This window comes from Hypanus sabinus, unplaced genomic scaffold (genome assembly GCF_030144855.1).
Source record: "Hypanus sabinus isolate sHypSab1 unplaced genomic scaffold, sHypSab1.hap1 scaffold_429, whole genome shotgun sequence".
Lineage (NCBI taxonomy): Eukaryota > Metazoa > Chordata > Chondrichthyes > Myliobatiformes > Dasyatidae > Hypanus > Hypanus sabinus.
In genome coordinates this window covers 328,592-400,680 of record NW_026781306.1, presented here as the reverse complement: position 1 = coordinate 400,680, position 72,089 = coordinate 328,592, and positions in this window count along the sequence as shown.

Genomic DNA, 72,089 nt, shown 5'->3' with positions numbered 1-72,089 from the left:
TCGACTTTCCCGGCCCCCTCCCCCTCGTCTTTCTGTAACCCGTCGATCTCTCTCTACTTCAGCGGTCTCTCTCTCAGATTCTCCCCTCAGCCCCTCCGTCCCCAGTCTCTGCCTCATCTCTCTACCCTAGCTCTGTCATAGAATTATCCGTCTACCCCGCCCCCACTCTGTCTCACTCAGTTTCCCTCTCCCTCTGTTGTTTCTCCTCTCTTAGAATCTCGGCCGTCTCTCTCTTTCTTCCCTCTCCTCCTCCCGTCCTTCTATTCTCAGACTCTCGCCGTCGTCTCTCTACATTCCCCAGTCTCTTTCTCCCCCGACCCGTCTCTCCCATTCTCTCTATCCGGTCTCTCCATAACACCGACCTCTCCCTCTACCTACCTCAACCAATCGCCCTCCCTCCGGACTATCCCTCTTCCATCTGTTTCTCATCCAGACACTCTCTTGGCCCCCGGTCTCTGCAAAGTCCCACTCCACGTTTCTTTGTCCCGACTATCCCCCTCTCGTTTTCTACCGACACCAAACTCCCGACTCCGATCTCCCTCCCCATCTAACATCTTTCCCCAACCCCCACTCTCTTTCCACGCCAGATCTCTAGACTTCCCGGACTTCACCTTTCTCTCGCTACCTCACCAGTCTCTGTCCCCGTCCCTTTCTCCCCAGTCCCTCTCTCCCGTCTCTCTGGCCGGCGTCGACTCCGTTCCCGGGTATTATCTTTTCTCTTCATTGACTGTTCATGGAGAGTCACGGAGTGAAGATGGCGTGTGAACCTACGTGCGTTATAGTTGAAATTATAAAATTTACTTGCTGGCAAATACAGATTCTCTGTTCCTCACTGATCATTATTACTGGGGGTGACTCTTGTAACAGCTGCGTCCATCATTAAAGTTGCCCACCAACAGGTCCCGCCCTCTGCACAGTGTTACCACCGGGAGGGAGATTAATTGTATTGCTACCGTAAAGTTAACAAATTTGACGACGTATGCCTGTGATATTAAATCTGGTTCTAATTCTGATTCTGTTGCAGTGGTGAGGCGTCATTCTGAATTAGTTGAAAGCCTGTCAGAAACTGGTGAGACGAAGGGTTGTACTGTGCTGTAATATTCTATGTTCTGTGCTCTATCAAGTGTACCGCATCTCACTATTTAAGTCCAGTCGATTAATTATTCTTTAGTAGTTAATTGTTAATTAACTACCCTCAATAAGCCTGATAACATTGCAGGATAATTTAACAATACGACGTAAATGTCAATGCCGGCCATAGGATGATAATGATAGTTTTGCTCAGAATGGAGTCGTCAACTATTATGCAATCAGGAATTGTCCTCGGTGTTCAGACTACGCTGGTCCTGGGCTTTGAAGGGAAGTATCCGGACAACCAAGATCATTAGCGATAGTCAGGAGTCGCCGGCGCCTAGTGGGTCATGTCTAACCAAACTTACAAAGCTTTACAAAGATGTTACCAGGACTGGTGTTGACGGCAAGGCAGCGGATGCCGTCTACAGGGACTTCAGCAAGGAATTTGCATGGTTCCTTATGGGAGAATGCTCGGGATGGTTCAGTCACTTGGCTTTCACGATGAGGTAGTAAATTAGATTCGCCATTGGCTATGTTGGGGAAGCGAGAGTGTGGGAATGGCCGGTTGTCTCTGATTGGAGGCCAGTGCCGAGAGGAGTGCCGCAGGAATCGTCGCTGTGTCCGTTGTTATTTGTAATCTAAATCAACGATCTCGATAATAATGTCGTTAACTGGATCAGCAAATTTGCCGATGACACCAACTCTATGGGAGTAGTCCACAGCGAGGAATACTACCGGAGCAGGAGGCGGGATGTGGACCAGCTTGAGAGATGGGCTGAAAAATGGCCGATCGGTTTTAGCCCAGACAAGTGTTAGAATTGGCACTTTGGGAAGACCAGCCAGGGTTGGTCTGACACAATGAGAAATGGGGCACTGAGGAGTACGATAGAACAAACGAATCTGGGAATGCAGGTCCATAATTCAATGAAAGTTGTCCGCAGTTACAAAGGGTCGTAAAAAAGGAAGCTTTTCCCATATTGGCCTTCACAGACCAAAGTACTGAGTACAGGAGTGAGGATGTTGTGCTGATGTTGTTTATTGGTGCTTAATTTGGAATATTGTGCGCTGTTGTCTCAACTACCTGCAGGACAGCTGTAAATAAGTTTGAAAGAATACAGAAAAATATTACACGGCTATTGCCGGGACTAAATGTTTTGAATTAAAAGGAAAGATTACATTTGTCAGCACTTTATTCCTTAGCAGGTAGAAGACTGACGGGAGATTTGATAAAGGTAGACAACATTATGAGTATAGAGAGTGTAAATGCAAGCGGGATTTCTCCACATATATTGGGCTAGAATGCATCTGGAGATCATGGGTGAAGGGTGAAATGTGAAATGTTTAAGGGAAACATGAGGGGAAACTTCTTCACCCAGAGGGTCGTCGGAGTGTAGACGGTGCTGCCAATGTAAATGGTAACTGAGTTTCCGATGTCAACGTTTAAGAGATGATTGGATGATTACATGGTTGAATGGGTAATGGATGGCCATGGACCGGGTGCGGGTCGATGGGAGTAGGCTGTTTAAATAATTTCTCCCGGACCTGACGGGCTGAAGATCCTTGCTCTGTGCAGTGGTTTCCTACAACTGTCTCACTGTCTGTCTGGGTTAGAACTTCAGTGTCTCACAGCACCGACCGATCTAGAAAGACGTTGATACTGTTAGATTCCTCTGTCCTTGCACACACTGAAGCATGGAGACTGAGTAAAATGGGTGGTTATAGCAGGAGAAGAGTGAAGTGCAGATGTGAGATCATGAAGGGATTATCACACTACAGGTAAGGCGGTAGAGACAGTAGTTCCGGGTTGGAGGTGAGTGTGACAGTGGTCCCAGTACAGTAAACAAATCTGTTGCTTCAGAGGTGGTATTAGGGATCATTCGCCCCGATACTATACAACAAACGGTCATTTAATCCGAATCCAATCCTTGATCAGTAATTGGTGGTGAGCAGCCTTGGAAGTCGTTGGATGCCTGGAGTTGTGGAGATGTCATATTTTAATTGTGTTGAATATTAACTCGTGGACGATGTATTACTTTCTGTGTCTCTTTGACCTGGAATCGTAAGGCTTTATTTAATGTTGTCTGCTTGCCATTACAGATGTTTGTTAAATGTGGAACAAATAAGACCATGCTATTTTCTGTGATATTTTGAAAATATGAATGCATTGCCGATTTGAAATACAGCATGCGGTTTGGACAAAAGTGATGTCAATTGAAAGAGAGAGAGAAAGATTAGGGTCATAAATGGCTTTATGTGAGTCGTGTTTTCTTTAGGTTGTGTTTGGGGGGTGATTTAATTAATCTTCTTTTTCACCATACTCGTGACAAAAAAATGAATGTCTCCTTGCCAGAAGTGATTTCCAGGAACTGATGTGAAATTCGGAGGCTGCGTATATTTCCGAAATTCTATGATGTGCTGAGGAATGCTCGCCTCAGGTCTCCACATCTCACTCTCCCATCTCCTCCACAGAACACGTGCTCAGGCCTTCTGCTTTGGAAGTTGTTTATTCTATATTCTCCAATTTCCTGCGATGGTGTTGAAGGAAGACAACTGTGAGACCGGATGTTTGCTTTGCTCGCTGTTTTTAGTTTGTGTCGTTTTGTATGTTTCATTTATTATTAATTTCAGAGCGAGACACGGATTTCACACTGGCCATGTGGATTCAGGGTTAAATGGATTGAGGTTTGTGCGTATCTGCAGCCGATACGATGAAAGCATGATTCAGGGGTATTGGGATAAATTGGTGCGTACTTGAATTGTCATTCTGGACGGTCGGTTCTTTTAATGAGAAGCTGCTCTGAAACATTTTAAATACTGGTTTTAAGATGAAGGCCTGCATTGGAAAATATTGCTTTGAGGTCATTGTAGCATCTGCCCTGTAATATGTAAATGACAGGCCAGATTAGATAATGTGTCGGTGTAGTAAATAGCTCAGCGATTTGCTTACTTCGTCAGCCCTAATTCCATAAATTATCCAGCTGCGTTCTGTGGTCAGATTAAATCGATTATTTCCCTCAGCCCTATTTCTCGGAACACTGCAACTGCAGAGTGCAAACGTTGTAAAATATCCCGAAATTTCCACACTCCTAGCGGGACGCGGCTGCCCGCTGTCTTCCAGCCAGTATTCACTCTATCTACTACATCATCTGCCTTCTGTCAACGCAGGGTTACCTAGATCCCATACTGCCTGACTTTCTGAATTAATACAACTACATCGACTATTCAGATTTTTCTGTTTGCTTTATTTCATTTTAACAAATAATTCAATCTGGCTTATATAGGACAACACACCCCTCAAAGCCACGATGTCTCTCCGTAACCAGACTACGTTTCTCCAAATACTCATAAATTTCCTCTTCAATTATCCTCTACAATAGTTTACGCACTACTGATGAAAGACTCACTGGCCTATACTTCCAACGAGTATCCCTATTATCTTGCTTCAACGGATGAAAAACATTTGCCAACCTCTAATCTTCTAGTTCTACTTCCTTGGCCAGGAAAAACACAAATATCCTGTCTAGAAGCTCAGCAATGTCTTTGTTCCCTTTCAAAATCACCTGGACTATTTCCCTTCCGGCATCGGGGAATCATCTATCATAATGTTTTCCAAGTTTCTAGCGCATCCTCTTTCTCAGCGTCGTCATATCCGAGCATATCTGCCTTTTTACCCTAAGTTCACATTGATCAATGTATTCAGTGAGGAGCCTCACCGCCTCCTTGGACTCCAGACACAAGTTTTCCTCTTTTACATCTGATCTGCCCACACTCTTTCCAGTCTCCTCCTGTTCTTCACAGTGCAACTCGCCAAGGACTTCTCAAGTCCCCTTCTAACTTTTTTAAGTCTTTTCTAAGTCCCCTGTCTGCATTGTGAACTTCCATAACCCTACCTGATCCTTTCTCCCTAGATCTTAAGTGCCTTTCATTCTTCCTCTTGACGAGTTGTTCCAACTTTCCTGTCACCCAGGGTTTTCTTATGCTATTATCCTTGTCCTGCGACAATGAAACAAGTCCTTACTGAACCCCATAACAGGTCTTCCTAAACAATCTCCACATATCTGTTGCGTATTTCTATAGTTATATCATTTCACAATGTACGTTCCCAAGTTCCTGACAGGTAGCACCAGAATTCTCAGACTGACATTGAAACAGATTCCATGCTCGCTGGTCCTATCCATGTGCAAAGTAAATCGAGGGCAGATCTGTCCTATTGCTCTGAACTGCTGACCCACCCAGAGATCTGTCACCTGATACGTTTCTTTTTCTAATATTACATCCGGTATGGCTAGTCGCTAGTCCGCCTGTTCGCTAGTCCGCCTGTCTTCATATAGTGACATGAATCCTTCCTGGACACAACTGAGAAATTATGCTTTACCTGAAACTTTCACCCTGGGGAGATGCCAAAGAATATTGTGGAAGTTTCAGATACCGTGCCAATAACATGGCCGATGTGCAATATCCGCTACGATCGTTTCTTTACTGTTCCCGTTGCACTTATTTGGTTGATCTGGTGGGCGACTGTACAGAATGCTCCAAATGGGGAGATCACGTTTCTGTGTTCGTCTCCCAGTCTATTAACAAACGAACGCTCCACGTTGTCCTCCCTTTCTCGGTCTGCGATGCTATCCCTGGTTTCCCATCGCACTCCCTTTACACTCTGTTACCCGACCCTGTCAATTCTTCAACATCTAAAACCCGGAAAGCCCTGAAGTCCACCAGCCATTCCTGCACTTGTGAGAGTAGAGTATCTGTGATAGTTTGGAAGATACTTCAACCAATGCAACAATCACGCCAGCAGCATTGAGCGTTTGTATAGCTAGCTGCCCGAAATGTATGGTTAGCAATCTTCCGCCAATTCTGCAATTTCCGGATGACAAGGCATATGATTATTTGAATCTATGACATATTTGCCAAACTTGTTCATTGTAAAATGGCTTTATTTGAAAACTCCGCTGAATTGCCGTTAGACACGGGCGTTATCTACACAGATGGCCATTTAATGTAAACACATACTTCATTCCATTCCTCAGCTCTTCTCTGAATTTCCTCTGTGTCAGTGTATAGATGCAGGTATTGGTGCATATGCTGAGGATTTGCAAAATGTACCCAAATTGTTGGAGGATGTATGCGGGGGAACTCAAATATCTGTTCTCGTAAAAATAATTTTCCCTTTGCCATTTTAAGGAATGGGCTACATAGGGCATCCAAAATAATATGAAATTAGCTGAGATAGAAAACAGCAAAATCATCGATTTTCTGCGTTTCTCCACCTCGGCATCTTTCTGACTGTCGCTGCTGTTACGAAGCTTTCTGCGGACTCTATTTGCCACAACGATATGTCTTACGGTTAACCCGTTAAACACCAGAATTAATCCGATTGGTAGCAATGGTTTTAAAATACTGAGCAGTAATTGGTATCCTCTCCACACGGGTAAAGTGGCGTATTCATATGTGGCGGTGCACCGCCACGGCATGTTGTCAATGATGACGTAAGGTTCAACGGCAAAGTAAAGCGGGGCACATTTCCCGCAGCTCACTATAACCACGGTCACCATAACCACCGTTGCTGTTCTCTCGGTGCAGCATCGCTCCCGCAGCTTTCGACAACATATTGCGATGAAGCGATCGAAGGTAAAACTGACCGTGAACCAAACAGAACAGTCCGTCGTTACTACCCGAAATACAAGTGTCAGAGCGCATACCGGAGTGATGAGCAGGGATCTGGAATAAATGTAGATATTGTTGGTCTGCTCCACTAAAGCAACAACGATAACCACCATCAGATCCGCTGTCGCCATTCCAACCAGGTAACGGGTGATGCATTTCGACAGTCCGCATTTTCCCCGAGAAAGGATCACAATCGCCGTTAAGTTAACTGCAATAAATTTGAAAACAGAATAGAAATATGGTCAGTTCCCTGACTGTCCCCATTTTACCGAATCTATGCAGGGATGGTCTCTTTGGAAGTGGAAAGCGGGAATGCAGTGTGTGAGGTCTCCGTCGCTGCACTCCGGCTGGAGGACAATGACGGATGTGAGTGTCAGTGGATTGGCGACCTTCCCACAGTGCAGAGCGAGGCATCCGAGTTCCACGACTCACGGACCGGTGAGCAGTCGATCGCTCCTGTAAACAACACCACTTCCGTTATTAGAGGTGACATAGCTGAGGGGATTGTTTGTAGCGGTGACATAGTGGAGTCTAGGAGATATAAAGCACGAGTTCTCATTTACAGACTTACCGAAGAACGGTCCTACGTGTTGAAAATAGACTGGACAGTCATTTAAATAAGCTGCCACGTTGTTATAAGGTCGAAGTGTCTGCACTGATAGCGACTCGGGCCTAGAAAAGCCGAGACCAGCATCACTTCAGAAAGCCTTTCGAGGTGAAATTATGAAACAGTGACGATATCGGCACCAACTTAATTAACAAAAGTAGAAAACACCGCTATGGAAGTATGGAAAATGGAAATAAAACCATTAGATGCCTGAATCCTCCATTCAGGAAACACGTTGCAGCCGATGGTAGTATCTGTGCTCAGTAACAGTGCGGATAACGCAGCAGAGTTACGACGCCACCATACATAAAGTAACCAGCTCCGGCATCTTACCGGGGACACCAACCGCGACAAGTGCGGGATAGAAAATGGCCGCGATGTAGTAAATCGCCGCATATCCCATATTCCGTCAGAAACAGCATTCAGTTGTACGGAGTGTTTCAGCTGCTCAGATGGACTGGGGATTGGTTTAGTAGACTTTTATTGGGGTGAGAGAAATTCCACTGCGGCAATTAGCGTGACTATCACGTCAGGTACCTTAGTGGCAAACAAATGCACAAACACTTACGTTAAGCTATTTTTACTCACTTCTCCCGTATCCCGAATTTGACTCCTCAAGGGATATTACAATCCATTTAGATTGAAAGAACATATGATGTGGATTTTGCATTTTATTTTCAATGATACCTGGCTTCAGCTATTTAAGTAGCATAAATTTATATCATTGCTGCTTTAAAACAGGCATTCATCTTGAAGTCAGTTTACTTTGTAATATTTGATCACGCACATTCGCTTCTGAAATTGTGGGAAGGAGCTGGCGGCTGCAATGAAGAACATTTCTCTATTCACGGGGAATATTCATTCATCTTTTCGTTCGTTAAAGCAAAATATGATGTGAATTTTCCATGTTATTTTGTCAGCGTAGCTTTCAAAGTAGGCTTTCAGCTTGAAGTCCATTTATTTTGTAACATTTGACGGAGCACATTCGCTTCTGAAACTGAGGGAAGGAGTTTGTTCTGGCAGGTGAAATGAAGAACACTTCTTTATTAAAGGGGAATATTCGTTCATTCTTTTGTTTCTTTCGTTCCAGTCATTCCGGGCGGTTTGGGTGATGGAAATCACAGTGACAGCTGACATGTGTTACAATAAAATACACTGCCATATTCCTCCAAACACTTTCAAAGACCTGTGGCCAAAAATGGAACGTGTCCTCGGGAAATTAGCGAGGGCTGTGGACAGTTTGAAGGCAATGTTTTCCAGCGCACTCATGGGCCGTTTGGCAGGAGCCTGCCCTCTCTCAGTGAATGACTTGACCACCTCATACCCGTGACGTGCGATGTAGTCTGTTTAATTTTAAAAATATTCTCAAACCTGCCACAATACTATCACTATTTTCCATCCTTTCTCTCTGAACAAAAGTAGCAAGTGAAATCTGTAAACAATCTGCAGGTTTCCACACTGTGCGATTATTTTCCATTACATAGAACATAGAATACACAGCACATTACAGGCCCTTGGGCCCACAGTTATGCTGACCCTCAAACCCTGCCTCCCATATAACCACCCAACTTAAATTCCTCCATATACCTGTCTAGTAATCTCTTCAACTTCACTAGTGTATCTGCCTCCGCCACTGACTCAGGCAGTTCATTCGACATACCAACCACTCTCTGAGTGAAAAACCTTCCTCTAATATCCCCCTTGAACCTTCTTCTCCTTACCTTAAAGCTATGTCCTCTTGTACTGAGCCGTGGTTCCCTGGGGAAGAGGCGCTGGCTGTCCACTTTATCTATTCCTCTTAATATCTTGTGCACGTCTATCATGTCTCTTCTCATCCTCCTTCTCTCCAAAGCGTAAAGCCCTAGCTCCCTTAATCACTTATCATAATCCATACTCTCTAAACCATGCAGCATCCTGCTAAATCTCCTCTGTACCCTTTCCAATGCTTCCACATCGGTTCTATATTGAGGCGACCAGAACTGGACACAGTACTCCAAGTGTGGCCTAACTAGAGTTTTATAGAGATGCATCATTGCATCCCATCCATTAAACTCAATCCCTCGAGTTATGAAGCTAACACCCCATATGCTTTCTCAACTACCCTATCTACCAGTCTGGCAAATTTCAGAGATCTGTGGACATGTATTCCCAGATCCCTCTGCTCCTCCACACTGCCAAGCATTTTGCCATTTATTTTGTACTCTGCTTTGGAGGTCGTCCTTCCAAAGTGTACCACCTCACACTTCTCCGGTCTGAACTCCGTCTGCCACTTCTCAGCCCGCTTCAGCATCCTATCAATGTCTCTCTGCAATCTTCGACTATCGTCTGTACTATCTACAGCACCACCAACCTTTTTGTCGTCTGCAAACTTCCTAACCCAACTTTCTACCCCCACATCCAGCTCGTTAGTTAAAATCACGAAAAGTAGAGGTCCAAGAACGGATCCTTGTGGAACACCACTAGTCACACCATTCCGATCTGAATGTACTCCTTAAGTTGTCATTTTTTGTCCGCCTGATTTACTGTTAGGTATGTTGCCTTTAGAGCGTCACGATGTGATTGTGCAGAACACTGGATGCGTTTAAGCTCATCTGTCAATCACACTTCCTTCTGCTCTTGCAGTACACCGCTCTGTGCCTGTTGTGGTTCTCGTAGCGATGAGCGGGCCTCGGCTTATTGGAGTAAGTCTCACAACTCTGTTTCCATTGTGGAACTCGTACTAATGTGCGGCCCTCGGTTGACTCGAGAAAGTATCACCTCTGCCTTCAGGTTCATCCTTCCAAAGTGAATCACTTCGCACCTTTCCGGTTTGAACTCCATCCGTAACTTCTCAGCGCTGCTCTGCGTCCCGTCACTGTCCTGTTATAATCTGTGACGACTTTCTATACCATCCATAATTCCACCAACCTCCACATCATTGAAAACACAATAAACCACCCTACCACCTCGTCATCCAAATCGTTCATAAAACACAAAAAGCTGGCGGTCTCAAAACAGATCTCTGCAGGACACCGGTCACCAAAATCCAGGGATAAATCCATCTACTACTATCCTCTGTCTTCTGTGGGCGTCAGGTCAGGATTCATCAGCGAACTTTCCCTGGATACCTAAACTTCTAACGTTACGAATGGTCCTACCATTGATAAATTTAATGCCTTGCTAAAATTCATTCATATCAGATCAATTATCCCGCACTTTATTTCCAAACATCCACGCAACAAACACGTTCTCCCATCTGTTTCTCTCTTCCAGTGTCTCTGTTTTCTCTCGGGCTAGTGCAGAGATGTGAACTGCCTCGATCCTCCAGGTACAAAATGGAAGTTGTCACCCATCTCACTGAGGGGGCAAGTGCTCCATCATCCGTCGATTGCCTGAAACTTAAATCCAAGAGGATTATCTCATCTTGGACCAGAGCATCCCATTGACAATATGTTTTCTGGAACTCAGCTGCTAGAGGACATTGACTATTTCTAAGGGGTTTGAGTTGGTTAACATGATACCAACCCAACTTATTTGGAGCGGTCTGGATTCGATATGCTGATGGACTGGATCGGTGCCGACAAATCTGGAAGGTGTAAAGGGGCTCTGCTGATGCAATGTCATCAGAACCTTCTGTCCTATTTCCAACGCCCGCGGTTTTGCTTGCACCTTGAAACAAGCTTCGCTTTGCCGTTTTTTTCCGTCACGTATTATGGGCGGCATCATAATGGGCCTCCTTAATAGGTTCAATTAATTGCTGCTTGCATTTGTCCTTTCCAATGCCATCATACTCAGTCAGTGATAAGTCTAGACAAACAGGAATACTAACACTTTCATTGTTCTACGAATTGTCAACTTATAACGTGCAAATGCAGGAGGGGATGCTTCTATGACGAGGACTATCATAAGAACATAGTGTACGACACTTACCCAGGAGCCGTTTCGCCGTTTTAGACAACATTGTCTTTAAAGTCCAGTTCTTCCGTTCAACAATCGCGCCGTATTGTGCTCGATAGAGAATATGGAACTTTCGTTTTACCCCAAACAGTTTCATTATATTTCATGTCACCTCTGCAGTGCAGCGGGGACCATGAGCTGATTCTAGAGTCCATGGCAGTCCCCAACGGGATAAACTCTCTCGGACAAAATCCTGGCTGTAACATCAGCAGTTTTCATGATCTAGTTGTGGAAACCTGTATCCACTTGTTGACCGCTACCACTATCTCGTGGATTTATTTCAGTCCTCCAGGCGATGGAGGTGAAGAAGCAACAAAATAAACCTGCAGATTACCACACGGTACTTCTACGGGACGTGTCTCAAAACTGCTTCCCTAGCCGATTTATCTATGTTATCACTGGGCACAAATCAAACAATTCTTACAATAATATTGTACATCTCATCGCAATTTCGGCCACCAACACAGTTTCTTCAACAGTTCCATAGTTCTCTCTGATCCTTGATGCCCACAAATGTCATGGTGCCAGTACCTCACCTGATTTTTTTTCGCCATTTTGGCACCACAAATTTACCATTATTAAGTACAACCCGATTCCGTGCCTGTATCCCTCGATATTTCCCAAACTCTTCAGAATCTTCGCCTCTTTGTATCTTTGCTAATTCCTGACCCTGTTAATGAGTCATGACTTAGTCTATATCTGTACAGTTTGCTGGTTTCTCCGTCATCCCTAGCTCTACATCTGGATTCGCTTTCACCACCCAGATTGATTCTGGTTTGCCGAACCCACCAGTCTTCCTGCTCCCTTCCGGGGAAGTCTGTAAATGAGCCTTAACCTTCTTGTTTAATTCATAAGTGTTTCCACTTCCCTTCTCAAATATTTACTTCAACATGGGAGCTGATGGTACAGGTTTGCCATCTTTTGAGATATAACCTCTAGCTTCCCGTAACGGTAAATATTCAGTCAAAGCACATGAGTATGCAGTGAATGAAGGGAGACTGGTCATGTACAGTTATCAGAGTTTAATCTCATTAGGTACCTTGTTCAGCGCAGAAGTAGGGAGTCAAAGGGCTTGTTCCTGTTCTCTACTGTTCCCAGGATCCCAACATCTCCAGCTGACGTGTTCAGATTGTAATATCAATCTATTAATTATCAGCTATCTATTCTCCTCCATTCATCTCGTTCTTCAGCACTGTGTCATATAGGACACGGTGTCTTGCAACACAGGAGCCTTCTCTTCCGTCCACCCTGTCCCTGACGAGCGGAACATTCCCGGCTGAGCTGTGACGTAACCAGTGACGCCAGATTCTCAGGACGTCATCAAAGAACCGGGTGCTGCAAATGTGGAACTTGGATTATTCCAAATGTGAAGCTTGACCTTCCCTCGCATTCCTTTTCAGAAACTCTCTCAGTGCTGCACAGAACTACGGAAACATACATTTAGCAATGAAAAATTCATGGCATTTGCAGACAAGTATGAAGTTATCATAAGAAATCCGAAATGAAAATTATATTATTTATGAGGTGGACATAACTCGAATAGATTCATGGTCTGGTGCACATTGAGGAAAATGTGACAGAATCGGCACACATAAGAGAGCAGATACACGGTGAAGGTAACAATTTGGATTTGCTGAGAGGAAATGTATTCATACAAATGATCCTGGAACATGAAACGCTCTAACTCGGTTGGTCTTACTTCAATCAAATTATTAATTTAATTACTCACTTATTTATATAACTTAATGTATTTACTTAATTTGATTATTTTCATTAAACATTTAAGAGGTTGGTTTGCCAAACCACAGAAAGTTACAGATCACGTGCTGCTCAATTGGCTCTAAGTGGTTCAGTAACGAATAGTCTGTTTGCCATATGACTCTACGATGCTGAATGTCCTGCTGGATACAGCCGTCATCATTCATTGGTGCACTGTCCATCAATTATAACATAAACCGACTGCAAGCAACTCGTGTTCTAACAATAGCTCAGGAAATACAGAGTGTATTTTAAGAGTATTTACAGGGTTCGCGGAACAGCGGGAAAAAATGAGAAAAATTACTCTCGCTTGGACTGAATCAGAGTCTCACAGGTAAAGGACTGAGACGACAAACTTAACAGTGGAGCCGAGGCAGACAAATTGAAAATGAAACCCACACTGTAGCGGAGACTAACAGATACAGAATGAAACCCACACTCTCACACTGTAACAGAGACTGACAGATACAGAATGAACCCCACACTCTCACACTGTAGCACTGTAACCCTCTCTTCATTTTCACCTTGTAGCCGACTGCATGCTCAATCCTTTCCTCTCTCTGGCAGACTGGCCTATGACACTGTTCTCCCAATGTTTTGTTCTTTTTCTTTCATTCTTCTCTGAATAATCCTTGTTTCTACAACATGGCCTTGCAGCTGTTTCAATGTCGCTATTGTTTCTTCAATCCTTTAATCGATATTCTGACTCCACCGTGAATCGTGTTCAACGCGTTCCGACTGGGAGGAGAAAGTCATGAACTGGGAGATCGACAAAGAATATAATACATGTGCTGACGTTCATTTGCCTGTGTGTTTGCTATTAATGGCTTTTAATATGGCTTTGTGTGATGGTGTGGCCCTACCTGTCGGTCCTGTATTTATTTCTGCACGGCACCGCGAAGGTAACGTCAAGAACGGGCATTTTTACGTTCGACCATGAAAAGAATCCGTTTGGAATCTATAGAGGGCGGAAAGTATTCTGTTAAATTATGCCGGTATTCCCACCAGGGGGAAAGGTGTGGATGGTTGTGCTCGTAACCAACAGGACAGTGAATGGCAGCCTTATCCGCCCATTGTATACCAACAGCGAATTGCGCGCCACAGTTGTTCAGCATCTCACTGTTCCTCGTGTGGATTCATCATCGGCCTTGTCCCTTACTTCACCGTTTCAAAATCCACAGAACGAGTAGGACATTTTAAACAGATACGTTATAAGATATATTAGAGGTACACACTTACATTCGTAACTTTAGCAGCTAATACGCACTTTTCCCCCGAATCAATTTCTTTCTGAAATCCAACCTGCTGACTCAGTAATATCTTTACTGGCAGCTATTTGCATTTACACCGATGTTGATACAATGCTTTCTATTTTTCCCTCTCTCTGTTACAGCAGCGGATAATGTCTGTAATGCTGGGGTAATTGGTTTGCATTTCGCGCCGCATACTTGCCAACATCTGTGTTTGCAACTGACTCGGTGACAGTGCAAACAGTGAGGGATTGCGCCAAAATACAAAATATTGATGTCAATGTATCATATCCAGGAAAAAGTCACCGTAGCAAAGTAAGTGAATCAGAAGCTTCGTCCACATTATACCGGATAATTTTGAAAACGCCGGTTTCGTGTAATAACGATACGCGTCCACACCAGGCGTATTTGAAAGTACCTCCGTCCACATTAAAATGGTTAGTTGGGCGAATCTCCTCCTACTGGGCATGCGTCGGACGCATTCACATAATCAAGCGACATGTTTGGTGTCGAACCTCGCCGTGAAGGATTTGCTGCGCGTTGGTGCGACTAGAGAAACCTAAAAGGAAATTGCCAAACGACGGACAGTTGTTGGCTCCGCGCAGGAGGACTTAAAAAAAGCAAACACTGGAGCGTATGGAGGCAACCGACAGGGAGTTCACGGATAGTATGACCCGACTGATGACGAGCATTGAAAAACTGACTAACTCTGTTGCAGAGGGATCTGCAATGATGAGTAATATGATGGCTCACCCCGAGTACTTTTCACCGCCACAATACCAGCTTCACAGCCACTACAATAGCAACACATCCGGACACACAGACCACCTGGTGGCTCCAATGCACCACTGCACAACATCGTCCTCTCTCCCACAGAGAGGTGACGCTGGAAACAGTTCCTACATCCACTGTGTCTTCACCGATGAAAGGGACGACAGCTACAAAGAAATGCAATAAGGCTTGTTACTGGGCAAAAGTGAAATTTACTGTTACCTCATTTTGTTTGCCTTTACTTTTGCCATGTCTTTCTGTATTACTTTGCTGTATTTAACATATGCAATAAAACGAGTTACTGGGCAAAGGTGATGTGGTCCCAGCGTTAGCCGTCCCTTGAGACTACAAGACTGGTGTTGTTTTCAGTTCAATGAAATAAGGCGTGTTGTTTCCCCTTTGGCATTACGGTTCGCGAAAACAGAGAAGTAATGGCTAATTAGTAGCAATTATTAGTAGTAAATTGTAGTAATGTACAAGTTGTTTTCATCATTAGTAACCTATTATTCTATAAAAGAATGTCATTCTGTGCTTCAGCTACATTGAGGACGGAAACATCCAGACGCGGTGGACTCTCAACAACGTGTGATCGGTGAAGAGTTTTACTCTGCAGGCGTAAAAGAAATTTCCTCTCTGGGCGTTGTTATAGCTGTTTGAGTTTACTTAATGGCTATTTACAACTTTTATGATATTTAGAAATTGGAAATATTCCGAAAAGAATTGCAAATACTAACAGCCTTGGATTAACAATGCTTGAAGAGAGGGCTATTTATTACACAGTGATTGTAATTGTCGGTATCCCGGGTAAGTGCCATTCGTTACTTATACAGAAACAGAGACGTCCCGCCGCTCTCAGCGACTGCTGATTTGATTTTAATCGGTGTTTATTAAAAATTCCTAAAACGCTGTCTCGTTCCTCTCAATCTCCTGTCCTGTTAATATTTTAACCTGGTTCATGCAGTCTTGTCACTGGAACTGCCTGTAATCTTCTCATTTGTGACGTGAGACCTCGAACTGTACAGACACCACACAAACAACCCATGTCCAGCAAAGCCTCCCGTCATTAGCGGACCTCATTCCTTCCAACCCTGTCACGTGAGCAGTAGATTGGCGTTTAAACTCACAGTAAATAGCTTTGATTTCAACTTGTGAAATTCTGTTCCCTTTTCTAATTCAGGTTCACGGGAAGTGAGCATCGCAGACAATACTGATATTATTACGGTCTCTCTAATTTTCCCGATCAAATGATGATTAATGGAACAATCCACAGCATTCTTGGGTCTACAGTCACATAAAATCCAGATAAAGGCGAATATTCTCCATCCCTAAAGGACATTTATGAAACAAATGAGGCTTTACAGCAACTCAGTAGTGCCGTGTGCTTCGTTACCGAGGCCGGCTTGTTAGGGAAGGCTGAAAGAGACTCGTCTAAAGACAGGGATTCCAATGACGCGGCCGTGCGGTAGGATTCCATTTCACCATAATCGATGCGCCGCCACGGCTGTGATCCAGAGACTCTTGTCGCTCCACAAACACTCGCGCACGCATCTTCCAGCGGCTGAGCGCCCAAGTGCAAATTTACCAATTTCCACCAAAAATTTCTCTTCCATCTTTCTGAAAGGTAAACTCATTTCCCCCTTCTATTTTCCCCTCCCAGCGCTGTTCAATTGAAGGACGATCCATTTTCTACTCTTTGATAATTCCCAAGTTTTCCAGTCTCAAATTCTGATCTATGTTTTTTTGGTATCAGCACTGTTCCCTCGCAGATGCGCGGGTACGCAGCTGCGCCAGAACTGAAATAGGTCACTCTGTAAATATTTTTTTGAAATCATTGTTAATATAATTATGTAATACCGTGAAATTAACTGTATTACTGAATATAATCCATAAATGTGCTAAATACTAAACGTACCACATTTAAATTGGAACATTTTAGAGCTTCAACCTATTTGTGTTGTCATTATTTCAGGTTGCAACACTGTCAAAAATGGTCACAATAAAGACAGAAACCACCAACGCCGTTCAGTCAGAACATTTCACGTTGGCATACTCCCTGTCAGGGGTGACTGCCTGACAGCCTTTACCTGTGTTGTGTTGTGTTTTATCATTGTTTGACATGGATATTCCAAATATAAGAAAAACATTACAAGTGCCGAGCACTTTTAAGACCGGGTAACAATATTCTGCTCAGAGCAAAGGTTTGTCCCCGAAGGTTGCTGGGGTGCGAGATCTTGGTTTCAGAATCTGACCTTGCAATCGAATAATAACTAAAGCCTCTAGAAAGAAGCGTAGACGCGCACTTCAATTACACTACCTCTCTCCATGGAGATACCGCGCTTGTAGATCTGTGAACAGTCTTGGTCGCCCTGTTATAGGAAAGGCAGCTGTACGCTAAAGAATATTTACAAAGATGCTGCCGGAACTCCAGGGCTTGAGTTACAGGGAGAGGTTCGGCCGAGTGGCATTTTATTCTTTGAGGCAGGCAATTCGCAGATGGCTTATTAAAGATGCATAAAGCCACGATAATGTATTGATACAGTCATTCATCTCCGTGTGGTTGGGTAATCGTGAACAAGAGGGGGTAGACTTAAGATCAGAGGGCAGAAATGTAGCTGGATTCCGAGCGACGTTTTCTCAAACAGAAGTCACTCTGTGTTTTGAACAGCCTGACAAAGGAAATGGGCGATACAGAGTCGTTAACAATATTTAAAATACACCTGGACAGTTTGAGAAATGCGAAAGCCTTAGAGAGATGTGATCCAAACGCGAACGAACGCGATCAGCTCAGATGGCCGTGCCGGTCGACATGGAGATATGGGCCGAAGGGAGCGTTTCTATGATCTATCATTCTTGGACTCTACTCATCGCTGCTGCATCGGTGAACGTGAGGAGACAAAGCAGCAGGTGCTCCTGTAAAGCGCTTTGTGCTGCGGTCAGGCTTTCAAACAAACCGCAAAAACACAGGTATTCTTTACTTCCACTGATAATGTCCAGCAGAGATGAACAACGGATTTTACTTCAAGGGAACAGATCATGGCTGTATCTCCACGCAAAATGTGTTATATTTTTTTTTTAATTCTAATTTTTGGTCTTTTTTGTCACTGCAGTTAACCTTGTGGCGATCATCATTCTCAGCCGGGGAAACTGCGGTCTCTCCAAATGCGTCACGCGGTACCTGGTGGCGATGGCTGCGGCGGATCTAATGGTGGTGATTATCGAAGTCCTGTTCTACCAGATGAGTCGAGCATACCGATTTAATTACGGAGTCCTGGACAACGCTCCGTTCTGCCTTGTCCACTACGCCCTGTGTCACGTGACCGTTGACTGTTCCGTGTGGTTTACTGTCGCTTTCACTTTCGATCGCTTTGTGGCCATTTGCTCGCCTACTTTTAAAGCAAAATACTGCACCCCCAGAATTGCGGGTACGGTGATGGGCGCACTATCTCTCGGCTTCTTTTTTAAAAACATGCCATTTTATTTCATGTATATGGAAAGAATAGCGTTGTTGGTGAGGGGTAATTGGATTTGTTTCAGTAGACCTGTAGTGCCTTTCTCGCCATCGTTTGAGGGGTTTTATTGGGTGGACCGTCTGTTGAATCCGCTACTTCCTTTCTTCCTCATTTTGACCCTCGATACTCTGACCGTCAGACAGATACTGGCGGCGAGCAGGGTCCGCAGGGCGCTGAAGGGACGGGGAAATTGCGAGAAACAGCGAGATCCGGAGATGGAGGGTCGGAGACAATCCATCATTCTGCACCTCAGCCTGTCGGCGAGTTTCCTTCTCTGTTGGGCGACAACCACTCTGATCTTCATTCTCATGCGATGCCTCTACACAGACCTGGAAACGTCCATTCGGCTTTTTCAGGCACAGTTTGCGGGTTCTGTGATTCAGAATTTCAGCAGCTGCACAAATACTTTTATCTACGGAGTGACCCAGACCAGATTCAGAGAGCAGGTGAAAGTTCTTCTGCTCTCCCCCCTACCTTAGTTTTGAACTGTTTTAGAAAACTACTCTGCTCAGATGAAAGCGTCGAATAAATTTACAATTATGGAGATAAACCCACAATTGCTTTGCGAGAAAATTAATAAACGAAACTCCCTGAAAACGTTTCCATTTTCAAACAGTACCTGTGTTTCTAACAGATGTGCTTTGCCTTTATTTCAGTAAAATACTCTGCTTTCCTGTAAAATTGTTTGGTAATTTTCCTTCTGTCAAATGTGTTTTACCTCGCACTTTAAATCACCCGGGTATCCAATACAGAGAACTGATCGATCCATTCTCTAATTGTCCATTACCTCCACATTTGGAGCGATGATACAATGGCGGCCGATCCCGACATCCATTCTCTTTCCCTCTTGGCCCGTGCTTTCACTGTAATTAATGTTCCAGTTCGGCTGCTCTACCAGCATGCTACTAGGAAGTTTGTTGTCCTTGTTCTGTCTGGCGGAAGCTTACTGGTTTCAGCGCAAATGGAAGCCCACAATATAAATGAATTATAATTTTGTTTCGGCCCAACTTCGCTCTGTTTTGACGTCGCGTAAGTTCACCTTCCCAACTTCATAAAGTAAATACAAATTGCCCTTGAAATAGCACGATTTCAGCCCCTTCACGGTAATAATGTCGAACATGAGGAAAGCTATAAGCAATTTAGATTCGCCATTTTATACATTCAACTAATTTCATAGAATATATTTTCTCAATTCCTACATTGAGTGCGAGCCATTATAATGCCGGTCATGGAAGCTGTATTCCTGTTTTATACATTTCCGTTTTATTATTAATTTTTCCAAGATGTTGCGCGTGATGGGATTGAACTGCGGCCTCTCTGCGGTGTCACGTGTCGCAAGGAGCTGCGTTGTGACCAATGACTGTGAAATGATAGCTCCGAATCTGTAATCGCGGCAGTTTATGATAATGAGAGGAGATCTAAAAATTCGGAAGGTCTGCATAAAGAAGATGTAGAGCGGACGTTTCCTGCAGTGAAGGAGTGTAGAACCAGAGATGACAGCCTCAGAATTAAGCGACTCCCCTTTGAACACAGGCGAGAGGGGAAAGTATCTTTAACCAGAGGTCGGTAAATCCGTGGACACGACAGGCACAGTCGGTTGTGTAGGTCAAGTCACTGACTACAGTTAAGGCCAAGTTTTAGAGCATTCTGGTTAATCAGGGCTTCAAAGGTTCTGGAAGAGCAGGAGAATAGCGTTGAAAGGGTTAATAAATCAGCCATGATGGCGGCTTCGACTGACCGAATGACCTAATTCCTCTTCTAGCGTCTTCTGGTTTATGGAATTCGTTCTCACTTAACAACATATCACCAGTTTCTCGAGGCTTCAGCACTGGAGCAGGTAAAGCTGTAAATCCAAAATCACAAACGCCTGGTGTCCTTCGATCTGACGTTCCACCTGAACTGAAGATATACATACTCCAATTCTTGCACGATTTTTTCGTTAACAAATTAATTAAATATCCATGTATGCTAGTGTGACACATAAACAACATTATGCGTGTTCCAAGGCCCTATTCCTCCCGCTCAACCAATCACATTCTCTCCGATCACTGTGCATCATGTTCCATGCATCAACAGGCTATCGCGAATACGACTGGAAAACCAGCCGTCTGCCCGCGTCCTCGTCAGACATTGACCACCATTATATCAAAATATGCTTGTACAGCACAATGGATCTGAGAAATAGTAATCAATTAACTGTTCTTATCTCGACCTGCCCAGAATTATCTCAAAATAAAACTGACCTGCTGCTTGTAAACTCTGCCCAGTTAACTGAATGATGTAATAGCGTTGAAAAACACTTTACGGAAAACGCCCCAGTGGAGCAACTTCATCTATTGATTGAGCCCCCACTTTGAATTTGCCCTTTCCTCTTATTCGGAATTTCTGGAAACACATTGCGCAATCCGGAATAGCTATATCACTTTCGAAACTTTAAGTTCTACGGATACTTCATACGGATTCACTACGGAGTCCTGTACAACGCTCCGTTCTGCCTTGTCCACTATGTCCTGTGTCACGTGGCCGTTGACTGTTCCGTGTAGTTTACTGTCGCTTTCACTTTCGATCGCTTTGTGGTCATTTGCTCCGCTGAATTTAAAGCGAAGTGCTGCATATCCAAAGTTGCAGGATTGGTGATAGGCACAGTATCTGTCGGTTTCCTTTCAAGAAACATTCCATTTTATTTCCTGTATATGAATGGAGCCGCGTTGTTGGAAAATGGTAACTGGGTCTGTACCAATAGGCCCGCACTTCCTTTCACAGAATCGTTTGAGTGGTTTTATTGGGTGGACCGTCTGTTGAATCCGCTACTTCCTTTCTTCCTCATTTTGACTCTCAATGCTCTGACCGTCAGACAGATACTGGCGGCGAGCAGAGTCCGCAGGGGGCTGAAGGGGCGGAGAAATTGCGGGAAACAGCGAGATCCGGAGATGGAGAGTCGGAGACAATCCATCAATCTACTCTTCAGCCTGACGGCGAGTTTCCTTCTGTGTTGGGTGATAACCACTCTGGTCTTCATTCTCATGCGATGCCTCTACACCGACATGGAAACGTCCATTCGGCTTTTTCAGGCACCGTTTTGGGGTTCTGTGTTTCAGAATTTCAGCAGCTGCACGAATAAATTTATTGATGGAATGACCCAGACCAGATTCAGAGAACAGTTGAAAGTTCATTTGATCTCCCCCGCTATTTCAGTTTGGAAACATTTTAGATGTCTATACCGCTCAGCTGAAAGGGTCAAGTCGTTCTCCCATTTCGAAAATAAATCTACACCTGCTCTACAAGCGTATTAATAAATTGAACTTCCTGAAAACGTCGTTGTCCCAGCAGTTCTGCCTTTCCATTATTTCAGGAAGTGAAGCATTGGTTTATATAGATCAGATTGCTTAGATATTTCCGTTCAGTAAAATGAATTTTAACTTGCACATCAGTCCCTCTAATATCCGGTGTTGAAAACAAAGTGATTTATTCTCGAATTGTCCTTATCTAAATCTGTGCAGTGACCCGGCCGTGTTTGCCATCCCGACATCCATTCTCTTTACATTTTGTTTGGAGTTTTCATTTTATTTAATGTTCCAGTGTGCCTCCTTTACCAGCATGTGATCGGGAGATTTATCGATCTATTCTCTGTCTGGCTGAATCTTTCCAGTTTCAGCAAACGGAGAAGCTCACGATATAAGTGACTCGATTGACTGAGTGGCTAATTCTGCTCCTGTAGTCTGATGATCCACTGGAACTTGTTTTGACCCCACGTCACATGTCGTCAGTTTGTCAAGTCCGCAACACCTGCTCTTAGATTTTAAACTGTAAATGTATAATCAAAGACCTCATTCCCAATTGTTTTTTTCTTATCCGAATTTTCCTTAACAAGTTATTGAAATATTTCTTTGTGCTCGTGCGTGACACGAAATTCACATTGTATTGCCAAAAGATCTATGCCTGTTTCTCATCCGATCACATTCACTCCGGTCACTCTCTGTCACGCTGCATGTCTGATCAGGCTATGGTGAAAAGAGCGTAATATGTCTGGAAATCCAGACGTCTGTCCTTGTTCCGGTAAGATACTGACTGCCGTTATATTAAAATAAGAAAGAGCGGTACAAATTGTCTAAGAAGTAGTACTAAACACGATTTATCATAAATTACTGTAACTGCACTTTGCACATTTAGACGGAAAAAGTAGAGATTTTTGCTCATTATATGAAGGATGTCAAAAATATATTCAATTCAATTCAGTTAACTTTTCTTAAGGCTGTCTACCCAGTATTCTCAAAATTAAAGTGACGCGCTGACAGTGAACAGTGCCCACTTAAACGGACAATTTAATGCCATTCCAAATCACTTTTCATAAACATCCCAATCAGTAGAGCAACATATTATGATCGAGCCCCGACGGTAAAATTGCCCCTGTGTGTAATTCGGAATTTCTGGAAACACACTGTGCAATACAGAGTGGCTATCTCACTTCAGAAACATTGAGCTAGTAACAAGTCGGTAGCAATTTCCTGAATAGAAAACTTATCTCGAAATTCCTCAATATGCCGTGCCGATTTGCTTCACGTTGCCCTCTCCAAAAACAAAGTTTCATAACAGTTAGGTTAGCTGTAGTTTCAGTTTACTTTTCGCGATTAGAATGTTTATAACTTAAGTAGCGAAATCAGGAATTCACCACTAATTTTAGGTGCAATCAGTGCTTGATTATTGCTCTAAAGTCCAGACAGATTGATTTGCGCTCAGACAGAACTACCTTCCGGAGGCCCAGCGTCAGCTCTCAGACATCTTCTCCTTCTTACTCCTCGAAAAGGACCCACCACGGAGCATCAGACCTTTGTCCCCAACACGACTAGCTCTGGGGATCAAATTCCACTGCAGCACCCTCATAGTTCCCGCAACCGGCGTCTCCCGTTTCTACCTCATACCCAATTCCCACAGTCGTCCTTGTTCAGGTAAATACTTCGTTACAGATTGTTCTGCCCCACTAAAATCATATTTGTATTCTTTGACTCCGTTTCATTCGCCATGGTTCATTCCCTTCCCATACACATCCATGACAGCACACACGCTTTGCATCTTTTCAATGTTGTCTGGTGCCCTGACACATATCATATTGTACATAACATCCATGCCCAGTCCCTATACACCCCCATCCCTGAGCAGGAATTTCCCAAAGCTTCCCGTTTCTATCTGGACACCAAACCCAACGAGTTGCATTCCACCATCACTCTCCTCCGACTGGCGGAGCTTGTCCTCACTCTCAATACTTTCTCCTTTATATCCTCCCACTTCCTCAGACAAAACCTAACCCATGAGCACTCGCAAGGCGGCCCAGCTATGCCTGCCTTTTTGCCGGCTCCGTGGAGGCGCGGGTAAATAAATTCGGACAGATATACCAAACACCAGAAAGTCTGCAGATACTGGAAATCCAAAGCAACGCACGCAAAATGCTAGAGTAACTAAGCAGGCCAGGCAGCATCTCCGGAAAAGAGTAAACAATCATTGTTTTTCGGGCCGAGACCCTTCATCGGTACCGGAAAAGAATGTAAGAAGTGTGGTTAGAAACCTCTGACAGGGGAAGATAAGTTTAGGTGGAAGTTGATAGATGCAACTGTGGTAGAGGGAGGGGTGAAATAAAAAGATGGGAAGCTGATTGGTGAAAGAAATAAATGTCTGGAGAAGGTTGAATCAGAATCAAGTCCATAGAAAAAAGGGAAGAGTGTGGGGAGGGGAGGTGGGATTGGTTAGGGTAGAGCACCAGAGGGTGCGGAAAATCAGGTGAGAAGAGAAGTTGTGAAAGGAAGACATGAATGCGGAATGGTGAAGAGGTTGTGGGGGTGAGTGTGGGCAATGACCAGCCATTAGAGAAATCTATGTTCATGCCAGGATACTGGAGGCTACCCTGACGGAATACAAGGTGTCAGTACACGATCCTGTGTGTCGCCGCCTTGGTTGTAGAGGAGGACACGGACTGACATGTCAGAATGGGAACCGGAAGTAGAATCAGTTGCTCTGGAATGAAAAAGCCTCAGCCTGAGAGCAGACACAGACAGGACGGAGAATCTGATTGAAGGGGTGGCATTATTTACAAATGAAAGAGTGGAAAGTGGCACCGTCCGGACTGCCGTGAGGCATTAGGTTTATTAAATATACCAGTGGATAGACTGTCTCCGGAGATGGAGACAGAGATGGAAAAAGAGAAGGGAGGAGTCGGAAATGGACCAGCGAAATCTGAGGGCAGGGTGGAAGTTGGAGGCAAAGTTGAATAAATCGAGGAGGTCAGCACCATGCAGGGAGCAGCAACAATCGTCGATGTAGCATTGGATGATATGGGGAACGTTGCTGCTGTCGGCTTTGAACAATATCCAGTGATTTTTTGCTGCTGTAGGCTCTGTGCAATACACGGTGACTTACCCAAACTGATGTGTTCCCCAAAGCTCCGGCACATCCACTTCCGTAATATCTACATGCTCAAGCTTTTCCGTCCGCTGTAGGTTATGCCTACAATTGCCAAGATCCTTTCTCCGTAATGTATACTGAAGCGAAGTACTCATTAAGTACCTCCGCTATCACCCCCGGTTCTGTACACTCTTTTCCACTGTCACACTTGATTGGTCCTATTCTCTCACTTCCTATCCTCTTCCACTTCACATACCTGTAGCATGCCTTGCGGTTTTCCTTAATCCTGCCCGCCAAGGCCTTCTCAAGGCCACATCCAGCTCTCTTAATTTCTTTCTTGAGCTCCTTCCTGCTGGCCTTATAACCTTCCAGCTCTCTATCAGTACCTAGCTTTTTAAACCTTTCGTCATCTCTTCTTTTCTTTTTGACTAGATTTACCAGAGCCTTTGTACACTTCTTCGGCTTCTCTGCTCCAGGACGAGTAATAACAGCTTTTCCAGTCTCACCTGGATCTGAGCATCCTTACCCAAGGAAGTATTCCCAGGAATATTCTCGGCTACATGATGGAGACGTCCACATCTATCCTAAATTGACGGGACCAGGATTAGGAGCCACAGTCCAGCAGTACCCTGCCCTGCTCCAACATCTTCCTGCTTCTGCCTCTGGGCTTCGAAGTGTCCGATGTCCCTCACTCCCCACTCGCTCAAGGAAGCAGTGAAGCTGCCAACGCATCACAATCACGTCGTTTCTCGGAGTGAGAAGTATCTACTGGAGGCGCCTCCTCAAAAAAGCAACGTCGTCATCAAAGGTCCCGTCACTCAGGTCATTCCGTCTGTCACAGCTGCAGTCAGACAGGACCCGTATGCGTGTCACGTGCTTTTGTCGTCATGCGGTAACCGCACATTGCATTACAGAATAATACAGCTACAAATTACAATGACTGCAGGCTGTACAGAAATAAATTAAATATATCGTGCAGAACGAAAGGGAAAAATACAAAGGGAGATTTCATCAGCGGATCGATCTCCATTCTCATATCTGATTGCGGATGTGAAGAAGCTGCTTCCGAAACCCTGAGTGTGTGTGGTCGGGCCCCTGTGCCCTCTCGGCGATCGAGGTGGGTGGGGTGAGCTCTTTACTGATGGACGCAGCATTTTGAGGCATCGTCTTTTGAAGGTGTCTTGGGTGCTTGGGAGGCTAGCGCATATGATGCAGCCTTCTGAGAAAACATCTTCCAGCAGACTGTTCTGATCCTGTGCCGTGGCCCCTCCATGGCGGACGGTGATGCTTTCAGTTAGAATGCTCTCCACGGTACATCTGTCGAAATGTGCGAGAGTCCTGCGTGACAGACAGATTCCTCTCAAACTCTGAATGACGAATCGCCACAGTGGTGCTCTCTTTGAGATTGCATCAATATATTGGGCCCGGGATGGATCCTCAAAGAAGTTAACACCAATGAAATTGAAACTGCTCACTCCTTCCACTTCCGGTCCGTCAAAAAGAGGACTGTCGGATGGTCCCTCTACCTCCCCTTCCTGGGCACAGAGGCTGAGGGGGAGATCCGGCAGAACCTGATAGAGTTATGAGAGGCCTAGAAGGTGAATTGTTGCGGACAAGTGCTGCGGATAAATCTCAGGAGCAGCAGACAGATTAAATCAGGCCGACTCAGAGAATTGTTTCAGACTAAAGGACTTTATTGCATGATATTATGGAGAGCTCGGACACCTAAAAGCGGTGCTCAGGGTCTCTGATTATCCTGCAGACCCGCTTCATTATATAGACCGAGCGTAGGTAACTAAAAACACTGAAGAATAACGTTGCTTGACTGTGAAATTAGTACTAGATAATAACGTGACTTTCAACTTCGGACAAATTTTCAACAAATAAGAGCATGACGTCAATATGATGCCGTAGCATTCTAGTTTAGACTTTAGCAAGGATTAGATTCTATGACTTGCAACTCAGACCTCAGGTAAATCTTAGGAGCATTCCTATGCGATTAGGTTAACCCCCGCATGTCTAGAGAGTTTTAAATTCTTTCACACAAAGGTAGAAATATCTAGCGGGCGAAGTTCTGTATTTAACACGAGAGGAGAGTAGCTCAGATGCGCGGGACAAGTTTGTTTGTTTCACTGATAATGCTGGGTGCCTGTGGAATCTGTCAATTGTGGCAGTCGGTAATACATTGTTGTTTACGACGTTGTTGGCGTAGCACAAGAAAATGCAGTGAATGAATGGAGATGGGTCAGGTACGGTCATCAGAGTTTAGTCTCATTCGGTATCGTGTTCAGCACAGGAGCAGTAGTCACAGGGCTTGTTCCTGTTCTCTGCTGTTCCATGATCCCAACATGTCCAGGTCATGTGTTTACATTGTGACATCAGTCTGTTCAGCATCTTAAGTCCATTCACCCTCATTCGTCTCGGTCTTCTGCACTGATGGGTGTAATATAGGACACTGCATCCGGCAACACAGGAGCAACTCTTCCGCGCATCATGTCCCTGACGGGGGGAACATTCCCGTCTGTGCAGTGACGTAATCAGTGACGCCAAATTCTCAAGATTCTTCCATCAACCGCGTGCTGCAATGAGCAGCTTTGGATGAATCCAAATGAGAATCTTGATCTCCCCTCGCATTCCTACTCACAAACACTTTCAGTGCTGCACGGAACAAGGCTGTCTCAATTTTATCAATGAAAAATGCATGGCATACTGCAGAGCAGTCTGAGGCTGTCATAAGTAAATCGAAATGAATATTATATTATTTATCAGTGGAAAGTAACTCTGGATAATTCATGGTCTGGTGCACATTGAGGAATCTGTGACAGAATCGGCAAACATAAGAGTTGCGAATACACGGTGAAGGAGCAATTTAGAACTGTGAGAGATATCTCTATAGCGGGGGGGGGGGGGGGGTGATTGATAAGTTCGTAGCCTGAGGTCGAAGCTGTCAACTTTACAAACCTGGTGCATTTATTTTTCAATGAGTTATGATGAGTTATTAACATCAAACTTTCTGAATAATCACTCAAAGTGCTGAAATGCACGTGCATGTAACATGAACTGTATAATTCATCTCCTTCGAACTCATCAATCACCCCTGCTGTGGACCACTTCTGGAGGTCCAGGACGGCGACTCCTACAAAGAAGGAATCCGGATGCTTCACGACCGCTGGACTAAGTGTGTAAATGTAGGAGGGGACCATTTTACAGATCGAGTGCTGTTCCATTGGCTCTATGTCTTTTAGCAAGAATCGCATGCCGAGTAATGCTGGGCCGAACGGTCTGTTTGCCGTATGACTATTAAACAGGATGTACTGCTCCATACAGCCGTGATCATTCATCAGTTCACTGTCTTTCTCACAATTTTAACATAAACAAAATGCCGGAGACTCTTGTTCTAAAAATAGCTCTGGGAATACAATATCTATTTTCAGAGTATTTTCTGAATTTGAGGAACAGCGAGAAAGAAGGAGGAAAAATAGACCCGCTCACAGTGAATTAGAGTCTCACAGGTGCAGGACTGAGACGCCACACGAAATACTCGAACAGAGACTGACTGATAAAGAATGAAACCTACACTCTCACACTGTAGGAGAGACTGACAGATACAGAATGAAACCCACACCGTCACAGTAATAGAGACTGACAGAAAAAGAATGAAACCCACACTCTCACGCTGTAACGCAGACTGACAGATACAGATTGAAACCCAACCTCTCAGACTGTGGCAGAGACTCAGGTACAGAATGAAACCCACACTCTCACAGTGTAAAAGAGACTGGCAGACACAGAATGAAACCCACAGTCTCACATTGCAGCAGAGACTGACAGATACTGAATGATGCCCACACTCTCACACTGTAACAGAGACTGACACATACAGAATGAAACCCACAGTCTCACACTGTAGCAAAGACTGACAGATACAGAATGAAGCCCACACTCCCACACTGTAACAGAGACTGACAGATACAGAATGAACTCCACAATCTCACACTGTAGCAGAAACTGACAGATATAGAATGAAACCCACAATCTCACACTGTAGCGGAGACCGACAGATACAGAATGAAACCCACTGTTACGTACTCGTGACATGACAGTGGTACCCTTGACACGTGACTGGGGTTGAAGCTATACTGGACTTGAGGTAATGGTCTTGTGATGGTGGAACGATGTCATATTCCCACCAGTAGAGATCATGTGACAGGTTTTTTTTACAGGTTATAAAAGGAAGACCCCACCCTGTGAGGAGGAGCAGTTCGTGGCTGGATTTGGCAAGTTGAATTCATGCCACTGCGTGATTTAATGTGATGACGGAGTTTAGTTGAAGGGTGAAGATTTTTCTAATGCCTAAAGTTTAAAAGGTCATTGCCAGCAGGTTCTTAACAATGCTGCTAGTTTGAGGAATCAGTGGAGAGAGAAGATCGGAGTTCGGGAGTTAAAGATCGAGGAGAATCTATTTACGACGGTGAAACGGGGTTCGACCTTATGTAATCCTTATCCGAAAGGAATTCCTGGACTGTCCTACTGTTAATCTCTGCGGGATGGCAGGAGATTGAGGGCAGTGTGATAAAGGAAAGGTCAGTGCCTTTATGCCGTTTCGTTAAAATCGTCGTGCGAAAAGTTCGACGTCGGGGATCGAAGTAAAGCGACGTGAAAGAGAAATTAAATCGTCTTATGAAGTCTCTCCTTTTAAATGAACTGTGAGCAAATCGAACTTTTGACAATACTACTTTAAAGAACTGTTTTTGCAACATCGCTTTAAGAACTGTTTGAGCTACCGCACAGCAGCTGTTTCCGGTTACGTTAGTGTTTATTTACTTTTGGGGGGTTTATTTTCAGTGATTAATGAACGTGTTATTTGTTATATAAACCCTCGCCTAACTCATATATTCATTGAGGCCTGAATACGTAACACCCACCCTCTCACACTGCAGCAGAGACTGACAGATACAGAATGAAATCCACACTCTCACACTGAAACAGAGACTGACAGATACAGAATGAAACCCACATTCTCACAGTGTAACAGAGACTGACAGATACAGAATGAACCCACATTCTCACAGTGTAACAGAGACTGACAGATACAGAATGAAATCCACACTCTCACACTGTTACAGAGACTGACAGATACAGAATGAAACCCACATTCTCACAGTGTAACAGAGACTGACAGATACAGAATGAATCCCACACTCTCACAGTGTAACGGAGACTGACAGATACAGAATGAAACCCACATTCTCACAGTGTAACAGAGACTGACAGATACAGAATGAACCCACACTCTCACAGTGTAACAGAGACTGACAGGTACAGAATGAAATCCACACTCTCACACTGAAACAGAGACTGACAGATACAGAATGAAACCCACATTCTCACAGTGTAACAGAGACTGACAGATACAGAACGAAACCCACATACTTACAGTGTAACAGAGACTGACAGATACAGAATGAACCCACATTCTCACAGTGTAACAGAGACTGACAGATACAGAATGAAATCCACACTCTCACACTGAAACAGAGACTGACAGATACAGAATGCAACCCACACTCTCACAGTGTAACAGAGACTGACAGATACAGAATGAATCCCACACTCTCACACTGTAACACAGACTGACTGATACAGAATGAAACCCACACTCTCACACTGTAACAGAGACTGACAGGTACAGAATGAAACCTACACTCTCTCGCTGTAACAGAAACTGGCAGACACAGAATGAAAACTACACTCTCACACTGTAGCAGAGACTGACAGGTACAGAATGAAACCTACACTCTCTCGCTGTAACAGAAACTGGCAGACACAGAATGAAAACTACACTCTCACCCTGCAGCAGAGACTGACAGATACAGAATGAAACCCACACTCTCACTCTGTAACAGAGACTGCTGATACAGAATGAAACCCACACTCTCACAGTGCAACAGAGACTGACAGATACAGAATGAAACCCACATTCGCACACTGAGACAGACACTGACAGACTGAAAGATACAGAATGAAATCCATACTCTCACAGTGTAACGGAGACTGCTGATACAGAATGAACCCCACACTCTCACACTGAACCCGAGAATGACACCTGCAGAAACCCACACTCTCAGTCTATACCAGGGACTGATTTCTACAAAATGAACCCGGTCCCCAATCTCACATCGCACCAGAACACACATATTATGCGATGGAATCGATCCTGTTTGTTGATTGTCTCTGCACTGCTGTCGTTCTCTGTCTCTCCTCTGTAATTTATGTGAATTACAATTCAACCTTCTGTTCAATTTCTGCTTGAAACGTACTGCATCCCGAACCCTCTGCTATCTGGCAGACTGAGCTATTACCCTCTGTTCTACATTTACTGTTCATTTTTCTTTCATGCTCCTTTGAATATCGCTTTCTGTCACAAGTCGTATCTCTTTTTTCTGTCCCTTAATCTAACTGCAGACTGTGACGTAAAATATGTTATTTAACGTGTTCAGTGACGTAAGAGAAAGGCATGAACAGGGACATCAGTAAATAATTTAATACATTCGCAGTAAGAGATGGAGAAAAGGACGGGGGAGGGATAGAGTGTCGACGAGATAGAGAGACAGATGGAGGAAGTGTATGCGAGCGAGTGAGATAGAGAAAGTCTATGTGTGTGTGTGTGTGTGTCTGTGTGTATTATGAATTCTAAATTGAATTTACTTCATGTGTGACCTTATGTGGAGATCCTGTATTTATTTCTACCAGGGCACAGTGCAGATAATCCCAGATACACTGGTATATTATGTAAAAGCAGGGGATGAAGACATCTGTTTACGGAGTTGAATCTATAAATGTCAGAAACTATTATGCCGGCATTTACACCAGAGTCAAACGTGTTGGTTGTTGTTCTCGTAACCCACAGGACAGTGAATGGAAGCCTTACCAGACCATTATACTCCTACAGCTAACTGAACGCCACAATATTTCAGCAACTTACTGTTGGTCAGGTGGATTCAACAGTGGCTTTGTCCGTCACCTTACCGTTTCAACTTCCACAGCACGAAAAGGAAATTGTATTCATATACTTTATAAGATACACTGTATAACAGGTATTTCAGTACACACAACCGCATATACATATATACACTCTCACACGCACACATGGACACACGAACAAAAAAATAAACACACAAACTCAAATACACATACACACAGATACTACAGATATGGAGAAGGTAGTTTAAGAGATGGAAGGAACTGTAGACAGCTCTGGAATTCACGCTATCGAGAGTAAATATTATACAGGGAAGCTGGGGATCAAAATGAAGTAAACATTGATATCGTCCAGGGCTGATGGAGAACTGTGTACACAGCGGGTATGTTTTATAACTGGTGGCACCGAGTGGGATCTGGTGTTTTTTCTGCATGAAACAATTTGGATCATTGAACATAGAACATAGAGCAGCACAGCACAGTACAGGCCCTTCGGCCCACAATGTTGTGCCGACACTGGAACACTCCCTTCCATATAACCCCTACCTCATTCGATTATTACAAATGTGGATCCTGACATTACTACACACCCTAATCACAAACTTCCTCACTACTACACAGGACAAGGCTGTAACTATTTTGTCAATAAAACATGGAAGGCATGATACAGACCAGTCTGAAGCTCACACAAGAGAATCAAAACTAATATTGCATTATTTACGAGTCGGACATCACTCGAAAAAACTCACACAGTTGCGCTCAAGAATTGTGCAAAAGAATTGTCAAACTTAAGAGGGCAGAGATACATGGTGAAGGTAGCAATTAAAATAGTTGACGGAAATCTATTTGTATACACACCGCTGGAACATGAAACATTCTGCCTCTATGCGTTCGATTTCTATCAGTTCATGAATTTACTTACGCACTTATATATGAAGACAGCAACAGGTTTAAGAGTAGATACTAGATTTGAGGAACCGCGAAAGTTGGAGAAATAATACAGCTACTCCCATTAAGTCAGTCGGTTACGGGTACAGAACTCAATCGATAACACTTAACGATCGAGCAGAGACAAGCAGATGCAAAATGAAACCCACACTCGCACACTGTAGCAGAGACTGACAGATACAGAATGAAATCCACGCTCTCACACTGTAACACAGACTGACTGATACAGAATGAAACCCACACTCTCACACTGTAACAGAGACTGACAGATACAGAATGAAACCCACACTCTCGCACTGTAGCAGGGACTGACAGATACAGAATGAAACCCACACTCTCACACTGTAACAGAAACGGACAGATACAGAATGAAATCCACACTGTAACAGAGACTGACAGATACAGAATGAAACCCGCACTCTCACACTGTAGCAGAGACTGACAGATACAGAATGAAACCCACACTCTCACACTGTAGCAGAGACTGGTATGTACAATATGATATGTGCACTCTCACAATAAACCGGAGAGTGAGAACTATAGAACCACACATTCTTAATCTGTACCAGGGACTGATATCTATAAAATGATCTCCATACTGTCACATTGCACCGGAGATATTAGAATGAACACCCCCTCCACTGTATACCGCCGACAGGCAGGTGGAGAATGAAGCGAACACTCTTACATTAACGCGTTTGTCGAGTTTCTCTGTGCTGCTGTCGTTTTCTCTCACTGCTTCAGCATTTTTGCCAAATGCATATTAATCCTCTCTTCATTTTCACCTTGTGGTCAACTGCATGCTCAATCCTATCCTCTCACTGGCAGACTGGCCTATTACTCTCTTTTCCCAATTTATAGTTCTTCTTCTTTAATTCTGCTGTGAATAATTCTTGTTTGTACAACATGGCCTTGAAGCTGTTTCAATGTCGCCTTTGTTTCTTCAACCCCTTAATCGATACGCTGACTCCACCGTGAAATATCGTGTTCAACGCGCTGGGAAGAGAAAGCCATGAACTGGGAGATCGACAAAGAATTTACGACATGAATTTAATAAAGAATTTAATACATGTACTGACGTTCATTTGCCTGCGTGTTTGTCCGCGCGCGTTTGTGAGGGAGAGAGAGTATGTTTGTGCGTGTATGTATTGTGCGAGTGTGTGCTGTGTGCGTGTGTGTGTGTGTGTGTGTGTGTGTGTGTGTGTGTGTGTGTGTGTGTGTGTGTGTGTGTGTGTGTGTGTGTGCGTCTGCTAATAATGGTTTTTAGTATCGCTTTATGTGATGCTGTGGTCCTAATTGTCGGTCCTACATTTATTTTTGCAGGGTACTGCGAAGGTAATACCAATAACACAGGCATTTTTATGTTCAACCATGAGAGGAATCGGAATGGAATCTATAGATGGCAGAAAATATTTTTTTAAAATTTTGCCGGAATTCAATCCAGGGAGAAACTGGTTATTGGTTGTGCTCAATGTGAGAGTGGAATCAGCGCTGATGAGGTGGGCACGGAGTAGTTTGACAACATCGCATTTGGTGTTATAATTTCAGCATCGGCCGTCTCTTGTGGCTTCAAGACTGGTGTTGCGTTCAGTTCAATGAAATAAGGCTTGTTATTTCCCCATTGGCATTACGGTTCGCTAAATCAGAGAAGTAATTGCTAATTAGCAGTAATTACCACCCGTCAATGTACAAATTGTTATCATTACTGGTAACCGATTAGTCTATAAAAGAATGTCATTCTGTGCTTCAGCTACATTGAGGACGGAAACATCCAGACGCGGTGGACTCTCAACAACGTGTGATCCGTGAAGAGTTTTACCTAGTAGGCGCAAAAGAAATTTCCTCTCTGGGCTTTGTTATAACTGCTTGAATTCATTTACTGGCTATTTACAACTTTTATGACATTTAGAAATTGGGAACATTCCGAACAGAACTGTAAATACTAACAGCCTTGGATTAACAATGCTTGAAGAGAGTGCTATTTATTACACAGTGATTGTAATTGTCGGTATCCCGGGTAAGTGCCTTTCGATTACTTATACAGAAACAGAGACTTCCCGCCGCTCTCAGCTACAGCTGAAGTGATTTTAATCGGTGTTTATTAAACATCCCAAATATGCCGTCTCGTTCCTCTCAGTCTCCTGCCCTGTTAATACTTCAACCTGGTTCATGCAGACTTGTCACTGGAACATTTTTGAGCTTCAACGTATTTGCGTTGTCATTATTTCAGGTTGCAACACTGTCAAAAATGGTCACAATAAAGACAGAAACCACCTACGCCGTTCATTCGGAACATTTCACTTATGCATGCTCCTTGTTAGCGGTGCTGACAGCATTTACCTGTGTTGTGTTGTGTTTTATCATTGTTCCACATGGATATTACATATATAAAAATACATTTAAAGTGCCGTGCACTTTGCAAACCGTGTAAAAATATTCTGCTCAGAGCAATGGTTTGTCCCCGAATCAGTAAAAGAAAATAGATAGAAGGTTGCTGGGGTGCGAGATCTTGGTTTCAGAATCTGACCTTGAAATCGAATAATAACTAAAGCCTCTAGAAAGAAACGTAGATGCGCACTTCAATTACACTACCCCTCTCCTTGGAGATACCGCGCTTGGAGTTCCGTGAACAGTTTTGCTCGCCCTGTTATGGGAAAGGCAGATGTACGCTGAACGGAATGTAAAGAATATTTACAAAGATGCTGCCGGAACTCCAGGGCTTGAGTTTCATGGAAAGTTTCGGCCGAGTGGCATTTTATTCTTTGAGGCAGGCAATTCGCGGATGGCTTATTAAAGATGCATAAAGCTATGATAATGTACAGATACAGTCATTCATCTCCGTGTGGTTGGGTAATCGTGAACAAAGGGGGGTAGATTTAAGATCAGAGGGCAGAAATGTAGCTGGATTCCGAGCGACGTTTTCTCACACAGAAGTTGCTCTGTGTATTGAACAGCCTGACAAAGGAAATGGGCGATACAGAGTCGTTAACAATATTTAAAATACACCTGGACAGTTTGAGAAATGCGAAAGCCTTAGAGAGATGTGATCCAAACGCGAACGAACGCGAGCAGCTCAGATGGCCGTGCCGGTCGGCATGGAGATATGGGCCGAAGGGAGCGTTTCTGTGATCTATCATTCTTGGACTCTACTCATCGCTGCTGCATCAGTGAACGTGAGTAGACAAAGCAGCAGGTGCCCCTGTAAAGCGCTTTGTGCTGAGGTCAGGCATTCAAACAAACCGCAAAAACACAGCTATTCTTTACTTCCACTGATAATGTCCAGCAGAGATGAACAACAGATTTTATTTCCAGCGAACAGATCATGGTTGTATCTCCACGCAAAATGTGGTTGAATTTTTAATAAATTCTTAATTTTGGTCTTTTTTGTCACTGCAGTTAACCTTGTGGCGATCATCATTCTCAGCCGGGGAAACTGCGGTCTCTCCAAATGCGTCACGCGGTACCTGGTGGCGATGGCCGCGGCGGATCTAATGGTGGTGATTATCGAAGTCCTGTTCTACCAGATGGGTCGAGCATACCGATTTAATTACGGAGTCCTGGACAACGCTCCGTTCTGCCTTGTCCACTACGTCCTGTGTCACGTGGCCGTTGACTGTTCCGTGTGGTTTACTGTCGCTTTCACTTTCGATCGCTTTGTGGTCATTTGCTCGCCTACTTGTAAAGCAAAATACTGCACCCCCAGAATTGCGAGTATGGTGATAGGCGCACTATCTCTCGGCTTCTTTTTTAAAAACATACCATTTTATTTCATGTATATGGAAAGAATAGCGTTGCTGGTGAGGGGTAATTGGATTTGTTTCAGTAGACCTGTAGTGCCTTTCTCGCCATCGTTTGAGGGGTTTTATTGGGTGGACCGTCTGTTGAATCCGCTACTTCCTTTCTTCCTCATTTTGACCCTCAATGCTCTGACCGTCAGACAGATACTGGCGGCGAGCAGGGTCCGCAAGGGGCTGAAGGGACGGGGAAATTGCGGGAAACAGCGAGATCCGGAGATGGAGAGTCGGAGACAATCCATCATTCTGCTATTCAGCCTGTCGGCGAGTTTCCTTCTCTGTTGGGCGACAACCACTCTGGTCTTCATTCTCATGCGATGCCTCTACACAGACCTGGAAACGTCCATTCGGCTTTTTCAAGCACAGTTTTGGGGTTCTGTGATTCAGAATTTCAGCAGCTGCACGAATACATTTATCTACGGTGTGACCCAGACAAAATTCAGAGAGCAGGTGAAAGTTCTTATGTTTTCCCCAGCTGTGTTAATTTTGAAATATTTTAGAAGCCTGTACCGCTCAGTTGAAAGGGTCAAATAATTAATCAATTCAGAAATATAATCAGATCTGCTCTACAAGCATATTGATGAATTGAACTCCCTGAAAACGTTACTTCTCCCAGCAGTTCTGTCCTTCAGTTATTTCAGAAGAAAAACATTCATTTTTCTATTATAGATTAGATTGCTCGGGTAATTTCTTTTCTGTAAAATGTATTTTACCTTCCACATTTAAATCACCCTAATATCCGGTCTTACAAACACAGAGATCCATTGTGGAAGTGCCCATTATCTAAACTTTTGGAGTGACCTGGCCGAGTCTGCCAATCCCTACATCCATTCTCATTCTCTCATCTTTGGAGATTTCTGTTCAGTTACTTTTCCGCTTTGCCGACTGTATCAGCACGTTGCTGGTAGACTTATTGTCTCTATTGTTCTGTCTGGCTGAAGCTACCAAGTTTCAGCAAACACCGAAGCCCCAGTCTACCGATCAGATATGATTTTGGTCGGCTCTACTTGTCTAAAATTTGACACACTTTTGGGGTTCTGTGTTTCAGAATTTCAGCATCTGCACGAATACATTTATCTACGGAGTGACCCAGACCAGATTCAGAGAGCAGATGAAAGCTCTTCTGTTCTCCCCCGCTATTTCAGTTTTGAAACATTTTAGAGATCTATGCCGCTCAGTTGAAAGGGTCAAATAGTTTTCCCATTCCGAAAATAAATTCAAACCTGCTCTACAAGCGCATGAATAAATTGAACTTCCTGAAAACGTTGTTGTTCCCAGCAGTTCTGCCTTTCAAATATATTCAATTCAATTCAGTTAACTTTTCTTAAGGCTATCTACCCAGTAGTAACTCACAATTAAAGTGACGCGCTGACAGTGAACAGTGCCCACTTAAACGGACAATTAAATGTCATTCCAAATCACTTTGCACACACATCCCAATCAGTAGAGCAGCAGATTATGAATCGAGCCCCAACGGTAAAATTACCCCTTGGTTTAATTCGGCTTTTCTGGAAACATACTGTACAATACAGAGTTGCTACCTCACTTCAGAAACATTGAACTAGTAACCAGACGTTCGCAATTTCCTGAATAGGAAACTTATCTCGAAATTCCTCAATATGCCGTGCCACTTTGCTTCACGTTGCCCTCTCCAAAAACAAAGCTGCAGAAAGTTCAGATTAGCTGGAATTTCAGTTCAGTTATCGCTAGTATGCTTTTAACTTGAGCTGTAGTGAAATCAGGAATTCACCTCTAATATTCGACGCGATCAGATCTTGATAATTGCTTTAAAATTCAGGCATATCAATTTTCGTTCAGACAAATCTACCTGACGGAAGCCCAGCGACAGCGCTCAGACATCTTGTCCAGCTTACTCCTCCACAGGACCCCACCGCGGAGCACCAGGCCATTGTCCGCCACACCAGCACTGACCTTATTCACTCTGGGGATCAACTTCCACTGCAACGCCTTCATAGTTCCCGCACCCGGCGTCTCCAGTTTCTAACTCGTACTCAAGACCCACAATCCTGCCTGTTCAGGTAGACCCATTGTTACAGCTAGTTCTGCCCCGCTGATCTCATATCTGTATACACTGACTCAGTTTCATCCCCGTAGTTCATTCCCTTCCTATACACATCCATGACAGCTCACACGCTTTGGATCAACTCAATGTTGTCTGGTGCACTGACCCATATCATATTATCGATGCCCAGTCCCTATACACCCCCATCCCTCACAAGGAAGTTCCCAAAGCTCTCCATTTCTATTTGGACACCAGACCAACGAGTTGCATTCCACCATAACTCTCCTCCGTCTGGCGGAGCTTGTCCTCACTCTCAATCATTTCTCCTTTAGATCCTCCCACTTCCTTACAACAAAAGGTGTACCCATGAGCACTCGCAGCTATGTCTGCCTTCTTGTCGGCTCCGTGGCGGTGCGGGAAAATAAATTCGGACAGATATACCAAACACCAGAAAGTCTGCAGATGCTGGAAATCCAAAGCAACGCACGCAAAATGCTAGAGTAACTAAGCAGGTCAGGCAGCATCTACGGAAAAGAGTGAACAATCATTGTTTTTCGGGCTGAGACCCTTCATCGGTACCGGAAAGGAAGGGGAGGAGTCAGATTAAAACACTGCGGCAGGGGAGGAAAAAGTTAACGTGGCACTTGATAGATGCAAGAGGAAGAGAGGGAGTGGTGAAACAAAGAGCTGGGAAGTTGATTGGTGAAAGAAATAAATGTCTGGAGAAGGTTGAATCAGAATGAAGTCCATAGAAAAAAGGGAAGAGTGTGTGGGGGGGGAGGTAGGTGGGATTGTTTAGGGGTGAGCACCAGAGGGTGGGAATGATCAGGTGAGAAGAGAAGCTGTGAAAGGGAGACATGAATGCGGAATGGGGAAGAGGTTGTGGGGTTGAGTGTGGGCAATGACCAGCCATTAGAGAAATCGATGTTCATGCCAGGATATTGGAGGCTACCCTGACGGAATACAAGGTGTCAGTACTAGAACCTGTGTGTCGCCGCCTTGGCTGTAGAGGAGGACACGGACTGACATGTCAGAATGGGAACCGGAAGTAGAATCGAAAGGGGAGGCCACCGCTTTTCGTGGCAGGTGCTCGACGAGGGGGAGTGGTCTTCCGATCTTCGTTGGGTCTCACTGATATATAGGAGCTCTCAACGACCGGATACAGTAGATGACCCCAACAGACCCGCAGGTGAGGTGTCGCCACACCTGGAAGAACTGTTTGGGCCCTGAGGGAGGGGGTGTAAGGGCAGATGTTGCGCTTGTTCTAGTTGCAATGATAATTGTCAGGAGGAAGATCAGGACAAGGAAGTCACATTCGGTGTCATCCCTGCAGAAAGCAGAAATGGTCGGGAGTTGTATGAGGATGGAAAGATGTGCTCGGCGGTGGGATCCTGTTGGAGGTGGTGGAAGCTACGTACAATTATGTGTAGAATGCGGCTAGCGGTGTGATAAGTGAGAAAAAGAGGAACTCTATACGTTATGGGGCGGCGGGAGGGTGGTGTAAGGGCAGATGTTCGTGAAATGGAAGAGATGCGGGTGAGGCAGCGTTCATGTTGTGGGAGAGGAAGCACCTTTCTTTGAAGAAGAAGGACATCTCAGTTTCTCTGGAATGAAAAGCCTCGGCCTGAGAGCAGATACAGAGGGGACGGAGGAGCTGAAAGAAGAGGTGGCATTATTCACAAGTAACAGGGTGGAAAGAGGTACCGTCCGGACAGCTGTCAGTCTGTAGATTTATTAAATATACCGGTGAATAGACTGTCCTCCGAGGTGGAGGCAGAGATGGAGAAGGGAAGCGAGGAGTCGGAAGTGGACCGGGTAGGTTTGAGAGCAGGGTGGATGTCGGAGGCAAAGTTAAATAAATCGACGAGCTCTGCACGAGTGCGGGAAGCAGCAAATGTGCAATCGTCGATGTGGCGTTGGTTGATTTCGGGAGCGTTGCTGCTGTCGGCTTTTAACAAGAGCCGGAGGCTTCTCCAACTTGATGCTTAACAAATGCTCCAGCACATCCATTTACTTAATATATACATACTCAGAGTTCTCAGTCCGCTATAGGTTATCCATCCAATCGCCAAGATCCTTATTTCGTTGTGAATACTGAAGCAAACTACTCATCAAGTACCCTCCGCTATCTCCCCCGGTTCTATGCACTCTTTTCCACTGTCACACTTGTTTGGTCCTATTCTCTCACTTCCTATCCCCTCCCCCTTCACATACTTGTAGAATGCCTTGGGGTTTTCCTTAATCCTGTCCATCAAGACCTTCTCATGGCTCCTTCCGGCTCTCCTAATTTCGTTCTTGAGCTCCTTCCTCCCAGCCTTAGGAGGCGCCTCCTCAAGAAAGCAACGTCGTCATCACAGGTCCCGTCATTCGGGTCATTCCGTCTGTCACAGCTGCAGTCAGACAGGACCCGGATGCGTGTCACGTGCTTTTGTCGTCATGTGGTAACCATGCATTCCATTACAGAATAACACAGCTATAAATTACAACAACTAGAGTGTGTACAGAAATAAATTACATATATCGTGCAGAGCGAAAGAGAAAAATACAGAGGAAGATTTCATCAGCGGATCGATCTCCATTCTCAAATCCTATTGCGGATGGAAGAAGCTGCTCCTGAAACGCTGAGTGCGTGTGGTCGGGCCACTGTGCCCTCTCGGCGAGCGAGGGGAGTGGGGTGAGCTCTAAACTGATGGATACAGATTTTGAGGCATCGTCTTTTGAAGGTGTCTAGGGTGCTTGGGAGGTTAGTGCCGATAATGCAGCATTCTGAGAAAACATCTTCCAGCAGACTGTTCTGATCCTGTGCAGTGGCCCCTCCATGGCCGACGGTAATGCTTTCAGTTAGAATGCTCTCCACGGTACATCTGTCGAATTGTGCGAGAGTCCTGCGTGACAGACCGATTCCTCTCAAACTCTGAATGAAATACAGCCGCAGTCGTGCTCCCTTTGAGATTGCATCAATATACTGGGCCCGGGATGGATCCTCAAACAGGTTAACACCGATGAAATTGAAACTGCTGACTCCTTCCACCTCCGGTCTGCCAATGAGAGGACTGTTGGATGGTCCCTCGACCTCGCCTTCCTGAGCACAGAGGCTGGGGGAGATCTGGCAGAAGGTGGTAGAGTTATGAAAGGCCTAGAAGGTGAATTATTGTGGCCAAGTGTTTTGGAAAAATCTGAGGAGCAACAGATAGAATAAATCAGGCGGACTCAGAGAATTGTGTCAGACTAAAGGATATGATGGAGAGCCTCCTTCCACCTAAAAGCGGTGCTTAGGGACTCTACTTATCTTGCAGACCCAATTTATTATATAGATACAGCGTAGGTGACTAGAAACACTTAAGAATATGATTGCTTGTCTGTGAACTCAGGACTAGATTTTAACAAACATCCTGACTTTGAACTTCGGACTAATTTTCAACAAGCAAGAGCATGACGTAAATATGGTGCCAGAGCATTCATTCTTGTTTACACTTTAGCAAGGACTGGATTCTAAGATTTGCAACTCAGAGCTCAGCTAACGTTCAAGAGCATTCAAAAGCGATTAGGTTAACCCCTGCATATCCAAGGAGTCTTAAGTTCTTTCACACCGAAGTACCTAAATCAAGTGGGCAGTGAATGAATGGAGATGGGTCATGTACAGTCAACAGAGTTTAGTCTCATTCGGTATCTTGTTCAGCGCAGGAGCAGTGAATCACAGGGATTGTTCCTGCTCTCCGCTGTTCCGTGATCCCAACATGTCCAAGTGATGTGTTCACATTGTGACATCAGTTTGTTCATCATCTTAGATCCATTCATCCCCATTCGTCTCGGTCTTCTGCACTGATGGGTGTAACATAGGACACTGTGTCCTGCAACATAGGAGTAACTCTTCCGCCCATCATGTCCCTGATGGAGGGAACATTCCCTGCTGCGCAGTGACGTAATCAGTGACTCAATCAATTTATCAGGATTCTTCCATCAACCGCGTGCTGCAGTGTGTAGATTTGGATGACTCCAAATGTGAAACTTGAGCTTCCCTCGCATTCCCACTCACAAACTCCCTCAGTGCTGCACGGAACAAGGCTGTCACAATTTTATCAATGAAAAATGCATGGCATATTGCAGAGCAGTCTGAAGCTGTCATGAGTATATCGAAATGAGTATTATATTATTTGTGAGCGGGAAATAACTAGTTAATTCATGGACAGGTGCACATTGAGGAATATGTGACAGAATAGGCGAAAATAAGAGTGCAGAATACACGGTGAAGGGCGCGTTTAGAAGTGTGAGAGAAACGTCTACACCAGGGGGGTGATTGATAAGTTCGTGGCCTGAGGTAGACGGTCAACATTGGAAAACTAGTGCATTTATTTTTCAATGAGTTATGATGAGTTATTAACTTCAAACTTTCTACATAATCACTCAAAGTGCTGAAATGCACTTGCATGTAACGTGAACTGTATAATTCATCTCCTTCGAACTTATCAATCACCCGTGCTGTGGACCAATTCTGGAGTCCAAGACGGCGACTTCTACAATGAAGGAATCCGTACGCTTCACGACCGCTGGACTAAGTGTGTAAATGTAGGAGGGGACCATGTCGAAAAAAATGGTCCTTAACAAAATGGGTTCTACATAACCCACAAACTTAACAATCGCCGCTAGTAAATCCTGCTCAAATATGAAACTCGGTGTCTCTATGGGTTTTATTTCGATCAGTTTATTACTTTAGTTATGCACTTATCTGATTAAATTAATTAAAACATTTATTTTCCTTATTTTCATTCAACATTTCAGAGATCGTTTTGTCAAACCGCAGAAATTTTACAGATCGTGTACTGTTCTATTGGCTCTATGTGTTAACAAGAGACACAAGCAGAATAATGCCGGGCCGAATGGTCGGTTTGCCGCATGACTCTATTAAACAGGATGTACTGCATCATACAGCCGTCATTATTCATCAGTGCACTGTCTCTCTCACAATTTTAACATAAATCGACTGCAAGAGACTTTTGTTCTAAAAATAGTTCAGGGAATAAAGAATCTATTTTCAGAGTAGTTTCTGAATTTGAGGAACAGCGGGAAAAATGAGGAAGATAGACCCGCTCACACTGAATCAGAGACTCAGAGGTACAGGACTGAGACGACACACGTAATGCTCGAGAGGAGACGAACAGATAAAGAATGAAACCGAAAATCCCCACTTTCACACTGCAGCAGAGACGGACAGATACAGAATGAAATGTACTATCTCATACTGAACCAGAGAGTGATACATACAGAAGCCCACACTCTCAATCTAGAAAATGAACCCCATACTCTCACATTGCACTAGAGCCAGGTGGATATAAGATGAACCACACTTCACCGGCGACAATCAAGGATAAATTTAAACCAACACTTTCAAAGACGAGAACATCGATGTTCTCCATGTCTGATGAAGACCTGGACAGGGTGTCTCTGTACACTACGCGTATGTTTTACATCTGCTGGCACATAATGGGGCGGGGTGGGGTGGGTTTGGTGTCTGATGGGAAAATGGACAGAGTGTCTCTGTACACAGCTGGAATGTTTTATATCTAATGGCACAAAGTGGGACGGTGGGAGTGTTTGGTGTCTGATGGGGAACTGGACAGGGTGTCTCTGTACACAGCGGGTATGTTTTATATCTGATGACACATAGTGGGACTGGGTGGGGAGGGTTTGGTGTCTGATGGGGAACTGGACAGGGTGTCTCTGTACTCACCGGGTATGTTTTATATCTGATGGCACATAGTGGGACGGCGTGGGGTGGGTTTGGTGTCTGATGGGGAACTGGACAGGGTGTCTCTGTACACAACGGGTAAACCGGGTGAACGGACAAAGTGGAGCTGCTGTGTAAAACTAAAATGAAAGTCTGCAGGAAGAGACTGGGAGGGGTTTTCATGTGTCCCTGGATCCGAACTGAGTGGAAACCGGATCTAACCGTAGATGAAATTTCAGGCCTGACCGTGAAAATTGCTGAAAATGCTGGAAGCATCGATTCCGGAATGCTTGTGGAAAGAGAATCTGAGTGAAAGTTTCAATTTGGAAAATGGGGACAGTCGTGACCGCTGTCAATACAACTGTGGAGTGTTGGAAATAGAGCCGCTCATTGCTCACTTACTGGTCTCATTACACATTTTGCTCCAATTACACAGAGGGATCTGACTGAGGTTATGCCAATAATACTGACGTGTTAATGTCACATTACCACAGCATTTTCACCTGAGACACTGCCGGTGATGTAATTTGTTTGTTCAGTAACAATGGTCAGAGGTGGGACCTTGTCACTGGAGATCGATCCCCTGCATAAATCAGAGCCTGTTGCAGTACGTCAGCCCAGAGTGTCTTGCCGAGCTGTGGAATTCAGAGCAATCACGTTCACTGCGTCAGTCAAATGGGATATCCAGTAATCTTGCGGATAGAAGACATTTACTACCCTGTTATTTCAGCCGTTGGAATTCCCGGTAAGCCGCTGTCACTCCTGCAAACGGCAGAAACTGAGAGTTAATTCCGATGTTCTGAAGTATTTCTCTCGCTACTTGTTTCCGCAGCCACCCGCCCGGTCCCGCATTTCGGTCATGGGCGGAAGGTGCTGACAGTATTAATACCGTTGCTTTCGGAGCAGACAGAGCTCCATATTTGAGCCGAGATGCTGCCTTTGACTGATATCCTTTCCGCTGTCTCGATGTCCTGTAAAAATTGTGATGTCAAAAGTCGACACATGAGGACACCGGGCTGCACAGCATCTCCGTATAAATCGACTGTGAATAGCCTGACTGGGTGATGGAACAACTCGAATGGCTCATTTATGTTAGAAATATGAGCAGAGGGAACCTCCGATGTGGATTTCATTTAATTCCCTTGCGGCTCAGACCAGTGACGTTGGTATATCAAACCCAATCCTTTTTGCGGCCAGGAAACATTTAACCAGCTGTCGTCTGGTCGGTTTGGGAATTCACCCAGTTTGAACCCATTTACAAAACTCGCGGAGAGTTCTCTGTCACGCCGATATTGCACACTGTTAGCGGGGTCATATGTTCTTGGTCCAGTTTCCACCATTTGAAGCAGAAAATAAAAGCAAGATGAAGTTTAATAGTAATAATTTTTATCTATTGCCCTGCCAGGTCAGTAACTTCACTGTTTTGTTTTCCCCTTTCTTTTGCAGTTAACCTGGTGGCGATTGTTATCCTATCCCGAGGAAAGTGCGGTCTCTCCAAATGCATCACTCGGTACCTGCTGGGAATGGCAGCGGCCGATCTCCTGGTCGTTATCTCTGACCCTCTGCTGAAGTGGACTGTTTTCATATACTTCAGGTCTTCCTTCCTCTATAGTACTCCCGTTTGTAGGGTTGTTCGTTGCCTGCTGTTAGCAAGCACCGGGGTCTCTGTCTGGCTGACAGTCGCGTTCACCTGTGACAGATTTGTGGCCATTTGTTGTGAAAAGCTGAAAACTAAATATTGTACCGAAAGAACGGCGGCTGTGGTTATCGGGACAGTGAGTGTTCTGGGCTGTTCAGAAAGTGTCCCTTTCTACTTGACATTGGAGCCTTTGGTGATAATTGATGGAGTTTTCTATGGCTGTGTCACCAAAGAGAGTTTCTATACGTCTCCCTCGTGGGCCGCACTTCTTGTGATTCATCGCATTTTCATGCCTTGTCTCCCGTTTGTTCTGATTTTATTGCTTAATGCTCTGACAGTTAGACGGATTTTTTCCGCTAATAAAGTCCGGATGGGGCTCCGGGGCCGCAGTAACGGAAAGAATGACAAGGACCCGGAGATGGAGAACCGAAGGAAATCGGTGGTTCTACTATTCAGTATAACCGGTAGTTTTATATTTCTGTGGTTAACTCTGCTGGTTTTTGATCTCTACGTACTGATTGCAAACATCCCTCGTTACACGGGCACGGATCCGATTTATATCGCAGAATCCACGGCGACGATGCTGCAGATCCTCAGCTCCTGCACCAACACATGTATTTACGCCGTGACTCAGAGCAAGTTCAGAGAGGAGCTGAAGAACGCGGTGAAATACCCGCTGAAACTGTTAACCAAATTCCTTAAATAATAGAGCGACTTGTTGGTTTCTGCCGGAGATTTCAGTCAAACACCTTGTTTCCTCCATAATCTATCCACTTGCCGATATGTAGAACCACGGGTAACAACTGAGCGCTCTGAAATGCGCATGCGTTTTGCGATGATATATTTCACTCGCTGTTTACCCCGTACAGGTGAAATGTGTCCTTCATCAAATATGTAATATGTAGCGATCACCTCAGCTGTAATGGAGGGTCTATAGTCAGGTTCCGCCCGTTCTATTTTAATAATCTCCATCACATATGACAGCGTTTTACTCTGGGTTGGTCCAGTTAGGAAGAATCCTCTCCCTTTTCTCCATTCTCTCCGTTTTTTCTGATTCATCCTTTTCAGTGACGCTCACGGTGTTTTACTCCCAATATCTCTCACGTTGAACTCGCTCTCTCGTTCCTCCACGCCGGTGAGGGGAACGTGATTCGACTGAAACATAGCGCAGTGTGTGTGTGTGTGTGTGTGTGTGTGTGTGTGTGTGTGTGTGTGTGTGTTTGTGTGTCTGTGCAGGGATCTGTCTGTCACAGGACCTGAGTCCCCAAGCGGAATGTTATGATTCTATGTTATATATCTACCCTCTACTCTCCTTTACCCTTTATATACTTAACAATCTTTTAGTATCTTCTTTGATAGTAGTCGGCATTTTCCTCTCATAATTCATAGTTTCCTTCAGAATGAGCTTCTTAGTTTCCTTCTGTATGTTTTTAAAAGCTCCACAATCCTCTATCTTCCCACTAGCTCAGGCTTCCTTGCATGCCCTCTCTTTTGCTGTTAGATTGGCTCTGACTTCACTTGTCAGCCACGGTGGTGACCTTCTTCCCTTCGAAAATGTGGTTTTGTGCAGGACTTGCAGCTTTAGTTTTTGGTCTTGTTTGTCTGGTGGATTTGGAGCTCCTTTCCAGGGAATGCGCTAAGACAGAAGTGCGATATTAATACGCAGCAGCCTCTCCGGACTCTGGATTGGGGATTGCCAAGCGTTATGTGGACTTTCTGGTGTAGTTTGTTTTGTCATGTGCTTTTGTGGTATCATTCTGGAGGAACGTTGTCTCATTTTTTAACTACATCGCATTTGTGTTTTCGAAATGACAATAATCTGAAATGGATTCGTATTTGGAAATTTATCTGTCTTGCACTTCCCTCATTTTTCGCACAAGCTCCGGCCATTGCTTCTCTACCGTACTTCCTGCAAGTGTCCCTTTCCAGTCACATTCTGTCAGTTCCCCTCTTCTACATTGTAATTTCCTTTATTCCACTGAAACACCGCCGCAGTGGAATTTTGTTTCTTTTTCTCAAATTTCAATGCAAGTTCAATCATATTGTGATCACTGTTCCCTAAAAGTTCATGAACCTTGAGCTCACCTCCGGACCATTGCACAACAGAGAATGCAGCAGAGTCTATCCTATAATGGGTTTCAGCAACAAGCTGTTCTGAAAAGCCATCCCTTAGACAATCTACAAACTCTGTCTCTTGGGGTCCAGTACTGTTTCTCCCAATCTACTTTCATGTTGAAATCGCCGACGATGATCATGACACACCCCTCTGACTGCCCTTTTGTATCTCCTTCTGTAATTTGTAAACCACATCCCGGCTTTTGTTTGGAGGCCTGTATACAACTGTCATTAGTGACCTCTTACCCTTGTCATTTCTTAACTCAGCCCATAAGGACGCCACACCTTCCGATCCTATATCATCCCGTTCCAATGAAATAACATTATACACAGGACCAAACCACCCGCTCTGCCTACTGACCTAACTTTCCGATACACCGTATATCATTGGACGTTCAGACCCCAATGGCAGCCATCCAATAGCCATGTTTCAGAGGAACCAACAGTAAAAACGAGATCTATCGAAGTCTAGGGGTAAATGACTTGTCATAAGAGAATACAGAGTTCAGGTCAGTTCTCGCTGAGGTAGTTGTTGTGTTGCAATGTTGGGGAGAGAGAGAGAGAGAGAGAGAGGGAGAGAGAGAGAGAGAGGGGGGGGGAGAGAGAGAGGAGAGAGAGAGAGGAGAGAGAGAGAGAGAGAGAGAGAGAGAGAGAGAGAGAGAGAGAGAGAGAGAGAGGAGAGAGAGAGGAGAGAGAGAGAGAGAGAGAGAGAGAGAGAGGGAGAGAGAGAGAGGAGAGAGAGAGAGAGAGAGAGATGAGCAACGCAGCAGGCAAACCATCCGTCGTCTAGTTCCGTTGTACCGTTGGGGTAATCGGTTTTGACCCTTTCGTTCCAGGCTTGACCGTTCCTCGGTGATGGACTCGTCACCCAGGCAAGGGCGGACACACACACGTCCCCACTGGGCTGCCTTCATACACCGTGTCCCAGAGCGATTCTCCTGAACCGTTCCTCCAGTCCCCATTTTCCTGTGGGTGCACAACACTCTTTTCAATGTCCACTGGGGTGTCTGAAGGTGTCTCCCCAGACCCGGCTTTTATCCCCACTGACTGGGTATCAGCTATCCATCAACTCCACATGTCCATGTCCATCAAACTAGTCCACTCCCTGCTCTCTCCTCAGGAATGTAAACGAGCAAAGGAGAGTCCTTGTAGAACAAGGTAAATAATAATTGAAGAAGCCATAATACGTAAATCCTTCGTCTCACTCTCTTATCTGTAGCAGAAGTCTGTTCTTCATCTTTTTCTCTCTCTCATTAGCAGCATATTTCCCGGGGGTGCGGGAGCGGGGTTCAGCTCTGGATCCCATTTCCATCTGGTTCGTTCAGCACAAGTAACAAGTCCATGCTGCCTATATTTATTGTAGATCTCCCTCTTTTTCCGAACCAAGTTTCCAATATGCCTTGAAAACCATGGCGCTCTCAAACTTTTAGCATTTCCTTTCAACCTAACAGGAACATAAATATTCTGTACACTCAAAATTTCACCTTTAAATAACCTCCATTTCTCTATTACATCCTTCCCATAAAACAAATTGTCCCAATCCACTCCTTCTAAATTCTTTCGCATCTCCTCAAAGTTATCCTTTCTCCAATCTAAAATCTACACCCTTGGCCCAGTCCTATCCTTCTCCATAATTATATTGAAACTAATCGTGTTGTTATCACTGGACCCGAAGTGCTCCCCAACACATACGTCCGTCACCTGACCTATCTCATTCCCTAATAGGAGATCCAACACTGCTCCCTTCTCTAGTCGGTACCTCTATGTATTGCTGCAAAAAAAAAAAACTATCCTGCACACATTTTTCAAACTACAAACCATCTACCCCTTTAAGAGTATGTGCTTTTCAGTCTATGTCCGGAAAATTAAAATCTCCCACAATCACAACCTTCTGCTTACTATAAATATCTGCTATCTCTCTGCACATTTGCTCCTCCAATTCTCGCTCCCTATTAGGTGTTCTATAAAACACCACTATAAGTGTTACTACACCTTTCCCATTCCTCAATTCCACCCAAATATTTCCTTAGATAAGCCCTCTAGTCTATCCTGCCAAAGCACCGCTGTAATATCTTCTCAGACAAGCAATGCAACACCTCCTTCTCTTTTTACTTCGATTCTATCAAACCTGAAGCAACGAAATCCAGGAATATTTAGTTGCCAATCAGACCCCTCCTGCTATCATGTTTCACTAATAGCTACAACATCATATTTCCAGTTATTAATCCATGGAATATTGTATTCCATCTGCACATTTTTGCTCTTTCTTCAAATTTGCCTGTGTCCTTCTGCAATCACATTGTCTCCTCAGCACTACCAACGCTTCCACCTATCTTTCACAAATTTGTCCCATAGCCCGAACTTCGGACGGGATCCACGTCCGGTTTACCTTGGTTGTGTCAAGCATGAGAATCGTTGGATGTTGTGCTCTTGGATTTTCAGAAGGCCTTTGAGAAGGTGCCATTCATCGGCTGTTTAACCAGAAATGGCATAAGACCATGAGACCATAATATGTAGGAGTAGAATTAAACCATTTGTTACATCGAGCGCGCTTTGCCATTCCATCATGGCTGATCCAATTTTCCTTTCAGCTGCAGTCTTCTGTCTTCCACCCTCATCCGCTCATGTCCTGAACAATGTGGAATATATCACACAGTGCATTAAATATACAGAAATACTTGGAGTACACATATGACTGTGGTAAATAATTCCACTGATTCACAACTCTCTGGCTGAGGGAATTCTTACTCAATTCTGCTTTTAAAGGATTGCCTTCCATAAAATCCTCTCCACATCCACTCTATCAAGACCTTTCACTATTCGATAGTTTCCTATTTTTTTCTGCATTCCAGTGAATACAGACCCAAAGCGATCAAACGTTCTTCAGATGGCACGCCATCCAATCCTTGAATCGCATTCTTGAAACTGATTTGAACAAACTCCAGTCAAACACATCTACGATAAGGAACTGCTCATAATACTCCAGTACTTTATAAAGTTTCAACTTTATTTTCTTGCTTCTATCTTCTGGTTCTCAGGAAATCCACGCTCACATTGCACGCCTTCTTCACCGCAGACTCCACCTGCAAATTCCCCTTTATGGACTGTTACACAGGAGCTCCCAGGTCCCTTTGCGGCTGAGCTTCTGTATGTATTTTCTGTTTACATTTCGAAAAGATTCAAAGCTTTAATTTCTTCTACCAATATGCTGATCCTGTGCAGTGGCCCCTCCATGGCGGACGGTGATGCTTTCAGTCGGAATGCTCTCCACGGTACATCTGTCGAAATGTGCGAGTGTCCTCCGTGACAGACCGATTCCTCTCAAACTCTGAATGAACGATCGCCGCAGTCGTGCTCCCTTTGAGATTGAATCAATATATTGGACCCGGGATGGATCTTCAAAGAGGTTAACACCAGTGAAATTGAAACTGCTCACTCCCTCCACTTCCGGTCTGTAACGAGAGGACTGTTGGATGGTCCATCGACCTCGCCTTTCTAAGCACAGAGACTGAGGGGAGATCTGGCGGAACATGATAGAGTTATGAGAAGCCAAGAAGGTTAATTATTGTGGCCAAGGTAGAAATATCTAGTGTTTGATGGTCTGTATTTAACACCAGAGGACAGTAGCTTAGAGGAGATGCGGGACAAGTTTGGATTTTCCACAGATAATGGTGGGTGACTGGAAAATCTGTCCTGTGTGGCAGTCGGTAATACATTGTGGTTTACGACGTTGTTGGCGTAGCACATGAACACGCAGTGGATGATTGGAGATGGGTCATGTACAGTCAACAGAGTTTAGTCTCATTCGGTATCTTGTTGAGCGCTGGAGTGGTGAATCACAGGGCTTGTTCCTGTTCTCTGTTGTTCCATGATCCCAACACGTCCAGGTGATGTGTTCACATTGTGATATCAGTCTATTCATCATCTTCGGTCCATTCAACCCCATTCATCTCGTTCTTCTGCACTGATGGGTGTAACATAGTACATTGTATCCTGCAACACAGGAGCAACTCTTCCGCCCATCATGTCCCTGACGAGGGGAACATTCCCGGCTGGTCAGTGACGTAATCAGTGACGCCAAATTCTCAGGATTATTCCATCAACCGCGTGCTGCAGTGTGTAGCTTTGGATGATTCCAAATGTGAAACTTGAGCTCCCCTCCCATTCCCACTCACAAACTCTCTCAGTGCTGCACAGAACAAGGCTGTCACAATTTTATCAATGAAAAATGCATGGCATATTGCAGAGCAGTCTGAAGCTGTCATAAGTAAATCGAAATGAATATTATATTTTTGTGAGTGGGAAATAACTCTAGTTAATTCATGGTCAGGTGCACACTGAGGAATATGTGACAGAATCGGCAAATATAAGAGTGCAGAATACAGGGTGAAGGGCGCATTTAGAACTGTGAGAGAAATGTCTACACCAGGGGTGATTGATAATTTCGTGGCCTGAGGTAGAAGGAGTCAACATTGGAAAACTAGTGCATTTATTTTTCAATGAGTTATGATGAGTTATTAACTTCAAACTTTCTACATAATCACTCAAAGTGCTGAAATGCACGTGCATGTAACGTGAACTGTATAATTCATCTCCTTCGAACTCATCAATCACCCCTGCTGTGGACCACTTCTGGAGGTCCAGGACGGCGACTTCTACAATGAAGGAATCCGTACGCTTCACGACCGCTGGACTAAGTGTGTAAATGTAGGAAGGGACCATGTTGAAAAAAAAATGGTCCTTAACAAAATGGGTTCTACATTAACCCACAAGCTTATCAATCACCCCTTGTAACTCCTGCTCAAACATGAAACTTGGTGCTTCTAATAGTTTTATTTCGTTCAGTTTATTAATATAGTTATGCACTTATCTGATTAAATTATTTAAAATATTTATTTGCCTTATTTTCATTCAACATTTCAGAGATTGTTTGGTCAAACCACAGAAATTTTACAGATCGAGTACTGTTCTATTGGCTCTATGTGTGAACAAGAGTCGCAAGCACAAAAATGCCGGGCCGAATGGTCTGTTTTGCCGCATGACTCTATTAAACAGGATGTACTGCTTCGTACAGCCGTCATTATTCATCAGTGCACTGTCTCTCTCACAATTTTAACATAAATCGACTGGAGGAGACTCTTGTTCTAAAAATAGCTCAGGGAATAAAGAATCTATTTTAAGAGTATTTTCTGAATTTGAGGAACAGCGGGAAAGAATGAGGAAGATAGACCCGCACACACTGAATCAGGGGCTCACAGGTACAGCACTGAGAAGACACACGTAATGCTCGAGAAGAGACGAACAGATAAAGAATGACACCCATAATCCCCACTTTCACACTGTAGTAGAGACGGTCAGATACAGAATGAAATGTACTATCTCATATTGAACCAGAGAGTGATACATACGGAAGCCCACACTCTCAATCTAGAAAATGAACCCCATACTCTCACATTGCACTAGAGCCAGGTGGATCTAAAATGAACCACACTTCACCGGCGGCAATCAAGTATAAATTTAAACTAACATTTTCATATTATTCGACTGAATGTCTCCAGTTGGTTGATTGTCTCTGCACTGCTGTCGTTCTCTCTCACTAGTTATTCATTTCATGTGAAATGCACAGAAACTCGCTTTTCATTTTCAGCTAGAAGCCTACTGCATAATAAACACTTTGCTCTCCGGTAGGCTGAGTTATTACGCTACACTCTCACAACTCACTATTCTTTTTTTTTCTCTCTCGATTCTGCAACTTGGTCCTGCGGCTATTTAAATGTCTCTTCTGTCCCTTTACCGATGATGTGATCGGTCGTACAATACCCTGTTTAACGGTTTCAGTGAGGGAAGATAAATGAACGGTGGGGCAGGGCAATAATTCAAATCATGCACTGTTGTGTGTTTGTGTGCGTGTGTGTGTGTGTGTGTGTGTGTGTGTGTGTGTGTGTGTGTGTGTGTGTGTGTGTGTGTGTGTGTGTGTGTGTGTGTGTGTGTGTGACCTTACCCGGCGGTCCTGCATTTATTTCCACAAGGGCACCTGGGAGAGAATGACAAGGACACATGTGTTTTTTATGTTAAAGCAGCAGATGAAGACCTCTGTGTACCGAGTGGAATCTACACTTGACAGAGAATATTCTGTTGAATGATGCCGTTATTTACACCAGAGACAAACGTGTTGATGTTTGCGCTCGTAACCCACAGGGCCGTGAATGGTCTTATCCGCCCATTATATTCCTGCAGTGATTGAACGCCACAGTATTTCAGCCTCTCACTGGTCCGCAGGTAGATTCAACAGAGAAGACAGTTTAAAAGATGGGGGGAGGGGTGTACATGGACATATCTGGACTTCATAGTTACGGAAGTAATTATAATCATGGAGAAGCTGATCACAATGACGAGAACACTGATGTCCTCCAAGGTTGATGGAGATCTGGACAGGGTGTCTCTGTACACAGCGGATATGTTTTCTATCTGATGGCACATAGTGGGACGGGGTGGGGTGGGGTGTGTTTCGTGTCTAATGGGGAACTGGACAAGGTGTCTCTGTACACAGCGGGTATGTTTTATATCCGATGGCACATAGTGGGACGGGGTGGGGTGGGTTTGGTGTCTGATGGGGAACTGGACAGGGTGTCTCTGTATACAGCGAGTATGTTTTATATATGATGACACATAGTGGGACGGGGTGGGGTGGGTTTGGTGTCTGATGTGGAACTGGACAGGGTGTCTCTGTACACAGCGGATATGTTTTATATCTGATGACACATAGCGGGACGGTGTGGGGAGGGTTTGGTGTCTGATGGAGAACTGGACAGGATGTTTCAATACACAGAGGGTATCTTTTATATCTGATGGCACACAGTGGGACAGGGTGCGATGTGTTTGGTGTTTGATGGGGAACTGGACAGGGTGTTTCTGTACAGAGCGGGTATGTTTATATATCTGACAGCACATAGTGGGAATGGGTGTGGTGGGTTTGGTGACAGAACGGTCAAAGTGGAGCTGCTGTGTAAAAATAAAATGTAAGTCTGCTGGAGGAGACTGGGAGTGGATTTCATGTGTCCCTGGATCCAAACAGAGGGGAAACCGGATCTAATTATAGATGTAATATCAGGCCTTACACTGGAAATTGCTGAAAATGCTGGCAGCATCGTTTCCAGAATGCTTGTGGAAAGTGAATCAGAGTGAAGGTTTCAGTTTGGAAAATGGGAACAGTCGTGACCGCTGTCAATACAACTGTGGAGTGTTGGAAATAGAGCCGCTCATTGCTCACTTACTGGTCTCATGACACATTTTGCTCCAATTACACAAAGGAACTGACTGAGGGAATGCCAATGATGCTGACGTGTTACTGTTCCATCCCCACATCATTTTCACCTGAGACACTGCCGGTGATGTAATTTGTTTGTTCAGTAACAATGGTCAGAGGTGCGACCTTTTCACTGGAGATCGATCCCCTGTATAAATCAGAGCCTGTTGCAGTACATCAGCCCAGAGTGTCTTGTTGAGCAATCGCACATAGTGGGACGCACAATCGCGTTCACTGCGTAACTCAAATGGGAAATCCAGTAACCTGGCGGATTGAAAACATTTACTACCCTGTTATTTCAGCCGTTGGAATTCCCGGTAAGCCGCTGTCACTCCTGTAATCGTCAGGAACTGAGAGTTAATTCCGATGTTCTGAAGTGTTTCTCTCGCAACTTGTTTCCACAGCCACCTGTCCAGTACCCGCATTTCAGTCATGGACGGAAGGCGCTGACAATATTAATCCCATTCCATTCGTAGCAGGAAGCGCTCCATATTGGAGCCGAGATGCTGCCTTTGACTGATATCCTCTCCGCTGTCTCGATGTCCTGTAAATACTGTGAAGAAAATGTCTACACAGGAGGACACCGAGATGGACTGCATCCGTGGGAGCTATCCGACCTTCTGTTTTCTCCGTATAAATCGACTGAGAATTTTTTGACTGGGTGATGGAACAACGCGAATGGCTCATTTATGTTAGAAATATGAGCAGAGGGAACCGCCGATGTGGATTTCATTTCATTCCTGTGCGGCTCAGACCAGTGACGTTGGTATATCATACCCATTCGTTACTGAGGACACGAAGCGTTTAACCATCTGTCATCTGGTCCGTTCTGGGAATTCACCCAGATTGAACCCATTTACAAAACTCGCGGAGAGTTCTCTGTCACGCCGATATTGCACACTGTCAGCGGGTTCATATGTTCTGGGTCCAGTTTCCATCATTTGTAGTAGAGTAAAAACACACGATGAACGCTTATAATAATAATTAAGCTCTATTGCCCTGACAGGTCACTAATTTCTCTGCTCCTTTCACTCCATCTTGCAGTGAACCTGGTGGCGATTGTTATCCTGTCCCGAGGAAAGTGCGGTCTCTCCAAATGCATTACTCTCTACCTGCTGGGAATGGCAGCGGCCGATCTCCTGGTCGTTATCTCTGACCCTCTGCTGAAGTGGACGGTTCTCATATACTTTAGTTCTTCCTTCCTCTATTGGACTACCATTTGGAGGGTTGTTCGTTGCCTGGTCATAGGAAGCACCGGGGTCTCTGTCTGGCTGACAGTCGCGTTCACCTGTGACAGATTTGTGGCCATTTGTTGTGAAAAGCTGAAAACAAAATATTGCAGCGAAAGAACGGCGGCTGTGGTAATCGGGACAGTGAGTGTTCTGGGCTGTTCAGAAAGTGTCCCTTTCTACTATACGTTGGAGCCTTTGGTGATAATTGATGAAGTTTTCTATGGCTGTTTGCCCAAAGAGATCTTCTATACGTCCCCCACGTTGGTCGCACTTCGCATAACTCATCGCCTCTTAATCCCGTTTGTTCTGATTTTATTGTTCAATTCTCTGACAGTTAGACGGATTATTTCCGCCAATAAATTCCGGATGGGCATCCGGGGCCGCAGTAACGGGAAGAATGACAAGGACCCGGAGATGGAGAACCGAAGGAAATAGGTCGTTTTACTATTCAGTATAACCAATATGTTTTATATTTCTGTGGTTAACACTGGTGGTTTATGATATCTACGTACTGATTGCAAACATCACTCGTTACTCGGACGCGGATCCGATTTATGTCCCAGAATCCACGGCGGAGATGCTGCAGATTCTCAGCTCCTGCACAGTGACTCAGAGCAAGTTTAGAGAGGAGCTGAAGAATGCGGTGAAACACTCGCTGAAACTGTTAACTAATTTCGGCAAGTCCTGGAGCGACCAGTCAGTTTCTGCAGTGGAATTAAATCAATCGCCATTTTCCCATAAGCTCTCCATTTGCCGATATGTAGAACCCCGGTTAGTAACTGAACACTTAGAAATACGCGTGCGTTTAGTGGTGATATATTACACTCGCTGTCTACCGCGTATAGGGGAAATTTGTCTTTCATCATATATGTAATATTTAGGGATCTCCCGAGCTGTAATTCACGGGAAGGGACGGGAACTGTTCATTGATGTACCGCCTGTTTTACTCTCACTGAGCTGTAATTCTCCCCGATGGACGCTCTGTGGGACACAGGAAGGGCCGGGAACTGTTCAATCATGTACCGCCTGTTTTACTCTCACTGAACTGTAATTCTCCCCGATGGACGCTCTGTGGGACACGGGAAGGGACGGGAACTGTTCACTCATGTACCACCTGTTTTACTTTCACTGAGCTGTAATTCTCCCCAATGGACGCTCTGTGGGACACGGAAAGGGACGGGAACTATTCACTCATGTACCGTCTGTTTTACTATCACTCCCCGTTCGGTCTTATTTTCCGTTCCGGTGTGGCTCACGGTTTGTTACTCGGGGCTTGTCCAGTCAGAATGGATCAACTCTTCTTTCTCCATCCTTTCCGCTGTTTCTCATTAGTGATGCTCAGGATGTTTTGCTCCCAGTCTATCTCTCTCGATCCCATTGATTCCAGCGTAAACTCCCCCGCTTATGTCTTCTCCCTCGCCGATATACAAATTCCGAATGGTGAGTTGCAGCACGAGGAACCATTTTCGGATTCACACAACGGGGTCACATGTGTTTTATTTTCTTTTCCTACGTTCTGTCCATCTCCGGGCTGCTCTCTCTTTGACCTTTCATATCTCCGCCGTTATCTCGCTTCACATCCTCAGGCTCCGTGACAATCTGCTTCCTCACTTCTCCCTCTGTTGTCTGTTTCCCTCTGTCCACACGCCCGGTCCGCTACTGAACTGAATAAAGCTCTTTGCAGTACATGGGAACATATATTTACACTGATAAAAAATATACTTTGAACTTTGAAGAACTGAAGCAACAGGAACATGAATTTGATTTTTTTTTTGTCTCTCCCAGGGATCTAACTGGATTCTGCTTGGCAGTGTCATCTATATTTGAAAATAAAAATGATACTGGAAAGCCGAATTAAAAAGAGACGGCTGCAATTACCGTTCTTCACGAGGGGAATAAAGAAACAATACCTCTTGTCTGATGATTGGAGGGCCGTGTCTTTTACATTGATCATTTGACGTGACAAGCCACACATCGAATGACACTGTTCATGGGTTGGAGCGCACCACACAATGGGTTCATCACACAGTGTGGTGTTTGATACTGTGTACGCTCCCCGATCCCTTAATATCTATTATATTCCAGTAGGCACATCACAGTGTCCAACTTGGACATTGTGCATATGTGGGGGAGTTTATCCAGTGCACGGTCATTATATTGCCATTATATTTCTGTATACGCAGCGTTTGTCTGAAGCTGCCGTGGGCCCTTTTCATATTTGGACATAGTTCCTATAAATTCAGCTCAGTATTTATTCAAAGAGTGGCTGCGTAATTTCTTAAGGAGAGATGGGAATAGTTAATGAGTCGGCCATTTTAAAGGTGGTTGTTTAATGAGCTGGTGCAGACCAGAAACACAGTGTGTATCTGTTTGGTTTGAATGAGTTGTTACTGCGTGGTTACATTTATTAAAATTGATTATAAATTCCATGGTCACAACGTAATCATTTGCCTCGGTTAATTCACCTATGATCTTCCTTCGAGCATTTAGCATCTCTTGCTGCGTATTATAGCTGCCGTATGTCATTTCCCAATCACAATCAGATATATCGTCACTGACCTGTCGTTCGTAATAGTTGTTTTTAATGACAGCAGGATTAACCGATGTGGTGTTTGTAGCAGGAAGTTGTCAGACCGAGAAAGATGGAGTCATCATGAGGAACACAGAGCCAGAGACAAGCTCTGGGGAAAATTCACAAGACCATTGAGCACCATGGAGACACGAGAGACGCCAGATACGTATATCGAAAATAAGAATTTGTTGCAGGAACTCATCGGGCCAGGTAACTAATGTGTGCGGGGGAAATGGACAGTGAATATTTTGTGTTCCAGCTCTTCCCAAAGGGTTTGAACTACCAATACAAATGAGACGGAGGTGAAAGAGGGAGGGTGGACTGGGGGAGGCGTTAATCCCCTCTAGATATCACTGCTGCACAGCCCTGTTCACTTTATCATGCTCAAGGTAAATCCTCCAACCCTTCCTTCTAAATCCCTGTGTTCTGAGGTTACCATCCGAGATCCCTCTTTCATTTGAGACTGGAAAGTAAACACATATATGCAGCTGTAGGCTCTTCAGCCTCTCAAACCAGTCCTGACAGTCGATACTATCTATGAACATTTATCATCTCACATCTTCTCTCATGATTCATGTCCACATTTTTCTGAATCCCCAGTCTTTGAAAATGTATCCCCTTCTTCATTACGTACAGTCAGTTATTTAATCTCAGCAAACCTCTAAGGTAGAGAATTCTAGGCTTTCTACAAGTATGTGAAGAGCAAGAGGATAAGACGTAAAAGTATAGGACCTATTAAATGCGACAGTGGGAAGATGTGTATGGAACAGAAGGAAATAGCAGAGATCCACAATGAATTCTTTACTTCAGTATTCACGATAGAAAAGGATCTTGGTGATTGTAGTAATGACTTGCAGCAGACTGAAAAACTTGGGCATGCAGATATTAAGAAAGAGGATGAGCTGGAGCTTTTGGAAAGCATCAAGTTCGATAAATATCCGGGACAGGATGGGATTTACCCCAGGCTACTGTGGGAGGAGAGGGAGGATATTGCTGAGCCGCTGGCGATGATCTTTGCATCATCAATGGAGACGGGAAAGGTTCCGGAGGATTGGATGTTTGCGGATGTTGTTCCTTTATTCAAGAAAGGGAGTAGAGATAGCTCAGGAAATTATAGACCAGTGAGTCCGAACTCACTGGTAAGTTGATGGAGAAGATCCCGAGAGGCAGGATTTATGAACATTTGGAGAGGCATAATATGATTAGAAATAGTCAGCATGGCTTTGTCAAGGGCAGGTCGTGCCTTACGAGACTGATTGAATTCTTTGGGGATGTAAACACATTGATGAAGGTAGAGTAGTAGATGTAGTGTATATGGATTTTAGCAAGGCATAAGGTACTCCATGCAAGGCTCATTGAGAAGGTAAGGAGGCATGGGATGCAAGGGGACATCGCTTTGTGGATCCAGAAATGGCTTGCCCACAGAAGGCAAAGAGTGGTTGTAGATGCGTCATGTTCTACATGGAGGTCGGTCACCAGTGGAGTTCCTCAGGAATCTCTTCTGGGACCCGTAATCTTCGTGATTTTTATAAATAACCTGGATAAAGGAGTGAAGGGATGAGTCAGTAAGTTTGCTGACGACACAAAGGTTGAATGTGTTGTGGATACTGTGGACGACTGTCAGCGGTTACAGTGGGACATTGACAGGATGCAAAACTGGGCTGAGAACTGGCAGATGGAGATCAACCCAGATAAGTGTGAAGAGGTCCATTTTGGTAGGTCAAATATGACGGCAGCATATCGTTTTAGTGGTAAGACTCTTGGCAGTGTGGAGGATCAGAGGGATCTTGGGGTCCGAGTCCAAAGGACGCTCAAAGCAGCTGCGCAGGTTGACACTGTGGTTAAGAAGGCGTATGGTATCTTGGCCTTCATCAAGCGTGGAATTGAAGTTAGACAATGGATAATAGACAATAGACAATAGGTGCAGAAGTAGACCATTCGGCCCCTCGAGTCTGCACCGCCATTCTGAGATCATGGCTGATCATTCACTATCAATACACAGTCCCTGCCTTGTCTCCATATCCATTGATTCTCCTATCCATCAGATATCTATCTAGCTCCTTCTTGAAAGCATCCAGAGAATTGGCCTCCACCGTCTTCCGAGGTAGTGTATTCCACACCTGCACAACTCTCTGGGAGAAGAAGCTCTTCCTCAACTCTGTTTTAAATAACTGACCTCTTATTCTCAATCCATGCCCTCTGGTACTGAACTCTCCCAACCTCTGGAACTTATTTCCTGCCTCAATCCTATCAAATCCTTTAATTATCTTAAACGTTTCAATCAGATCCCCTCTCAATCTCCTCAATTCCAACGTGTACAAGCCCAATCTCTCCAATCTCTCTGCGCAAGACAACCCTGCCATGCCAGGAATCAAACTAGTGAATCTACGCTGCACTTCCTCAACTGCCAGAACGTCCTTCCTGAAACCTGGAGACCAAAACTGTACACAATATTCCAGGTGTGGTCTCACCAGGGCCCTGTACAAATGCAAAAGGACATCCTTGCTCTTGTATTCAATTCCCCTTGTAACAAAGGCCAATATTCCATTTGCCCTCTTCACTGCCTGTTGCACTTGCTCATTCACCTTCATTGACTGGTGAACTAGGACTCCTAGGTCTCTTTGCATTTCTCCCTTACCTAACTCTACACCGTTCAGACAATACTTTGCCCTCTTCTTCCTGCTTCCAAAGTGGATAACTTCACATTTATTCACATTGAATGACATCTGCCAAGTATCTGCCCACTCACTCAGCCTACCCAAGTCTCCCTGTATTCTCCTAACTTCCTCTTTGCATGTCACACTGCCACCCAGTTTAGTATCGTCAGCAAACTTGCTGATATAGTTTTCAATGCCCTCATCTAAATCATTGACATAAATCGTAAAGAGCTGTGGTCCCAATACAGAGCCCTGTGGTACCCCACTAGTCACCTCCAGCCAGTCCGAGAAACACCCATTCACTGCTACCCTTTGCTTTCTATCTGCCAACCAGTTTTCTATCCATGTTGAAACCCTGCCCCCAATGCCATGCGCTCTGATTTTACTCACCAATCTCCTATGTGGCACCTTATCGAATGCCTGCTGAAAATCTAGGTACACAACATCCACTGGCTTACCTCGTCTAACATCCTTGTTACATCCTCAAAAAACTCCAACAGATTAGCCAAGCATGATTTGCCCTTGGTAAATCCATGCTGGCTCGGCCTAATCCTACTTCTGCCATCTGGATGTGCCACTATTTCGTCATTAATAATGGACTCAAGCATCTTCCCCACGACTGACGTTAGGCTAACAGGGCGATAGTTCTCCGTTTTCTCCTTCCCTCCCTTCTTGAAAAGTGGGATAACATTAGCCACTCTCCAACCTTCAGGAACTAATCCTGAATCTAAGGAACATTGGAAAATGATTACCAATGCATCCGCAGTTTCCTGCGGCACCTCTTTTAGAACCCTTGGATGCAGACCATCTGCACCCGGGGATTTATTAGCCTTCAGTCCTACTAGTCTACTCATCACAGTTTCTTTCCTAATGGCAATCTGTCTCAATTCCTCTGATATCTTATGACCCTGGCCCATCCATGCATCTGGGAGATTGCTTGTGTCCTCCCTGGTGAAGACAGATCTAAAGTACGCATTAAATTCTGTTGCCATTTCCCTGTTTCCCATAACAATTTCTCCCATTTCATTCTTCAAGGGGCCAACATTGTTCTTAACTATCTTCTTTCTCTTCACATAGCTAAAAAAGCTTTTACTGTCCCCTTTTATATTCCTGGCTAGACTGAGCTCATACCTGATTTTTTCTCTCCGTGTTGCTTTTTTAGTTAAGATCTGCTGCTCCTTAAAACTTTCCCGATCATCTGTATTCCCACTCATCTTAGCCCTGTCATACTTCTTTTTCTTTAATGCTATACAATCTCTGACTTCCTTTGTCAACCACTATGGCCCCTCCCCCCTCTTTGAATCCTTCCTTCTCATTGGAATGAACTGCTTTTGCATCTTTTGTATTATGCCCAAGAATATCTGGCACTGCTGATCCACTGTCTTTCCTGCCAGGGCATCCGCCCATTTAACTTTGGCCAGCTCTTCCCTCATGGCTCCGTAGTCTCCTTTATTTAATTGCAACACTGACACCTCTGATCTGCCCTTAACCCTCTCAAATTATAGATTAAAAACTTATCATGTTATGATCACTACTTCCTAATGGCTCCTTTACTTCAAGATCACTTATCAATTCCTGTTCATTACACATCACCAATTCCAAAATACCCTCGTTCCAGGTTGGCTCAAGCACAAGCTGTTCCAAAAAATACATCCCTTAGACACTCCACAAACTCCCTATCCTGGGGTCCAGCACCGACCTAATTCTCCCAGTTCACCTGCATGTTGAAATCTCCCATAACGACTACATTACCTTTAGCACATGCCAATGTTAACTTCCTAATCAACTTGTACCCAATATCCACGCTACTGTTTGGGGGACTGTACACAACACACATTAGGGTCTTTTGACCATTACTGTTCCTCAGCTCAATCCACACAGACTCTACTTCCCCTGTTCCCAAGTCACCTCTTGCTAAGGACTGAATCTCATTCCTCACCAACAGGGTCACCCCACGCCCTCTTCCCATATTTCTGTCTCTACGATAGCACGTATACCCTGGTACACTCAATTCCCAGGCCTGATCCCCTTGCAGCCATTTCTCCGTTATCCCAACAATATCGTAGTTCCCCATATTCATCTGAGCTTCAAGCTCATCTTTCTTATTTCTGACACTACGCGCATTCAAGTATAGAATTCTTATCCCATTCCTCCTCTCTTTGCTTAAAACACTGTCTACTGTACCTAACCCAGCTCCTTGAACTTCCATCGGACCAATTGCACCCTGAATTTTGATGACCTTCTCAAGATCACCCAAACCTTCCACACTTTTAACCCCATGCTCCTTCTGACCAACCCTCGGGATCTGGATCCCTGCCCCCTGCACATCTAGTTTAACCCCCCCCCCCCCCCGAGCAGCACTGGCAAACACTCCTGCAAGAATGTTAGTACCCCTCCGGTTCAGATGTAGACCGTCCCTTCGAAACAGATCCCAATGTCCCTGGAACAAAGACCAATTGTCCAAAAACCTGAACTCTTCCTTCCTGCACCATGCTCTCAGCCTCGTATTAATGTGCATATTCATTCTATTCTTCGCCTCACTCGCACGTGGCACATGTAGCAATCCCGAGATTGTCACCCTGGAGGTCCTGCCTTTCAGCTTCACTCTTAACTCCCTGAACTCTATAAGCTGGACCCACTCGCTCACCTTAACTACATCGTTGGTCCCTACATGGACCACTACATCTGGGTTCATACCCTCGTTCTCAAGAATAGCCTGCACCCGATCTGAGATGTCCCGGACCCTGGCACCAGGGAGGCAACATACCATCCGAGACTCCCGATCTGCCCCACAAAATCTCCTATCTGCCCCCCTAACTATAGAATCCCCTAAAACTATCGCTCTCTTCTCTTCCCTCCTCGCCTTTGTAGTTGAGGGTTCAACCTCTGTGCCAGAGGCAGGACCACTGCAACTCATTCCTGGTAGGTCATCCCCATCAACAGTATCCAGTACGGTATACTTATTGTTAATGGGACTGGCCGCAGGGGTGCTCTGCTCTCCCTGCCTGCTCCCCCTGCCTCTCTGGACCGTCAACCATCTGCCTACTTCTTGGTTTTTTGGTGTGACTACCTCCTGATAACTCCTATCTATCTCTGCCTCTGCCTCCCGAATGATCAATTGTTCATCCAGCTCCAGCTCGAACTCCCTAACTCGGACTGATAGGAGCTGCAGCTGGACGCACCTCTTGCAGGTGTGGTCATCAGGGACAACTGTGTTGACCCTGACTTCCCACCTACTGCTTACGGAGCACACCACTGCTCTGTCTCTCCCATACCTGAACTGAATTAATAGAATAAGTCTAAAAAGCACCTAGCGACCTTACCTTCTTCCCCTCAGCGAGCAATCACACAGCCTTACCGAAGTCCCCTTACGCCGAAGCCCACTTAGCCAAAGCCCAGGACTCTGCTTCAACGGACTCCGCTGCCCGGTCGACGCTGCCCGCTCTGACAGGAAGTCCTGCATCTTTTTTTTTAGGAGCGGAGAGGTAATGTTGCAGCTATATAGCAACCTGGTCAGACGCCACTTGTAGAACTGTGCTCAGTTCTGGTCGCCTCACTACAGAAAAGGTATGGAAGCCACAGAAAGTGTGCATTGGAAATATGCAAGGATGTTTCCTGGATTGGGGAGCATGTCTCATGAGAATAGTTTGAGTGAACTCGGCCTTTTCACTTTGGAGCGACGGACGACGTGAGGAGACCTGATAGAGGTGGGTACGATGATAAGAGGCATTGATCTCGTGAATTGTCCGAGGCTTTTTTCCAGGGCTGAAATGACTGCCACAGGAGGACGCATGCTTATTGTGCTGTGGAAGTGGTAGAAAGGAGATATCAGAGGTAAGTTATTTTACTCAGAGAGTGGTAAGTGCTTGAAATGGGCTGCCGGCATCGGTGGTGCAGGCTAATACGATAGGACCTTTTAATACACTTTTGGATAGGTACATGAAGCTTAGAAAAATAGAGGGCTATAGGTAAACCTAGTAATTTCTAAGGTAAGGACTTATTCGGCACAACTCTGCGGGCAGAAGGACCTCTATTGTACTGCAGGTTTTCTATGATTCTATGTTTCAGTCACTCTTTGAGTGGGAAGAAATTGCGATCTACCTCAGTTGTAAAGTATGTCCCATTTTTGAAAGCTCTATTGCAAATAGAAACACATCCCTTGGGTGGGTAAGTGGAGATTACACGGAATCCCCGGGATCTCACCTGGATGTTACAGTTTCCTACAACATCCTAATATATATGTGCGATTTTGGTTTATTTTAATGTAAGTAATGAGAGTAAGTTGGAATGTAAGGGTAATATAATTATCTGGGGCATATTTTGTTTAAAATTATCATTGATGGCTGGCATGGAGTTAATGTGTTGAACCTAATTCCACGCTGTTTATTTCTCTACCTCTCTCTCAACTACCCTGATGTGTCCTCTGAGCTTCTGTCTGGTTCTGTCCCGTCATACTGTAATCTTTAGCTATTCGTGACAGCACAGCACCTCTGATCCAGGGATTCGCTGAGGTAATATCTTCTGGACTGTCAAGGTGAACGTATTCTCTCTTAAATAAGGGATTCAGAACTGTACATAGTTGTCGAGGTCTGGCTTTGCTAACGCTCTGCACCGTTGCATTTCTAATCTCCATCCCTGTGGTAATAAATACAATTCTGCCATTGGCTGTCTTCACGGCTTGATGAACCATCACACTAACTACTCTACATTTCACACGCAAGAACATCTCACGTGTAAATTCCTGGAAACGATTCCTCGTCCCTCACATTTTTCACAATTAACCTCCATGTGCAGACTTTTCATTTACTCTTTCTATCTATCAGTGCGCAAGTCCAAATTTGTGCATTGCAACTGGCCCTTTCGAGTTGTCAGCAAACTTGGAAACACACGTTGACACACGCTTACAAGTGGGAATACAGACGATGACTGTGTCGGGTACGGGCCGACTCGAAGCGACGAGACCCGAGCTCGAGTGCGTCTGGAAGTAACAGAGTGAGGAGTGACCGAAGGTTTTGAAGATTTAATAAACAGGGCGGATAGAAATGGCCTGTTGTCGGAGCCGTAGGCAAGAGAGTGTCCGGCTCTGCTTGCTTTTCCGCGGGGTTTGCACGTCTCTGTGCTGGCCTAAGACTGTGACCTGCAGCTTGTGTACTTCTCGCCCTGGTGCAGTGATTCCTGACTTTCCAACCTTTAGTTTTGCATATTGTGTGAGTGCTTTTATTTTTGTTCGATATTTCTCTCTCTCTCTCCAGAGTCGGTGTTTGACACTGTCAATGAGCTTTATTGTGGTTCTTTGCTTCGTGGCTGCCCGTGAGGAGTTGAATCTCAAGGTTCTAGAGAGTCTGAGAACTTTGATAATAAATGTACTTTGAACTCTGTTGTGTGCACCACACAGAATTTGGACAGATGAGTTAAATTTCATCTCACAGAACTAAATCAAAGCGCATTTGCTTTAACATTTAGTGTGGAAGAAATTCATCTGTAATATACTCAAGAGTCTGGAGGAACTCAGCAGATCAGGCAACATCTAGGAAAGTAAACAAACACTCTTCAGGTTTCCTTTTCCGATCCACGTTGCCTGCCGGACAGCTGAGCGTCCAGTTCATCCCGGGTCAGTAGGACGGTCTGGACTATTACATCCACCACGAGGTGTTGCGCTGAATCACACATTCCTGTGCAGTAACCTGTGTAATTCATTCTCGGCAATGAACCCATTACACTTCTAATGGAAGCTCGCTGCGGGTTAACTCTGCCATTCTCTCTCATTCTGCTGGCAAGAAAGACGAACACTGAGAGCAAATGACATTTCAAACATTACTGCAGGTAATCTGTGTGGACATTTCTGTGGGATGTAATCTTCGCGAGTAGTCGCTTGTTTTTGTTGAGAAATCGCAGGATCTCCAGGCCTTCCTTGCGAGCTTCTATCGTCGAGATTTATTAAGAACTTCAGGAAGAACATGAAATAAAATAAAGTTAGGTTTAAGCGGAGCAGCCACTGTGGGAGCGGCCGGTTTTGGTGTAGAGAGCGTCAGAGATGCTTGGCTCAGTGTTTGACACCAGAGTCTTGAGCGAGAAGGGGCGGAGGCTCCAGCCAAGTTTCTGGAAGACTTCGTTCTTTCTTTGACTATCAGTGCAGATACAGTGCAGTATGAATGCGTCCAGAGTCACTGGTGTATTCGTCGTGTTCTTCATGAGACCTACAGCCTCCCTGATAATAAAGTTTTCACTTACAGCACCCAGGTGCAGCTCACTGCAAACCGTGTTAGGAGACCGAACGGCAAAGGGGGTTAGAGTTAGGGGGACGGGGTGGCGACTATGCTGGCAAAGTCAATGAAAGTAAAACCTTTGACTAGACTAGGATTGGAAGATGCAGAAACCAGCTGGATATATTTATGAAATAGCAAGTATTAAATTACCTTAACGATGTTACATACATGCCTCCGGTCAGTGGCAAGGATATGACAACGACAGATTGAAAAGCCATGTTAAACGATCAATTTTACCATAATGACGGGAGATAATATACAGGTTGACTGGGGAAAACAGGCTGGTGATGGAACGCAAGAGAAAGAATTTGTGGAATGCCGACGAGATGGACTTGAGAGCAGCTTGTGCTTGGGCAGGCTAAAGAATAGGCTGCTGTGGGCTGGATATTCCGGAACGAACCAGATTTGATCAGGGATCTTGAGGTGACTTCCCGAGGGGGCAGTGATCGTAATAGCAGATTGAGAGGGAGAGCCTGACATCAGATGTCATCAGCTTTTCAATGGTGAAAACGGAGCGACAGACACATAAGAGAGAGTTGACCAAAGTTGATTGCAAGGACGGACGTGCGAGGATGACGGCAGAGCGACGATGCCTGGTGTTTCTGGGAGCAATTCGGAATGTGCGGGGCAGATAAAGCCCAAGGGAGAGGTATTCTAAACCAACCGGAGCTGACAGGGGATGTCAGTGGGAGCAATCCGGAAGGTGCGGGGCAGATATAGCCCAAGGGAGAGGTATTCTAAAGCAACCGGAGCTGACAGGGGATGTCAGTGGGAGCAATTCGGAAGGTGCGGGGCAGATATAGCCCAAGGGGGAGGTATTCTAAAGCAACCGGAGCTGACAGGGGATGTCAGTGGGAGCAATCCGGAAGGTGCGGGGCAGATATAGCCCAAGGGAGAGGTATTCTAAAGCAACCGGAGCTGACAGGGGATGTCAGTGGGAGCAATTCGGAAGGTGCGGGGCAGATATAGCCCAAGGGGGAGGTATTCTAAAGCAGCCGGAGCTGACAGGGGATGTCAGTGGGAGCAATTCGGAATGTGCGGGGCAGATATAGCCCAAGGGAGAGGTATTCTAAAGCAACCGGAGCTGACAGGGGATGTCAGTGGGAGCAATTCGGAAGGTGCGGGGCAGATAAAGCCCAAGGGAGAGGTATTCTAAAGAAACCGGAGCTGACAGGGGATGTCAGTGGGAGCAATTCGGAAGGTGCGGGGCAGATATAGCCCAAGGGAGAGGTATTCTAAAGCAACCGGAGCTGACAGGGGATGTCAGTGGGAGCAATTTGGAAGGTGCGGGGCAGATATAGCCCAAGGGAGAGGTATTCTAAAGCAACCGGAGCTGACAGGGGATGTCAGTGGGAGCGCGAAAGCAAAAGAAAATTCACAGGAAGTAACAAAAAGTAGTGGGAATCTAGACGACCGGGGAGACATTGAAACCCAAAGTGGTGGCATCAGTCAGTCTCGTTGGACAATGGATCTGCGCCTGGAAACTCTTGCTTCATCCGTGCCGTCGCGTTGAGTCGACGCTGGAGTGTCCTCTCCAGGGCGCAGGGCTGAGCAAGGTTGAATGGAAGACCGTATGTTGCCCATGCAGCGACTCCCCTCTCCACGCCACCGCTGTTGTCCAAGGGAAGGGCAAAGGACGATGCAGCTTGACACCGGTATCGTCGCTGGAGTTGCAGAACAAGGCTGATGGCAACGTCGGACTGCCTTAGGGTCCACAGCTCCGGATTTGTCCTTAGGGTTTACTCTCGAATCCTTCCCCATGAGTGGGCATGGCCGCAAGGCAGCGGAGGTTTCAAATAAGAGTTTTCCCTCTCTTAGATGGGCTGCCATCTCAGGCTGACGAGCTCCACCTACCTGTGAACCAAAAGAAGGCTACTAAAATGCAATAAGGAGAGGTAAATAAGATCAAATAAGGAGATAAGCGAGTGATAATCAAAAAAGTTTGCATTTTTCAGAAATATAAACATTACAATAGATGAGACAGTGCACATCGGAACGCTGGGGGATGACTGGAGAGGCAGCAATGAGGGATTCAGAAATGGTTGACAAGCTTCAGTATCAGCGTTGTTCCTCACTTTGTTAGACACCGGCAAATGTAAGAGTCCTGAACGGTTGGAGGAAGTGGGGATAGTAAATGCTGTTAGGAAGGTGAAAGACCTTGGGAGGCGGATTTGTCTGTAGATGAGTAAGTCACATACCAGATAGACTACATCCCATGGTTCGAAAGAGCTACTTGAAGGGATTGTAGCGATCCTTATGCAGATTGTAAGATTCTGAAATGTTTCCGGAGAACCGGAAAATCACAACTGTCATTCCACTCTTCAAGAAGGGATGGACCAAGATACGGGAAATCTATACGTTATTTGGAGGCCGAAATGCAAATAGTAATTTGACAAATCAGTTGGATTTCTGTAGGAAGTAACAGTGAAGGTAGAAAAAATAGAGTAAATGGATGTCGTTCCCTTGGATTTTCATATGGCCTTTGACAGGGTGCTGCATATGACACTGCTAAACCAGAATGGAAACGCGGTCTTATAAGAAAGGTGATGTGCTGAACGGCAGGGCACAAAGAGTGGGAATAAAGGGGACTTTTCTCCTGATTGGTTGCCAGTAACTAGCAGTTATTCTGCACGGGATAGTGCAGGAAATATTTATTTTCATGTTAGAAGGCGATAAGACCATAAGATATAACAGCACAAGTCGGCCAATCGGCACATTAAGTCTGCTCCGCCATTCAATCTTAGGCTGACCTACTTCTTCCAGACATCTCCACTCCCGTGCCTTCTCCCCATACCCTTTGATGCCTTGTATAATTATGAAGCGATCAATCTCTGCCTTAAATGCACCCAATGACTTGGCCTCCACACCCGCACGTGGAAACGAATTCCACAGATCTACCATTCTCTGACTAAAGTATTTTCTCCGCATCTCTGTTCTCAATGGAAGTCCTTCAACCCTTAAGTCGTACATTCGTCTTACCCTCCCCTACCATGCGAAATAACGTTACAACATCTAATCTGGTCAGGCCTTTTAACATTGGGGAAGTTTCTATCAGATATCCCCCTTGTTTTCCTGAGCTCCGGGGAATATAGACCAAGAGCTGCCAGAAGTTCCTCATACCTGGAATCATTCTCGTGAATCTTCTCTGAACCCTCTCGAATGTCAATATCTCCTTTCTAAAATATTGATTCCAAGCCTGCACACAACACCCCAAGTATGGTTTTACGAGTGTATTATAAATCCGCTACGTCACGTCTCTGCTATTATATTCTACACCTCTAGAAATTCTATACTGTCATCTTCAAAACCGACTCAACCTGGAGCTTAACCTTCAGGGTATCCTGCAGAAGGACTCCAAAGTCCCGTTGAATCTCTGCGTTTTAAATGTTCTCCCCATCTGAATAATAGTCTGCCTATTATCTCTTCCACCAAAGTGCAGGACCATACAATTACCAACATTGTACTTCATGTGCCATTTTTCTGCCCATTCCCCTAAACTATCTAAGACTCAAAGCAGGCTCTCTGTTCCTTCAACACTACTCGCTACTTTACTGATCTTTCTTTCATTTGCAAATTTAAACAGAAATCCATTAACCCATAGTCCAATTCATTGACATACATCGTCAAAAGCAGTGGTCCCAGCACTGACCTCTGTGGTTCTCCACTAGTAACCGACAGCCAGTCAGAATACGATCCTTTTATTCCCACTCTCTGTTTTCTGCCGATCAGCCAATGCTCCACCCATGCAGAAAACTTCCCTCTAATTCCATGGGCTCGTATTGTGCTGAGCAGCCTCATGTGCGCACCTTGTCAAAGGCCTTCTGAAAATCCAAGTACACCACATCTACTAAGTCTCCTTTGTCTAC